Source organism: Pelodiscus sinensis, chromosome 1 (assembly GCF_049634645.1).
Source record: "Pelodiscus sinensis isolate JC-2024 chromosome 1, ASM4963464v1, whole genome shotgun sequence".
Taxonomy (NCBI): Eukaryota; Metazoa; Chordata; order Testudines; family Trionychidae; genus Pelodiscus; species Pelodiscus sinensis.
In genome coordinates, this window is record NC_134711.1 from 319,006,485 (window position 1) to 319,078,573 (window position 72,089).

Consider the following 72,089-nt stretch of genomic DNA (forward strand, 5'->3'; position numbering starts at 1 on the left):
TGAGTGCATTGTTAGGCGGTTGTATTCCACACATGATTGATCTGTTGGATTGCAAATGTAGTCTGCTGTGCCACCTTGTACTATGTTAGGTACCTATGTGGCACCCACTACCAATAATATCAGCCCCTCACAATCTTGAATGTATTGATAGAATCATAGAAGATTAGGATTGGAAGAGATCTCAGGAGGTCATTAGTTCAGTCCCCTGTTCAAAGCTGGATCAACTCCAACTAAAAAATCCCAGACAGGGTAGTTTATCCTCACAAGTCTCCTGTGAGGCAAGTTGTTGCATTACCCGCATTGCACAGATAGGTAATTGAGGCCCAGAGAGGTTAAGTGACTTGCCCACGGTTACAACCAGGAATTAAACACAGGTCTGCTAACTTAGCACCCTAGCAGCTGGACAATTCTGTATTCTGGTCGGAGCTCAGAGGAAGCTCAGCTCTACAAGCATTTGCTGGCAGAGCTATGACATGATGGGATCCCTAAGTGACAAAGCTGGACTGGAAAAATCCTTAGTGTCGACACAGTTATACCAGCAAAACTTTGCCCATAAACTATATGGGCAAAAGTCCTTTTGCTGATATACATGCACCCTGTGACTGCTTTGCTAGCATAGCTATACCAGCAGGGTCTTCCTAATGTGGGCTGGCTGCAGTCAAAGTACATGAATTAGAAGCCTATAAGGAAAACTGAAGCGCTGCAGGAGGTGCTATCTCTTTTCATATGCAGTGCTTAGAACAATGGAGTCCTGGACCCTGAAAATTACAGCAATGCATGTATTACAAACTAATAACTGAGTCAGGCTGATTTCATAGACCAGCTGTCTGACATGGGAATAAAGCCCCAAAGTTTGAACATACGAGTTTCACCCATCTATGCTGACAGTTCTATTGGTTCTGCTGGGTAGTTCAGTCCTTGAAGGTAAATTGGACCAATCCCATGGAGAGGTGTGAAAATAAGGACTTGAATCTGGCTTGGTATTCAGCAGGGAGGCCAGAACAGAGTGGAGCCTGGGATTGGGTGTTCTTGGGTGGCCTGTGTTGCTAAACTGATAGCAATGGAGGTTTTTTTTGTTTTTTTTTTTTTTTAAAGGTCAGCAGCTTCAAAGCTAGGTAAAGAATTCAGGACTAAAGGACTCAGGCACTGATGGCTCAGAGGGTCGTTCATCTGGGAGGATGGGGAATGTTTCCAGCTGGGGGCCAGGCAGGTCATGTGGGTGCGTAGTGTGGGGGATCCGAGAAGGTTTTAGGCAGCTGGGAGGCAGTGCTACTGAGCAAGATCATACCCTGCCTGCCCTCCCTCACTAGTGCACAAAGCAGTTTGGTCTCGGGGCACTTAAAGCATTTAGTCCCCAGAAATAATCCATGTGAGATCTGCTCCGTATTCTGAGGGTTAAATCAAATTTGGTTTTTCTCCAAGACTTTGCAGCTGAATTTCAGCCCAGAGTGAGTTTTTTATGGCTGCATTATAGACCCCAGAAAAACAGGGGTTTATAATGGAAATTATGACAGAACCTTAATCATAGTAGCAGGAACAGCGCCATTGTAACATACTTATAAACTGGCATTATCCTGCGGGGTACTATAAAAGAAAAAAAAAAAGGCTGCTGCAGTGGTCTGTGCCATCAACTATCAATACAGGTTAGGGCCTCCATTGGAGGAGGAGTAAGGCTGTCTGTCAAAACAAACTGTGTTAAAAAAAGTGTCCCCTTCAACCAACTGTCAAATCCCATCTCTGCAAAGGGGGAGGATTTAAGGTCAGTGTCTTGATAAAACCTTTTACAGCCTTGAGAAAGGGAAAATAAATGTGTCGGCCAAACACAGAGTGACACCTAGTATGCACTGATCAACTCAAATTACACTGTACAAAGTGATACTGTGTATATTGTGGAGAACAGTTCTGTACTGACCGCAAGGGAGATGCCCTCGGGCAATGTTCCTTCTAATCGTTTCCATTCATGTGTGGATTTTTTTTCCATCCATGTGCAGAATAAATGTTATGTGCCCCAACGCATGTGCAAATGTGCACCACCAGTAGAAACACTAAAACCTAGCTGTGGGCATTGTGCTAATCAGCTGGGAGGCATTTGAATCTCTCCCGAGTGGCTGCACAAGGACACAAGTTACAGGAAACACTGCCCTCAGGTTCCAAATCCATAATCTACCTTAGGTGACCAGATTGGTTTAATTCACCCCCTCTAGGATCACTTAATTCAGTGGACTCCAACCTTTTTAAGCATGAGCTCACTTTTTGAATTTAAGTGCAATCCAGGATCCACTTCAAACCCAAACACTCTTGCCCCACTTCCTTCCCACCCCTTCTCCAAGGCCCCGCCCCTGCTCACTCCATCCTTCCATTCCCATCCTCACACACTTTTATCAGGCTGGGGGCAGGAGTTTGAGGTCCAGGAGGGATTCAGGACTGGGGCTGAGGTTCGGAATGCAGGCTCCAGCTGGGCACTACTTACCACAGGTGGCTTCTGGGTAGAGGTGCAGGGGGCTAAGGCAGGTTCACCCCTACCCTGGCCCTGCACCACTCCCAAAAGCAGCCAGCAAACTCTCCATCCCTGCCCCCCTCTGCTCTGTGGAGATGGAGTACAGGGTGGAGGGAGAGGCACCCTGACATCAGCACCCCCCCTTCTTCCTGTGCCCTGCGCAGCAAGCAGGAGGTTACCGGGGCGAGGGGCATCTCCAAGGTAGAGGGCAGGAGCAGCATGGCAGTGCTGAGAGGGGCAGATGAAGTGCCGGCACTTGACAACCTCCTGGCCAAACCTGCCAGGATCACCTATCAAAGGTTCCAAGATCTACCAATAGATCCTGATCTACTGGTTGGTGACCACTGCCTTAAATAATACAGAGTTGAAATTACAGTGGCTCTGGCAGAAACTGAATGCAGCAAATGATGCAATAAAGAAAGGGCGGTCAAATTTTATTGGCGTAGTTGCTGATTATTTCTTGAAAATGACTTATGGAAGCTATGATTTATGCTCCTCCAGGCTTTATCTGCTGCTGTCTTGGCCGGCACATCCTTGTTGCAGAGAATTATGGGCCTCAATTGACTTTCCTGATTAAATACATAAAAACAAATATCTATACTTTAATGGAAGAGGCTTTATTGATGGCTAGGTTTAAATGCTTTTTTATGCAGCATAGATCTTAAGTCTCATGATCTCACTGAGCTTTGAATCAGGCCTTATCTTTGCTTTAAAAAATAAATGCCAACAATAGTGCAGTAGCCTAACTCCACGAGAATTTAAAATTAGGTTACGTTTCCCCCAAAAAGCTTTTCCATGCAAGGCTTTTAAAGCTCTCCATCTCTGGGGAGGCACAGCATTCAAGATATTTTAGTAGCTGTTGTTTGAAAACTAAAGATAGGCCTCCTGAAACAAACCTCTCCTTTTTTACTCCTCATGCCAGCCATCCCAGCCTCTCTCTATCTCCTGGTGAAACATTTTGCAATGCATCACACGCTGTTTGTAGCTAAACACATTTTTGGCGCTGACATGTGATGCAGAACCTTCTTCCAACTCTTTAGACACTTTCTCAGATTGTTTCTTGCCAGACCTCCTTCCTCCCCCCCATTTTTTTTGGCCTGGTGGAATGAGCAGAGCTTTCCATCTTTCATTTTTATTTTTATATTTTAGTTTAAAGAACCTTTCTCCCACATGTGCTTTAATGTCTGGCTTGTCATTTCTATGTCTGTCTCAGTGCATTCTGTTTCACAAACAAACATTTGATCATCCACTCCTCCCCTCCCCTGCCACAAAGCTCTTTCCAAAACAAAAACAAAAAAGGAGCAATTACGCATTATTTTTGCAAGCGTGAGAATAAGACCACACGAATGTGAGTAACACAAACATTATTAACTGGAATAACATGGGAGTTGTCCTGAAAAATATTAAAATGACAAAGTTGTCTACTTAAAAAAAAGAAAACATTGAATGTGGCAAATTTAAGGACGTTGTTAACATCAAGTCATAAATCACTTTTGGTATCGTGTGTCTGCAAGGAAGACTAGAGTTAGGACCAGATTCTCAGCGGATGTAAATTGGCAGAGCCAGCCAAGTATGTGGCTCTTAATGAGTTTCCAGTGCCTTATCCTACCCCATGGAAGTCAATAGTTCTTTACCATTGACTTCAGGGCCAAAGGGACTACTGTGATAACCTAGTCTGATCTGCACCAAGGACTCTACTTGAGTAATGAAAGCATCAAGCCCTTTGAGCTGTGGCTTATCTTTTGGAAACATCTTACCAGGATCAAGCCTTCAGAGACGAAGGGCAGTGAAAGAGAAAAGACTTGTTTCAAATCGGCTGTATACACACATTCCATTTAAATATAATGTTACCTACCAGCTCTGTGTTTTTGTGGAACCAGAGCACAGTATCCAGCCTGTCCGACTCACAAAAGACCTCTCCCCCTCCTCCCTGTCTCCACTTGAACCAAAGCCAATCAGAAGAGAGATTTACAAAAAGCAATGAAAAGTCACATCTAAACCCCCTCCAGAAATTCCCCTAGCCTCCTCTGCATCCAAGATGGGCCAGAAAGGCATCTCCATTAGCATACAGAATGGAGAACAGAAAGTCTAAAGCAAGAACTGCACTGAACTCTGGGACCCAAAAAGCAGGGAAACATAGCCTGATGGGAAATCTCTGCTCCAGATGCTAATGAGCCTAGGCCTGCACACACCCAGCTCAGCAGTATTCACACCAAATGTATCCAAATACTGAAGCTGCCGATTTGCAATGTGAGCTACCTCGAAGGAACACCGCCCATAGCCAGGAATGAACAGTTTTTATAGTCTAGCCCAAAGGTGAAAGTAAGTGGGTGCACCCTAGTGTGCAGCTCCAGCAAGAGCTGGCTGATCTGTAGCAAAAGCCAGCAGGGAGCTATTGAAAGAGCTGGCAGGGACCCAGGTTGCAATAGGACAGAACCTATACGAAATGTTACATTATTTTCACCACTGGTCTAGCCTAAATAAAACAACTTTGTTATCCTCCCCAAAACATCAGTTTACCCATAAGTAAATCTAGTGCTCTCCTTTGAACTACTGTTCTTTGTCTACCAAACCCCCTACCCATGCTCAAGTAAAATGTTCTGATGCCTTGATCTAAAATCTGCATCAGTTCCATTGAGACTTCATCTTCTACTGACTGATCAGGCTCTGCTCTGCCTGTCTCCATCACTCTGTATCCCCAGCTACCATCACCACCTGGGAACCCTGATCAATTCAAGATTCACAGTATGGTGAGATCCATCTCTTTTTCTACATATAGCCTCCTGAATTATAAACAAGAGAAAAATACAATTATCTGTATTTTGCTAGCACTTGAAGCAGTGAGGGGCAACCTAGGCTGCTGAGTGGCCACATGAGTGGCCCTCCTTCATCTCAGTGGACCGCAGGATTGTCATAACCAAGATCATCTCCCAGTATCATGTAGTTTTGCTAATGATGCTTGCGTACTTAGAGGCTACGTCTAGACTGGCATGATTTTCCGCAAATGCTTTTAGCGGAAAAGTTTTCTGTTAAAAGCATTTGCGGAAAAGAGCGTCTAGAGTGGCATGGACGCTTTTGCGCAAAAGCACTTTTTGCGCAAAAGCATCTGTGGCCAATCTAGATGCTCTTTTGCACAAAAAAGCCCCCGATCGCCATTTTCGCAATCGGGGCTTTTTTGCGCAAAACAAATCTGAGCTGTCTACACTGGCCCTTTTGCGCAAAAGTTTTGCGCAAAAGGGACTTTTGCTCGAATGAGAACAGCATAGTATTTCCGCAAAAAGCACTGATTTCTTACAGTAGGAAGTCAGTGCTTTTGCGGAAATTCAAGCAGCCAGTGTAGCCAGCTGGCAAGTTTTTCCGGAAAAGCGGCTGATTTTCCGGAAAAACTGGCCAGTCTAGACACAGCCAGAATGTATAGGGTGTTCTGACTGAATCATAGTAGCGCTTTGACTGGATGCGGCGGGCATGCTGTGTGCAATCAGCGTGCATCTCAGCGTGCCTTATGTGATCAGTTATGGTATGCTAGCCCTATCTTTAGCAATCAGATTTAAGGCTAGATTTAATATTGTGTTTTCTGTTAGGCTCCCTTTGTACGGTTATTACCTGGAAATAAATAACTTACATGGTTATTTTGGTTCTCTTCACCTCCCCACCCCTCAGAGGTGTTGTTTTTGGTTTCCTCATTCACTCTGCAACATTGCTCCTTGTACCTAAGGTAAATACCCCTGTAGCTCCCCAAAATCCTGTGGAGTTTGCTCATCAAGTGGGTTCCTGGCAGAACAACTATGGTGTGAAAGTGGGGATAGGGATGTGCTGAACCTGGAAGGCATATGAGGTAGTAGCTTACAGTGCTGTTTGACTCAGCCCATTGAGTCCAAGGGCACATGAGGGTCACAGCTTGGCATTGCTGTACAACCCAACCTACTGAGTCCAGGGACATTTAAGGGGTCAGCTTATGAGCGCTGATTAACCAGTCCTCTCAGACGTGCTCTGGTAATGGGGGTGAGTGGGGGTGTTCATCTGATTCTAGGGTAGAAAGAACCCAGTCCTGGGAAACCTAGGTCCTACAGGGGAACTCCATTGGGAGGGAATTGGCAGAAGGGGGAAGTAAAGCTCCATATGAAACACAAATGACACTAGCATCATATTGATAGAATTATCAACCCTCCCTACAGAAGAGTAACCCTAATAAATGAGCATATCCCAAAGTAACGGGCAAATCTGGTAACACAATCATAGCCACAAAAAAGGCAGTAGTATAGCTCTAGCCATCTCCCTAGGCAGTTCTATGTGAGAAGTATTTAAAAACACAGGATTATCTGTATTTTGCTAGCACTTAAAGCAGTGATGGGCAACCTAGGCTACTGAGTGGCCACATAAGTGGCCCTCCTTCATCTCAGGGGATCGCAGGATTGTCGTAACCAACATCGTCTCCCAGTATCGTGTAGTTTTGCTAATGACGCTTGCGTACTTAGAATGTATAGGGTGTGCCGACTGAATCAGAGTAGCGCTTTGACTGGATGCGGCGGGAGTACACAGCTCTCACAATGCTGTGTGCAATCAGTGTGCATCTCACTTAATGTGCCCTTGCTTTACGTGCATGTCACTTGGGTAATACCGGTAGAAAAAAACCTTCACAGACAAAAACCAACAGAATCTGGCAACTCTGTGTCTGGGCAACGGTAAACAAAATGTCTCGCGGGCCACACGTAGAACCCTAATGGGCCACATGTGGCCCATGGGCTGCAGGTTGCCCACCACTGACTTAAAGTCTCAGTAATAGGTTAATAGCGAATAGTAACCTAGTTAGCCTCAGTAATAGGTTAATAGCTTATAGGTAGCAGGCTTAAAACAAACAAAAGGAAGTTTTTCTTCATGCAGCACACAGTCAACCTGTGGAACTCCTTGCCAGAGGATGTGGTAAAGACTAGGACCTTAATAGGGTTCAAAAAAGAGCTAGACAAATTCATGGAGGTTACATCCGTCAATAGCGGCGTGGAGTCCTGTGGCACCTTATAGACTAACTGAAGTGTTGGAGCATAAGCTTTCGTGGGCAAAGACCCTGACGAAGTGGGTCTTTGCCCACGAAAGCTTATGCTCCAACACTTCAGTTAGTCTATAAGGTGCCACAGGACTCCTCGCCGCTTTTGCAGATTCAGACTAACATGGCTACCCCTCTGAAACTTGACGTCCACCAATGGCTATTAGCCAGAATGGGTAGGAATGGTGTCCCTAGCCTCTGGTTTTTTGGAAATGGATGACAGGAGAGGGATCACGTGATGATTATCTGTTGCGTTCACTCCCTGGTATTGGCCACTGTCAGCAGACAGGATGCTGGGCTACATGGACCTTTGGTATGACACAGTATGGCCGTTCTTATGTAATGATCAGGGCCCTGTTGTGCTAGGTGCTGTGCATACACACGGAAGCAGTTTCTGCCCTAGAGAGTTTACAATCTAAATAAATAGAGACCTACAAATCTGTGGAGATCCACTTTATATCCACGGGCATCTGCATCCACAGGTGTGAATGCAGATCCCCATGGATCATTTTTGTGTCTATGGATGTGGACACAAATTTTGTATCTAGAACCCTGCAAATCTGTGGATATGACTGCTTTATATCCAAGGGTATCCACATCCCCAAATGTCAATGTCCATGGATCATTTTTGCAGATACAGATGTAGCTGCATATGCAAATTTTGTATCCGCACAGGGCTCTATAACTAGACAAGCAATGAAAGAGGAAACAAAGCAACTCACCCAACAGAACTAGAACACCAATTTCCTGAGGTCTAGCCCTGTCCACCAGATCATACTTTTTCTCAATTACGCTACACTCCTTATAACAATCTCTTTTTTTATAGTCTGTAGCATAACTTGGTTTGTCTTTTGTTTACAAGTGGCTGTGTTGACTATCTGTGTTCGTGAAGAATATGTGGAGGGAAAGCTATGGCCCTGTTTAAGGAAATTCCAACTGCTACAAGCCTGCAAACCCCTATTGCAAATGCATTGCCCTGGTGCACAGTGGGGTATATACCCATAAGCTGTGTCTAAACTGGCAAGATTTTCCGCAAAAGCAGCTGATTTTGCGGAAAAACTTGCCAGCTGTCTACACTGGCCTCTTGAATTTCCTCAAGAACACTGACTTCCTACTGTAAGAAATCAGTGCTTCTTGCGGAAATACTATGCTGCTCCCGTTTGGGCAAAAGCCCTCTTGCACAAATCATTTGTGCAAGAGGGCCAGTGTAGACAGCACAGTATTGTTTTGTGCAAAAAAGCCCCGATGGCTAAAATGGCAATCGGGGCTTTTTTGCGCAAAAGTGTGTCTAGATTGGCATGGATGCTTTTCTGCAAAAAGTGCATTTGAGGAAAAGCATCCGTGCCAATCTAGACGCTCTTTTCCGGAAATGCTTTTAATGGAAAACTTTTCTGTTAAAAGCATTTGCGGAAAATCATGCCAGTCTAGACGTAGCCTATTATACAGTATAACCCATGCTTGCACCAAAGTCCTGGGGGGTGTGCTTATCAAATGGGTTACTAGCAGAAAGATTGGGTCACAGCTTGGCATTACCAAAGTAAGGTGCATGAGTGTGTGCTCCACTTTGCACTGATGTGGTGTGTGTCCATGAAGGGTTTGCAGCAGAGTAACTCTAGTGACAGATGGCCTGTGTTATACAGGAGAACGGGCAGATGATCACAGTGGTCCCTTCTGGCCTTGGACTCTCTGAAGTTGTTATGGTGTCACAACTTTCCTTATTGCAGACTGGGCATGTGCCCAAGAAATGAATTTTCCATTTAGTTCCGAAAGAGGAGAGCTCGTTCTTTGCTCATTGCCGTGGACAATCACAATAACTGGCACAGTTTGTCCGTTCCTGGCCTGTCACAAAAAGGCACTTTAATCGCTGTCCTTACCAAGCTGCAGCCACAAAGGAGGATGGCTACGAGGATCTGCAGGCAGGGAGGCTAACAGACTGGCCAGGCCCCTGGGCAACGTGTGTGTGGAGGAACAGCTCTGTACTCCAGGAAGGGGTGGGCCCTCTGGTGGAAGGGGCAGGAGTAGGGCAGCCAGCCCTCAGTGCCTCCTGGAGTGCACCTTGTAGGGCTCCTGTGGTGATTTAAAGGCCCTTGGGCTCCATCTGCTGCTGTTGGTGGGCTATCTGCAGGAAGCTAGTGCCATCTGCACAGAAGCACTGCACCCTGGGTACTTGCTAGCGTAACTCCAGTAGAGCTATATTGGTATGGACAACTTCTGGGCTTCCTCTAGGGGTGAGAGGCAAGACATCCACAGGACAGTGAATATGAGTTGGGGCTCTATGAACTGTTCCTGAGACATTTCACAGGGCTTGTGGGGAGATGATGTGCATCCCCCCCAGCCCAATTCCACCTCCCTCACCTCTTCATGCACAGACACTGGACTACATGGAGAGCCCCTTGCAGGGGAGCAGACAGGAGGTGCCTTGAGACACTCCTGCTCCCTTTCTGCACAGAAGGGGTGACATCCATTGGATCTCACCACAAGCATATCTCAGGTGATGCAAGGCCAGGACCCAGCATTTCTAAACTTAAGGTCAGTTCATAAAGGGCAGGTTGATCCCTGCAGTTGTTATTCGGGTGAAACCCCAACAGAAATCTGTCAGTGCGTACGGCAGGGCTGGAGGATTGTGTCTAGAGGGTGGGGTCTGTCCACAACATCCATATTTTCAAACACGTTTTAGAGCTACATTGCAATATGCTCCCTTCTCAGCTCCTCCATTCAAGGCTGAGGTCTTCCGAGTCCTCCAGAGACATATTACAGAGTTTGGCACATAAGGAAAGCACACTGTTATTTTGCATTCTTGATTTACCTCAGAAATCTTGGAACCCTTTTCTCTCTCGCCCTCCCATTGGATCTCAGTCAGCACTCCTTCCCTCAGCAACATGCCCAGTGACCTCAGTGGTGGGAGGGTGGGGAGAGGGGAATGTTGCCTAGTAAGGACAGCTACACAGGCCCCATATCTTTCTTCTCAAAATGTTACCTTGATGAATTACCTACAATTTTCCTGTCAAGCTCTCTTCTTTTCAAGGGATACAATGATGGATTTCAAATACCATTTCACTTCACCTAAGAGAGAATACGCTTCATGAATATTTACCCAGTAGATTTCCTGAGTTAAAATAGCTTCATGAATATTTGTTCTGCAGATTCCACACAATTAAGTGAATACATTAATAAATAGTACTGTAGCCTGTGTTGCCTGAGAGCAGGAAGGTATCCAAGCGGTAGCACAGGAGTGCTAGAAGTAGGGGCAAATCTGGAGAAATGCAGTGGTGAATTAGGCCCTGAAACTTTAAATTGCCCACAGAAATGTTATGCTTTGGTGGGTTCCTATGCAGAAAATGTTTGGCATGCGGAAGAACAATGAAAGCAGGGGATTCCTTATCATTCAGACACAAATAGCTACACACTTTGTTGTGAGGTCATAGACATACACATACATCAATATTCTGTTTCACTTCCTGGTTGGTTAGTTGAGTTGTGTGTGTGTGAGAGAAGTGAATTAGTCCCAAATGGGTTCTGTGACCATGTTTGCATATTTATGTTTAGGGGTGTAATTCAGACCAAACAGCATAATCAGATTTTTGTAAGTACACAGAAACAGGAACTAAAAAGTCAAATTGAATTCAGCCAGTAGAACACATATGCAGCTTCATAGAAAAATCTGAGCTGTCATAAAAAGAATCCACCTCCAAAATTGTCAAGGTACTTTTGCCTAACAGTGGAAGTATTGTTGATGTTACTAGGAAAGGGCCAACAGCTTTTTTTCATTATTTCCTATTGGAAGATTTATGCAGCATTGCTTGGATCCTTAACTCAATTAATTTTTGTTTTGTGGAAAATAAAATGAAAATGTCCAGGCCTCATTTAAATAATTGCTCTGGGTTGGGGCTGGGGATGAGGGACTCAGTATGCAGGCTGCCCGGAGAGAGAGGATTACTCCAGCCCTCTCTCACTGAAAGAGCTTGGGGCCAGGTAAGAAGTGCCTCTCTATGGTTGCTACAGTTCCAGCAGGCACAGCTGGGGGACGGGTGCATGTCCCCCAGCTGGGGCAGATCCAGGTTAAGCTGCCCCCTGCACTCCCCAAGTAGAGTGAGGAATGCAGCAAACTGTGCACTTTCCCCTCACAACCTGATGAGGAGGAACAGCCATCAATATCCCCATGGCTGTGTCTAGACTGGCAAGTTTTTCCGGAAAATCAGCCGCTTTTCTGGAAAAACTTGCCAGCTGACTACACTGGCCGCTTGAATTTCCGCAAGAACACTGATGATCTCATGTAAGATCGTCGGTGATTTTCCGGAAATAGTATGCTGCTCCCATTCGGGCAAAAGTCTTTTTCTGAAAGACTTTTGCGCAAAAGGGCCAGTGTAGACAGCACAGTACTGTTTTCCGCAAAAAAGCCCCGATCGCGAAAATGGCGATCGGGGCTTTTTTGCGGAAAAGCGCGCCTAGATTGGTCATGGATGCTTTTCTGCAAAAAGTGCTTTTCCGGAAAAGAATCCTGCCAATCTAGACGCGCTTTTCCGAAAATGCTTTTAACGGAAAACTTTTCCGTTAAAAGCATTTCCGGAAAATCATGCCAGTGTAGACGTAGCCCATATGAATCAGGGGTGGGGGAGCATCAGCCGTTGCACCATCCCTAATGAGTTCCTATGGGGTGGGAGGTTCAGAGTTGGAGCAGTCCTGGAGAGGGAATATGCCCCCTGGCCAGCCCCTTTCACTTCCCTGGTGATTCTCTCTCTTTTCTGTATGGTTTTATGAGTCACAATCCCATTCCAGGCACATCCAGTTTTCCTAGCCACAACTAAACTCTGACCTTTCTTGAAGTTATGCTAAAAGGAAGCTGCATACCAAGTTTGGTGGTCCTAGCTCTTCCCATTTAGGGGGAGATTTTGAACAAACAGACAGATAGGCTGATGGACACACAGACAGATAGACAGACGAACTTTCTCAAATATATAGTAGGAGATAGGGAACATAAGAAAGGCCATTTTGGGTCAGACCAGTAGTCCATCTAGCCCAGTGTTCTGGTTTCTGAGAATGGTCAATGCCAGGTGCATCAGAGGGAATTAACAGAATGGGGCATTTATTGTGTGATCCATTCTCTGTCATCCTTTTGCACAGCTAGTAGTCAGAAGTGTAGGGAATATTTAAGAATGGCTATTCTGGGTCAGGTTGGTGGGAATCAGGGCCAAAGTGTTTTAGCCTTTGTGTAGGGCCTGATTTTCAAAAGCACAGCATCTGCTGCTGGGGGGTAGGGCTACCAGGTAGGTTTAGAAAAAATACAGGACACACTTGATGGGGGGGGGAACCAGCTGGGAGGGAGGCGGGGCTGGCTGGGAGGGGGGGCGGGGGCAGCGGGGCTGGCCGGGGGAGGGAGGGGCCGGGCTGGCGGGTGGGGGGTCGGGGACAGCGCAGCTGGCCGGGGGAAATGGGGGGGCCGGGCTGGCAGGCGGGGGGTCAGGGGCAGTGCGGCTGGCCTGGGGAGATGGGGGAGGGGTCGGGGGCAGCGTGGCCGGCCAGGGGAGATCAGGAAGAGGAGAACCAGCCAGCAGGAAGCAAGGGTGGCCGGGAGGGGGTTGGGGGCAGCGAAGCTGGTCGGGAAGGGTCGGGGAAGTGGTGGGGAGGGTGGAACTGACCCAGGCAGGTGCAGATCACGAGGCGCCGTCATTCCCACGCACGGTCTGGAGAAGTGCGAGTGAGTCGGGCTGCGGCTCCACCACGCGCTCAAGAGCAGGGACAGGGTTTCTCCTCCTCCCCAAGGCATCAGAAGCAGCCAGGGCTCCCGGCGCCAATCACGCCCCACCTCCCAGCCACTCCCCCAGCCCCCGCCAGGCTTCTGTCCGGCGCCGAGCCAGAAATCCAGGAAATACTGGACATTGCACATGTCCGGTATTTTCTGGATTTTTTTACCGGACAGAGGGCCCAAAAACCAGACTGTCCGATAGAATACCAGACACCTGGCAACCCTGGGGGCATGTTTGCAAAGGCACTCACCACCCAGCAGTCCCCATTGTAAGGCTAGGGTCATGTTTTCAAAAGGACTCTACTCAGCTAAAAAACTGGCCACTTATTTGTGGTGTCTAAATGGAAGCTGACTTCTTTTGAAAACCTGGCCTTGATTCTGCATGTTTGACCGTCTGCCCCCATAGGCCCCAGTCCTGTTTTGCTGGGGTCAGCAGGAATTTGCTATTGACCTCAGTGTGAGCAAGACTGAATGCAGAATGGACAGCAGTCAGAGCCTCAAACAATGCTGGTGGGGATGTAAGCTAACTCCTAACGAATGTAAGGAAGTTTTCCAAGTGAAAACCAAATAGTGACCTATCTTGTACAGGATATCGTTACAGAGACGAGGATGTAGCTGAGAAAAGATTTCCTAGTTTACAATGTTCCAAATTTAGTTTTAAATTACAGTGCTTTGCTCACATGTAACAGTTATTGTCACCTTAAGTTATATGTTGATGATGACCTCCATTAACCTTCCCCCTACCTCCAACGGAATATACAGTTTTCCCTGTAGACCACGCAGAGGAATGTTTTGTTGAGGCAGGAAAACTCTGGCCCACTTTCTAATTCCTGCACTTTGGCGCTGAATGTTTTACATTGGAGAAAGAGAAGACGCAGCCAACTATGCAACACTGCCCATGAGAAATACGGGCCCCAATCCTATAATGAAAAGGCAATCATTTCGCTTTCATGGAGCCCACAGCAAGATCACAACCATCATTAATAACATGCCCCTGTAACAATTTATATGTGTATACGTCAGGGGCCCTGCTCAAGCAATTAGAATAAAGATCCTGTCATGAATTCTAATATTTAAATATCTTTTGGGGGGCCAGGGAGTGGTGGTTAATTCTGCCAGAAAAACTGGCTTCAGATTTAACCGAGCCATTCTAAAAAGTGATTATGATTTCAAAGTAGAAAAAAAAAAAGTTTGATACTCTTCCCCCTCTCCCCTCCACAAATGTACTTTTGTTCTAACAGGAAAATGGTTTCCTAAGTGGAGCTAGTCAGTTCAGGAGCCAGATGTGCTTAACATTCACAGTGAGGACCAGATCTGCAGAAGAGCTCAACTCCCATTTAGGCAACAAAATAAATAACCAGATTTTCACAGACACTCAGCCGGTTTGGTGTGGAGCTGTTTTGGAAACTTGGCCCCTATTTACATGTGTAGAGGCGAGCCTAGCTCTCCAGAAAATCTGGCCTTTAGGCTACTCTGAACAGTAAGGGCCCCCCTTGCACTTTTGTGTGAGCAAAAGTCTTTGGAGCTCTCCACAGATGCATAGATCCAGCTACGGGAGACAACTTGAAGGATTGGGGCCTTAAAAAAAACAAAAAACTACCAATGATACTGAAGCTTAATAAATGTGTCCTGATGAGACATGTTCTTCCTCACCTATAATCATAGAATTGTACCTCAGGCAGGGAATATTTTCATTGGCAACTCTAACTGCACAGTCTCATTATATTCAACTGCTCGAGTCATTTTTTTACCCCCTAGAAGTACACGTTGGGCTTTTTAATGTGCGCATATCTATTGTGCAAGCACATTGCAAGCTGCTTGGCAGACACCTCGGGGTGGGGTCTGTGTACCCACCGCACACCAACAAGGAAGAAAGGGGATTACTGGGATTCCATGTGCAGGAGGAACAACACCCGAGGGCACGTTCAGACTGCGCCCGGAGAGTGAGCCTTTACTGAGAGTTTTTTATTAAGGAAGGAGACCTCTAGATGGCAGTATTTGAGGCCTGGATGGGATCTTTGATTCATGGGTGGAATGTGTACGCAGACTCCAAGCCAGAAGGTCCTTTGCTAGCATGGTCTGCAGCCAAGTGCCATAGAGCTTGATCTGCCCCCTTTTCCCCCATCTGTGAAGTTGGGGATATTGTGCTGGTGTAAATGAGAGGAGCATCAGAGCCTCTGAGCTAATCTGTACTAGGGGGCTTGTGGTGTAGCATCTCCTGGGCAACCAGGCTGGATTGCTGAAAGTTTATTCACCCCTCTCACAGGGACTCTAGAATAAACCTGCAAAACTTCAGTATGGCTTGTTCTGTGGACACTCCTGTGGACCATTGAAGGTCAATTCTTGTCACCCCCACCCTCCCATGACTGCACATGGAGAGCCCTGCCCACTGTGGGAACAACATGTGCACTGGGTGGGCATGGGGAGGATTTCTGGAGCTGTCATGGGGTGGGGGAGGTTGGTATGTTGCAGAGCTAACTTTCACAGGGGTTCGCTCCCTGATGAGATCCACTAGCCATCTTTGCTTCCAAGTCCTGCGGAGAGGAGCTGCAGGAATCCCTGACCTCACTGGTTTTCTGGGTGGATGGTTCCTCCCCTTGCTAGCCCCAAAGGAGACTCCCGGTATGCCCAGTGTTGTTCCCCAAGCTGTGTACTGGGGGTGGGAGTTGATGCTGTATTGCACTGTAGTGCCACTTTAGTAAACAACCACCAATGCAAAAAAATAACAAAACAACTCCCCGCTCCCCAGGAAAACTATTATGTAAGGGGAAAAGAAAAGGGGAAGGTGTAAGGGATTGTTATATAAAAGCATCTGTTACCCAAAGTTTATGAGGTTTGGTTTTATTCAAGAGACTTTTTGACTCTTGCGAACTGGTAATCCCATATTTCCACCTCTGAGTCTTTGGGAATGTTCTTGTTACAGAAGTATGACTGTAGCCATTTCACAGGTAAACTGAGGCTTGGTAAGATGACATTTCTTACCCACAGTGAACCAGTGGCATGCTTGGGAAAGGAACTTGGGAGTCCTGGCTTCTGATTGCTTTCTGAACAACCATGCTAGCTCTTTCCTATATAAAGACTGTGGAAATTAGTGGTACTCTCATTGTTTCCTTGTGCTCTCCTGTTTGTCAGTCTGTAGCCACCTGATGTTCTCTTGTGTCTCATATTTAGACTGTAAGTTCTTTTGGGCAAGGACTGCCTTTTTTTTTATCTGTGTTTGTACAGCACTGAGCACAATAGAATCCATGTCTGTGAGTAGGCACTAAAACAATCCAAATGATAACTATTAATAATAATAAAGGAGGGACCATGCCCAGAAAAAAAAATCAGGTGTTTGAGAGGTAAGGACTAAGGGCTCTATTCTCTTATCACACATGCTGGTGGAAACAATAACAGCTCTGTTATACCCACTGTATAACCGGAGTGAAAGTATAAACAGGTCCGCAGCATTCAAAACATAGGCAGCTTGTGGATTTCTAACATGATTTTTCACCTCCATGCTTGACTTAATTCTAGGAGATTTAATACTGAGCTGTGAATATCTGGATTTTAATTTTGCTTTCGCTATACCAGAGCATGTGGGCCGGTGCAGGGGCGGGAGGGGGAGTGAGGGAGAGAGAGGAGGGAACACCCACCCATCACCTCACAAGGGGTAAGGTGCTGTTTACTTTCATAAGATTTTTCATTTCATCCTCACAAAATGCAGCCACGCAGATCTACAAGCAAATGAGTCAATCACCCAGGGGAGCAACCAAAAGCCTTGTTTTTCATCCTAAAAGGCTTTTAATAAGGCCTTTGTGCTTTTGTGGCATGTTAAAAATTAGGTATTTATAAGAAAATTAAAGCAGTTCTGTTCTTTCTGCCGTCCTTTTTTCTTGGGCACTGCAGCAGCATGTTTGGTAAAGCAGGCCTCAAGCAGAATGGGCGTTTTGCCTGGGGAAGGACTGCCTTTCTGTGTAGACAGTCTCATCAGCTGCTCCACTGAAAGGACGGATAGAGAGGGTGCATGGTAGAGAAGGCATCAGTTGTCTCCAGGATCCCTTGCTTGTATGCCCCTAGGGAGTATTTCTCCCTAAATCCTTCTCCTTTGGCTTTGTCACTGGCGTCTCCTGCTCGGTCAGATCTTGATTCCTTGTTGCTCCGTAACTCTGGAACAGAATGTCCAGCCCCTTGGCCCTTGCGCTCCCCCATTCTTTTTTACACCTACCTAATCCACCTACAGCAAGGAGAGGAAGGATTGTTCAATGGTGAGGATGTTAGCTTGGGACTCTGTAAACCTTAGTTCACTTCCTTGCTTTGCTACAGACTTTCAGTGTGGCCCTGGGCAACTCCCTTCATCTCTGTGTATCTTAGTCCCCCATCTGTAACATGGGGATAACAGCACTGCCTTACCTCCCAGTGGTGTTGTGGAGTAAGTATGTGAATGGTTGTGAGGTGCTTGGATACTATGTTAATTGCTGGGAGGCATAAGTACTACAGTCAGAACTACTGAGCTCTCAGCTGTTCCCTGCCAAGGTGCCTAACAGTTGCCAGCCCTTCATGGGACGCTCTCATCCGCTGTTCCCCATCTACTGGCTCAAGCATTTCCACTGTTGCTACACACCCCATGCCTGTGCTTTATGTAACTTTCTCCGGAATGAGACCTGTCTCTTCCACCTCAACCGTTGTCCTCTGGATCACTGGTCACCAAATCAAACTCAGCCCGGTGATCACTTCCTAAACCCCACTTCCAGTGCTGCCAGCAACTCCACTACCCTCCCTCATGGAGTTTCTCTTTCTCTTCCCTCCCATGGCTGCTGGGACAAGTTTGATTGTTATTTTTCCGCCTCATCTCCACAGTCAGCTGGTTCCTCTCCATCCCCAGTAGCACAGCCCTAGTTCAGGTCCTGTTCAACTCCCTCCTCTGAGTCTCACCTCATCCATCGGCTGCTATGCGAACCGTATTCATTGCCCACTGCTCTGACCACCACCAGCTCCAGATCTTCTCTCTCACCCCTTTGCTGGCTTGCCTTCTGCATCACATTGAAATTCAACAGCTGCCCCTTCAGGTCCTCCGCCACCTACCCTTCACTGACCTGTCTGGCTAAGCCGTGGCTCTAACCCACTCACTTCTCGTCCTTCTTCTGCTCTTACTGCTCTGATAAACAGTTTCCATGTAACCTCGTACATCCAGAATCTACCTTGCTGGCCTGATCTGCCTTGACCACTTCCCTTCACTTTGCTTACAAATCAGTCTCTGTCAGGACTTATTCTAACCTAGTATCCCAGTGAGCAACTTCACAACAACCACCATTGAATAATAATCTGGTCACAAAAATGTTCTCCCCCTTTCTCCACAGAGGTGAAATTTCTCACCATAAATTCCACTAGTACAAGCCAGGATGGGCAATATTCAGTCTAGTACCAGTGACAATTTAAAAAGTGTGGTATCTCATGAGCCCTTCAGGATATAAATAGGTGCTACATGCTAAAGGGAAGGTTCCCTAACTGATGTGCAATATATGAGATTACACTCACTTCTGGCCCTGGAATGGACTAAGACATTGGACTTTGAAATCATGATGTTTGTATGTGTACCTATTTTAAGTACTTTGGTAAAGATTTTAAAATTGAATATTCATAATTTTTTTTCTTTCAGAGGACTGTGTGATTGGACTGATGGGCCTAATTCTCATTTACACTAAGCTCTCCTTACATCTCACCAGTAGTGTAAAGTGGCCTTGGTGTACATGAGAATTACACCCATAGTAACTATGTCTCCTGGCTTTACAGGCAGATGGATTTGAAAAATATAGCCCCATTAAAATTCAAAACTCTCTAAAATATTTTCAGAATAGCTTCTTTTCTAATGGTATATGCAGAACACACCGTAGTATAGAATAAATGTTTAACTGGCCGTTGTGTGTAATGACCTCATTTGGAGCATACAGCATCTTCCATGCATGCTGATAAAACCATTACACCACACCATCACAGTATACATAACTATGTCAAAATAATAAACATTTACATAGTGCCATGATTTGGCACAGTGCTTTGGAGATTTTTTAAAAGGACATGGTTTCTGCTCTGGAACGGTTCACACTGGTAGGTCACAATTCTGCAAATTCTTATGCACATTCCATGTGAGTTATCCCATTGAGTGTGTGTGTGTGTGTGTGTGTGTGTGTGTGTGTGTGTGTGTGTGTGTGTTGCTGGTTCTAATTCAGTAGTAACTAAATTGGTGATCTCAGTTCAGTTCTACTAGTCAAGAATTTGCATGAAAAAAAAAACCCACTGCAAACTTATTAGGATCTTGGATGACAATCTGCAGGGGGGTCAATAAATAAATGCCCCTCACCAACCTAGGTTTGTGGCAGGTGGATGGAGTAGTCTGGACAGACAGAGGCTTGCACTGTTGTTGTACTGGTGTTAAGAGAGAACCAGACAAATTCAGTTTCCAATACAGCAACTTTCATGTGTACTTTAAAAATGCACAACAAATTAATTGGAAAATTCATTAAAAAAAATGACAATGTTCCCCACTTCCCAACCAACCCTCTGGGTCCAATATATATATTTATCAGGATATGCACTCCTGAGAATATTTGCTCTACTTCTTACTAATACATTTTAGAGCAGAAAATAAATGCAACATATTAGGGTTAGGTGTCCAAATCTCATTGATTTTCTATGGGAGTAGGGTCTCGAACTTGCTTGGATCCTTTTGGAAAATCCTACCTGTAATTTATTTATCGTGACACTCACTGTGGTCAATTCTTTCTTAAATCCTTTTCTGAAAAACCTATGGAAAATATTGAATCCAAGTATCTTCCACGTCTCTTTATGGCCCGAATAAACTGAAGAAAGGCAGTTTTAATCTGGAAGCTATTCCACATTAGCTACACTGGGCAATTGCCCTGTGGAGAATCCAGAATACAAGCCTGTTGACAGTCAGATCTGAAGATCTGCACATTTTTAGAGGACAGCAGAATGTCAAGAAGTTAGAAAAATAGGTGTTTCCGTCTGTCCTACTGCCACCCACTGCCTATCACCCATTCCTCCAAAACATTAGAACAAACCAAAACAGACTCTTTGTAAGGGTGGTGGCAGATGCTGACTATAAATAAGTAATATAGCAGCTTTGGAAAGTTTGGAGCAGAAATTCAAGATTCTTTATGAGTCAGGTAACAAAAATCAATAGTGCTAGTATGTGTTTAAATGCAGTATTTTTTTCCTAAAATAGGAGCTTGAATAAAAGCAGCATCAAATACAAAAGCCTTTTCCAAAGGCATATCTCTCGGACAGTCTTCTACTTTAAAACTCAAACATTTGGTCCCAAGACCCCATGCTATGTGCTGTTAACTATTCCTTCCCCTCCTCTTTCACCTGAAGCATGCAATTAGACTGAGGAAGAAAAGGATGTGGATATTATAGTCACTGAGAGCCTTTTTGTACCAATTTGTTCTCAATTCATGGCAAACATGGGGGTTCCTAAATCCAGATCTGTCCTATTCTGTAGTCACTTGAACCTTGTTTGAAGTATATAATAATCTTAAATCCTCATCTGTTGAGACTGGCTTGAAAGAGAAAAGACCGATGTAAAAAAAATTGAACTTTCCACTGATTAAAGAAAGATCAAATAAACTGAGTATCATGAAAGCTGAAGGTTGTCAGTATGATTCAATAAAGCAGGGTACATAATATGCTTTTTATTCCAAATGTCTAATTGCAGCTTCTTAGCTTTATCAGAAGAACAGGAAATCCAGTTAACAGACCTGTTCAGAACAACCAAATGAAAAATGTAATTTGGTTTTATTTGGGAAGTCAGCCATAAAGGCAAGTAAATACTGGTCAGCCTTTGTAAAGGTAACATTTGAGGTTTCCGGTTAAAATATTAACTAGTTATTGTTGCTAATCATTAACTGTTCATTATAATAATGTAATAACAATTTAATTATTATTTCTTTGTAGTTCTTAGAGCACATATTTGTAAAGACAGGTAATTTTGAATGCAAAAAAGACTACCAAAAAGTATATACTGCTAAAATATTGTGTGGACTTTATCATGTTTGCATCATTTATATGAAAAACCAATAGATATACAATTAAATAGTGTAAATAGATAAAAAGAATAAGAAAGGAAATTACCAGCTTCATACACCTAATCTTTCCCGCAGCGAAACAGACCCTTTAATCTCAGGGAAAGGATGACAATTTAAACTAAAATGTGTTGTGGTTTTTTTTTTTTTATCAAACTTCAAATGTATAATTAACTGTTTATCATTTAGGAGTTATTGTGTTCTTGGAGGAGCAATTCTACTATGACTTTTCTGGGACAAACTGCATTGAGCAAGGCTGCTATTTGGTGGAATCCATATGCAGAAATCCAGAGAAAAGAGGGATTTTGGAAGCACAACAGTCAAACTAGTCAGAACCCAATTCCCAACCATAATGGAAAAGCTCATAATTTTTTTCTTCTTGACTTTAGCTGAAGCTTATCCTAGTTACTCTTCCTTTGCCAGTTCCTCCACCTTCCTATCTTTACCACTTAACCCTTGTGGTGTAGGGCTTTCCAGGAAGATTAGGAGGATGCTTGTATAAAGCAAATATTTCCACGTTGGTCTGATTTGCCTTGGTGATAAGATGAAGTGGAATCCGTGGTACAGAACTCCCAATACCGAAATTTAAAGTCCCTTCTCTTTTCTATAGACCCTGAAACTACCTGCAGTCTGGTCTTCAATCTTTTATTTACGAGGAGGGAGAAAGGAGAGGGTGTGTGCGTTAGGGGGAATGATTGTTGAAAGGGAGAACCCTGGAAAATACAATATTCTTTCTCCTGAATAGATCAAACAGTCATTTGTCCTGTTTTAAGCAGTAAATCCGGAGTGCTTTGTTATGCTAATGCAGTCTGACATCACTCCACAGATCAAAGCCACTAGGACCCATATAAGCAGGTTCTTTAGGCAAGGAGGGCATAGGCAGAGGCGCAGCTGGCACTGTGCTCATGAGAGACAGACAGACATTAGCCGCTGCATCTCTTCACACAGCCTTTGGCTTGTGTTGCTCTTCCCTTCCCCTCCCCTTCTCTGTCCACCCTTAGCTGAGTTGAACAGCTTTTACCTCCGGCTGACCTCCAGTGTTGGGATCTGTATCTACAGTATTTGGTCTGCTGCTGCAACACTTGGTGTTTGCTGGGAGAAGGGGTTTAGGCGAAGGGGAGCTGGTGCAGGAAAGGTAAGGAAGGCGATTCCGTGTGGTGGAATCGATAGATTAATGTCTAATCCCTCGCCGTTCAGACTGGTCAGGGGACGTGGGTTATTTTTCATTGCTAGGGAGAGGCAGGTTTTGCTCCCTCTCCTTTCAGAAGGCGAAGGGCTTAAGAAATGTTCTTCACATGAAGGAAACAATCCAGAGCTGAGCAAAGCGGACAGGCGGGTCTAGCGGGGATCCTGCCTGGTGTGGGTTTGTTTCCGCGCAGATTACACTGCAGAGCGTTGTAAAGAAAGAAAGAAGAGCTTCGGAGACTAGAAATCTGGGAGAGGAAAAAAACCCTGTGAACATGTTGGTGAAAGTGGCTGCGAATGTTCCAATGTTCAATGTTCCAGAGTCATTCACAAGTGGAGGGCGTGTGTGTGGGTGGGTGTGTTTGCCTGTGGAGTGTGTGTGCAGAGGCGCTAGAACTGGGGGTACAGGTGTGTGGAGGGGGGGCTGTTTGTGTGTTCAGCACACCCGAACTGTTAAGAGATACTCAATGAAGGCGGAAGATACAGAGCAACGCGGTGCCTATCTGGTTTGCCGCTTTCGGGCGTGTGTACCTTTCATGTGCGTGTACACAACACACAGCAGCTCGGCTGGGATGTGTGTGCTCTGTTCTGCAGCCTCTGCATAGCAGTTTGAACCCCAGGCGCTGGTTGGGACTAATGGGGGCAATAACACTAGAACGCGAACGTCTGTGGTGCTAATTGTTACAATCGCTCGCAGCGCCTTGTTTTCTGTCGGGCGAGTTTTCTTCAGCTGGTCTGCAACGTACCCGGGCGAAGCAAACCAGGACTTGCTAGGATAAAACGGGTCGGGTGTAGACAAGAAGTTCCCTGCTGCTAGCTTCATCTGGGACCCGGGGCTCTTCTCCCTTGCAAACAGCCTGTCTGATGGCTTGATAACTGCTCTCCCCCTGGCCAGTTTTCCCTGAATTTGTTCACTTAACCTGTTCCGGAGCTAGAGGCTGGGAATTCGAAGCTAGTCCTACCGGCTGATCCGGAGCTGCGGTCCTGACTGTCCGTATCTGGGCTGGGGGAATTCAGCAGAGCCCTGTGAGTTCTCTCCCTCCCCTTCAGACATTTCACCCTGAACTCTGTGCTGGGAGGCATCTCCACGAGAGACAGATAAGGGGTCTGCAATAGCCCCCAGGCCGCCCCCTGCAGGGTCAGGATTCGAGGGTGGCTGTTTCCAGAAGGCCATTGTTTTGTTTTTTAAGATAAAAGACCCCAAACCAAAGACTCCGCTGTGCAGACGGAGGAGACTAGCCGAGGGTTTCGCTTCTAGCGCCGCTTTCCCGGGAGCAGTGTCACGGGGACGGGGGTTCTGACCCACCACGGGGACACCCCGAATGAACGCGCAAAATGCGCTGCGAATCCCCTCCGGGGAGAACGCGCATGTTCAAAGGGCTTTCCAAAGTGGAGCCCTCTCGGAGGGGATTAAAGAGCTGACCCTTGAAGGGAGCTTCAGGCAGGCTCAGAGCAGGGGGTCAGGCATCCATCGACTGATTAACACCCACGGGGCACGGTCCTTCCTCCTATGAAATGCCCTTGACCACCGTTTGCAGGAGTGATTGGGAATACTGGGTCTTCCAGGTTTTGGGCAGCTCACTGAGACACCTTCAAGAGGCCTGGTGAGAAAGAGGACGGGTGCTCAGTCGTTACTGAAAATCAGACACTCCCCCCCTCACACACACACTGTGTTTAATGCGCCTAATTTGGGCACCTAAAGTCACTAGCTGCTTTTGAAATCTTGCGCGTTGACTTTCAGAGGAGCAGAGTCTGGCCTTCATTTGGCACACTTGCGAAAAACACTGGAGGTTAAGAAGAAAAGAAGACCCTAAAGAATGAGTGATGGGAAAGAATCCCTACTGGTTTATTACTACCACTCTTTCAGGGAGCAGGGCTAGCCCCTGTCAGACAGGGAGGGCTCTTGTAAGAACTTAGGAGTCCGGGTGCCTTGCTTGTTTCATAAAAAGCAAAGCACAGAGGATCCTTGACATCTTTTGTTTGCTGCCGGAGGCTCCCTTGAGACAATTCCGATTGTAATGTTTGCTCTGAGTGGCCGGTTTTTCCTTGCGCTCCAGGTGTTTGTGTATTGGGGAGAAGCAAGAAGCAAAGTTAATGAGGTGAGAATGAAAGCAGAAGGGAAGGAACAAAACACAGTTGTTTGTAACAGATCAGACAGACTGAAACATCTGCAGAGCCAGGGCACCTCCATTGATCAATACATGTTTGTTTAATGTGTCTTTTTCAGAAAGTCAGTCTATCTATCTATCTGTCTATCTATCTAAAAGAAGAGGATTAGCTAAAACATAGATCTGAGATTTGTGTTTCTTCTCTCCCCAAACAGATTTACAGAGTGTGGGGTGGGGAAGGAACTAAAACAGAGAATGAAGTTCTTGCCATATGCTGGGTTAACCAGAAACATACAGTCAGGCTATAACTCAAGTCATAATTCAAGCCATACATTTTGTCTGTCTATTGACTGTAAAGGGTCTATCAAGAATTGGGGGTGGGGAGAGGGAATCTGAACTTATTCATGATTCATAAACCACTCCTTTGCAATTTGGATGATAAATTTCTCTGTCACCAGACCTCACAACACTTGGGTGTTAACCGTATCTTTGTGCTTTCTCCCTGATTCCAGGTTGCTGTGCTCCAAAAAGGAACAACACCAAACTGAAAGAAGAAATACATTGTTCAGAAAGTTGGGAAGATCCCTTTTAAAAAGTTGATTTGCTTCTGAAAGTGGAAAAATGAAGCTGAGTCTTGCAATATTTCTGTCTTTCATTTTACAGACTGGGATTTGCTCTGGAATAAAATGGCTGTAAGTATCTATCTTTCTACATTTCTTAAAAAAAATCTTGTCCTATTTGCCGTTGTATTACTGGCATACAGCTTCAAGTATTGCACTAGTGGCTTTAGATGTATTGCAAAGACATTTCAAGACTGATACAGCATTTCTTAGGGCACCGAAAGTCCCACTAATTTCAAGAAATGCAGAATCAGATCCAGTACAACAATATATATATTCTTTATTTCTAAATTGTAAATCCTTTGAGTCCAATTCTTGTTTACACTAAAGGAGGAACTGGACTAGCCTGATCCACCTATTGAAGCATTTAATGTCAGGTTTGACTAATGCTGGGAAACTCTTTCCCACAAAGCACTGTATCAGACACAGCACAAACTAGAAGTAGCAGGGCAGGCTGCTAAGATAATGCTGCCAATCTGTAGCCAAAGGGAATAGCTGACAGATAACATGTTTTTGTGAACCTTTCCCCCTTAGGGTTATAAGAGCAGAGCACTGATTGTAAACTGGCTAGTGTTGTAAAGTCTGGATTGGGTTTTCCCCAGCCCCGTGTAGTAGCCTGGCACAGTTTGCAAACACCAAAGATGAGTGACATATTTCTTTTTAAATAAGCAATCAATTAGCTGATTAGCACAAAACAAACCAACAACCCCCTAGGACACCCATCTGATTTAATCATCTATGGAGCCGGTGAATGTTTTTTATATAATTTAAGGCCACAGAGAGATTAAATAATGTGGGCTAGTCCTGAATGATGTATTGTAAAATGAAATGCAATGTCATTAATCTGGGTGGGGACACAGAGGTTTAATTCTTGGCTCAGATGCCTCAGGCAAGTCAGTTTGTCTCTGTGCCTCAGTTCCCCACCTGTAAAATAGGGATAATAACCCTTTCTTTTCCCCAGCCCTTTGTCTTGTCTATTTAGCCTGTAAGCTCTTCATCGAAGAGACAGGCTAGCACAATGGGTATCCAGTCTCAGAGGAGCCTTAGGCATGCTTAGAATGCAAGAAAAACCAGGGTACGATAACATATATTAATATTGAGATGTAAGTGATGTTTAATAAAATTAAAACCGATCTGTTCACAGTATGACCGGTTCACTGATTATTAAGGCCCTGATTAGCCTCTGAAGCACATCCTTAACTTGAAGCTTTCACTGTCAATGATAATACTTATGTGCTTAAAGGTAAGGACCTGCTTAAGTGATCTGCTTAATACAAAGCCCAAGCCAATACACCCATCAACTCCTTTGGGAGTGTTACCTAGGAAAGGAGTGTGCAGCAAGTGCTGAAATCAGCTCTTCCAAAGGCAGGAATTAGATTGGTTTCCAAGAACTTCCATTGCAACACGATACCCAGATCAACACTCCAAGAAGGCTGGAGGGGTCTGAAATAGCTCTGCCAGAAAAAGGGCTTTCAGCATTTTAGGTTGTTAAACTTACTTTTTGAGGGTGAGGAAAAATCAGTCTAAGGAATGGCCTTTTCCCCACCAAAGGTGCTCCCCAATCTACATTTTAGTATGGAAGATGAAAGTTGAGATTGAAGTGGCATTTGAAGAAAGAACTACATTCAAATGTACTGCTATACGCCAATTACCAATTATACCTGTTTGAAACCCAGTGGAAATCTGCACTAACTGACTGAGGGTACTACAGAGCTTTTCTGGTATCCCGGGAAAGCTCTACTGCATCCAAGGAATGAATGCATCTACTTTTCTGAAAAAAAATTCGGAAAAGCGGATACGTTTTTTTGGCATCGCTGTAAACCTTGTTTTATGAGGAAGAAGGGATGTTCCATGTAGATGGACCAAATGTCAGAAAAGCCTCTTTTGGAAGAAAAATGGAAAAAGATACGCAAATTGCAGTTTGCAATTTGCATATCTTTTTCCAACTTTCCTTTGTAGGGTAGACACAGCCTGAGTGCATTTCTCATAAGTGGAAGGCAGCCAGCTAGGATTTTAGAAAGAACTATTTTTTTATTCCAGTTGTTTTCTGTCTCCATTTTCACCGCCCCCCGTTTTTGTCTACCTGAGGATGGGGCAATGTGTGATCAGTTGGGCTGGTGTCATGCCATGGAGTCACTCTTGATTTTTATTGGTGTCAATGAAAATAATTTTGGATCTGAAGGGCCATTCCCACCGAAGCCAGTGGGATTTTCCTCTGAGTAGTGACTGCGGGGCTGAGTCCTAAATTATTCAGAGTTGATTTTGATAGTGAATTTTTATTTAAAATGTGGTATACAAGGGGGGAGGTTCAATGCTTTGTGGAAAGCTATTCAGGGCTTCTATGCTACTTTTGTCCATCTCCTGTAAAAAAAAAATTAGAAAAATGCAATAGAACACAAGAGGTAGCTATTTATTGCAAATCATTCCAATTATTTTTATGGGTACTGTGGGCCACAAACTCAGCGGGCATAAATCTTCACAGGCCCACCGACTTGCAGTTCTGCCTCCTTGCATCAGCTGAGGATCTTGTCCTATGTGTATCAGGTCTGGACCTTGCAGAACAGTTACTTGCATGAGAAACATTGTGCTTGGGTGTAGTCCCTTTGAATGCAAAAGCATTCCTCATGTGTGTAAAGTTATTTACAGCTGTGTAGGTGTTTACAGGATCAGATCTCTAATTACTGTTCAGCCTTTTCAGAAAGAGTTATAAACCCATAGGTTGTATACAGTGTTGTTGCTGGATGGGGCCCAGGATATTAGAGACACAAGGTGGGGGACGTCATGTCTTTTACTGGAACAACTTCTCCTGGGGAGGGAGACTGGTTTTCAGGCTTACCAGAGCTCATTAGCTTTTCTCTCTCATCAACAGAAGTTGGTCCAATAAAATATATTACCTCACCCACCTTCTCTCTCTAATACACCCAGAGGGTAATTTTTATTTTATGAATCTGTTTTCTGTAGAAATTTCCCTATACATTTTTTTAAACTGAGGAAAGTTTTGTGTGTGTGTGTGTGTGTGTGTGTGTGTGTGTGTGTGTGTGTGTGTTCAAAATAAGATTTCACAATCAGAGAAGTGGTGTGCATGGCCTTGTTCCCATTACAGCAGATGGGGACCGTGCCATTCGTGTCCACCAGAGCTGCCCCAGCCAAGCCCTACATGTATGAACATTCTGCGAGAGCGTGAGTTGCAATGCACCATCCAGGACCATGGGTTTATTGATAGGATTTGTGATCAAGCCTTGCAGTTTTTCCAAGGAAGCAGGAGAGTTGCCTATGGGGCACTAATTTATTGGCAAGCTGCTTGTTCAGGATTATGACAAGTGAGGGGAACACTAGAGGGCACTGTGACAACTGCACATCTTGCATTGCACAGGTTTAAGACAGGTGGGGTGACCAGCTTGCAAGTGACGACAATCGAGAGAGTGGATGGGAGATAGCAGTCACCTATATAAACAAAGCCCTGAATATTGGGACTGTCTTTGTAAAATTGGGACATCTGGTCATTTTAAAGACTGGTAACTCTCCCTTGTGCATTGAACAAGGTGCATTGAGTCTGCAGAAATCAACAGCAAAAAATATCACTCCCATTTCCTAATTAGAAAATTCACCCTTGTGTGGGAATTATCTGGTGTTTTGGCTTTGTATTATGCCTTTGCTTAGGAGTGAATTTCAATGGCCAGAGTTTTCAGATTAACGTTTCTTTCAAGAGAGAAGAGGGGGGAAAAGCACCTTGTTCTTCCTTTCAGTAGGTCTGAATCTCTCCTCCCACTGATGTAAATCAGGAGTAACTCTGCTGGTTACAGGTGGAATAAGTGAAGGGAGAGTCAGAACTATTCACCTGGGGTGCATCTACACAGCACCCTAAACTTGAAATAAGATATGCAACTTGCACTATGCAAATTACATATCTTATTTAGATTGTATTTCAAAATAGCTTATTTCAAAATTTGGCATGTTTACAAGTGACAACAATGTGCCATGTCTACACAGAGCCAAATTTCGAAATAACATGCTATTTTGAGACATCCCTTAACCCTTGTGGAACGAGGGTTACAGGGATGCCGGAATAGAGTGCCCGTTATTTTGGAAAAAAATTTGAAATGACGGGTGCGTTCAAAAGATGTGGGGTAGCTATTTCGGGATACCTCCAGTATCCTGAAATAGCCCTGCTGTCTAGACATATCCCTAATGACTGGATGATAGCTAATGTGATGCCAATATTTAAAAAGGGCTTTGGAGGTGATCTTGGCAATTATAGACCAGTAAGTTTAACATCAGTACTGGTCAAATTAGTTGAAACTATAGTAAAGAATAAAATCGCTATACACATAGAGGAACATAATTTGTTGGTGAAAAAGTCAACATGGTTTCTGTAAAGGGAAATCATGTCTTACTAATCTACTAAAGTTCTTTGAAGGGGGAGGGTCAACAAACGTGGACAAGGGGTATCCAGTAGAAATAGTGTACTTAGATTTCCAGAAAGCCTTTGACAAGGTCCCTCACCAAAGGCTTTTAAGTAAAGTAAGTTGTCATGGGATAAGAGGGAAGGTCCTCTCATGGACTGATAATTGGTTAAAAGTCAGGAAACAAAGGGTAGGAATAAATGGTAAGTTTTCCGAATGGAGAGAGGTAACTAGTGGTGTCCCCCAAGGGTCCGTACTGGGACCAGTCCTATTCAACCTATTTATACATGATCTGGAGAAAGAGGTAAATAGTGAGGTGGCAAAATTTGCAAATGATACTAAACTGCTCAAGATAGTTTAGACCGAAGCAGACTGTGAAGAGCTTCAAAAAGATCTAATGAAAACTAAGTGATTGGGCAACAAAATGGCAAATGAAATTTAATGTAATTCAATGTAATGCACATTGAAAAAAATCCCAACTATACATACAATATGATGGGGATTAATTTAGCATAACTACTCAAGACAGATCTTGGAGTCATTGTGGATAGTTCTCTGAAAACATCCACATAGTGTGAAGCGGCAGTCAAAAAAGCGAACAGAATGTTGGGAACCATTAAAAAAGGGTCAGAGAATAAGACAGGGAACGTCTTATTGCTTCTGTATAATACCCTGGTATGCCCACATCATGAATACTGCGTACAAATGTGGTTGCCTCATCTCAAAAAAATAAATTGGCATTGGAAAAGGTTCAGAAAAGGGCAAAAAAATGATTAGGGGTTTGGAACGGATACCATATGAAGAGAGATTAAAAAGACTTGGACTTTTCAGCCTAGAAAAGAGGAGACTAAAGGGGGATATGCTAGCGGTGTATAAAAGTTTGACTGGTGTGGAAAAAGTGAATAAGGAAAAGTTATTTACTTGTTCCCATAACATAAGAATTAGGGGTCACCAAGGGTACGTCTACACTGCAACCCTATTTTGAAATAACTAGCACTATTCCGAAATAACTTAGTCCGCGTCTACACAGCAGGAAGTTATTTCAAAATAGTGTCAAAATACTGTCAAGCTGGAGGACTTCTTACTCCAACTCCTGTAACCCTCATTGTACGAGGAATAAGGGAAGTCAGAAGAAGAGTGCTCTATTTCAACATAAGTCCTGTGTAGATGCTCCCTATTTTGAAATAGCTTATTTCAAAATAAGATACGCAATTGACGTAGCTCAATTTGTGTAGCTTATTTTGAGTTAAGCCCTGCAGTGTAGATGCACCCCAAATGATTTTAATTGGTAGCAGGTTTAAAACAAACAACACAAAGTTTTTTTTCACACAGCACATGGTCAGCCTGTGGAACTCCTTGCCAGAGGAGGTTGTGAAGACTAGGACTTTAACAGGTTTCAAGAAAGAGCTAGAGCTCAGGAGGGTAGGTCCATCAATAGCCAGGATGGGTAGGAATGGTATCCCTAGCCTCTGTCAGAGGTTGGGAATGGGGTACGGGAGAGGGATTGCTTGAAGATTCCCTTTTCTGTTCTCTCCTGAGGCATCTGGCATTGGCCACTGTCGGCAGACAGGATAGTGGGCTAGATGGACCTTTGGTCTAACCCAGTATGGCTGTTCCTATGTTCTTGTGATGCTAATGAATAAATTGCAGGGGGAAAATATTGTAGGATTGGGCCCTCAAAGGGAGTTTTGCTTTGAAGCTTGTGCTTCCCTTTTTACCCCTGAATTTGCACCGGGTCTGTTGATTTAACCCAAACCCAAAGCTGTCCCTCGGAACCTCCTCTTTGTCATGCTTAGAGGAATTCAGATTTAAACAAAATTACACTTGGGGTGTGGAGGGTAGTGGTAGTAGGGGGACTTTGCAGTGTGCAGCAAACTTCAACAAAGGAAGGCAAGTGATTTTTGCCTTGGCTGTTTAAAACATTTAACCTGAAGGAACAAAAAGTTCATAGATTTAAAAGCCAGAAGGGACCATTATGATCATTTACTCTGACTGCCTGCATCACATAAGCCAAACAGCCTCACCCAGTAATCTCTGAATCAAGGCCATAATTTATGTTTGAGGCTGAGCTATATAGTACGTCTTTTGGCATCCCTGGTCTTGATTTAAAGACTGCATGTGAAGGTGAAACCACCATGTCCCTTGGTACGTTGTTGCGATGGGTAAATGAATACTAAAGGCCTTTCAGACAGACAAGAGGCATTTATAGAGTAAAAAAAAAAAAAAAAAAAAAAGAAGAAAAACCCTTCAGACTTGGAGTCAAGTTTGCCACGGTCAGCAGCACAAGTCCATCGGCATCAAATCCTAGTCTCCCCTGAAGTAATGCCAGCTGTGAGTTGGCACATCTGATGCCAAGAAGAGCCAGTGCGGCTTTGTAGCTTTGTCAGATATTGTTTACCTGCCCCAGGATTGAGCCCAGGGGGCGCTAAAATATCCTAACATATGTGATAGGATATTCCATCCCTCCTTTCCCCACCTGGAGAACATTCCCTCAGTCCTACAATCTAGGAAAACATGGCTGTGGTGAAATTGTACCGGGGCTGTTGATTTAAACCAAACCCAGAGCTTTTCCTCAAAACTTTCTCTTTGCCATGCTTAAGAGAACTCTAAAAAAGAAAAACATTGACCTTAATCATCCTGAAATTCAGTGAAAAATAAAAAAAAACATTTAAATAAAATTAGGCCAGAGATGGGAGGAAAGGAGGGGAAATTGTGCAACAGACTTCAGCAAAGAAAAGATGGTCATTTTGTACTGCATGTCGAGCCTGATCCTGCAAAACCCTTACTCATGTGAATAGCTCCTTGTCATGCAAGAAGTACCAGGGGATGAAGGAGTGTGCCCATGCTTCCCAAAGCATTAAATACTGTAGCTTATTCATATTTTCAAATGAATTTTGTTAAAACTGTCCAAGATAATTAACAGAATAAATAAATGTCATGATCTGTGCATGCATCATACTTCCCTGGTAATTATGTTTATGGTTTTCTGTCAATAGCCATAACGTCAACTGAGAGCCTTAGTATGTTTTATTTAAGGCAGAATAAATTTGGTTTGAAACCTGTTTATTTAAAGGGAAGGGTTGAATAGAAAAACCAAACCCTCCGTCCTCAGCATCCTGCAGAATGAAGAGCTGTTCAGGGTAGTAAAAGGAAGGGCAGCTAGAATTATGAAATCGTGAAAAGTGACATTTATAAAATAAAATTTCCTGGAAAACCCCACGCACTGGATTCCCTGTGCAAGTCCATGTAGGAGAGAGGGGCGTCATAGTGATGGTATTGCAAACTTGGGCTGTTCAATTCTCAGGCCATCCCCTGTTGTGAATCCTCACAGCAGCATGAAGCCTTCCTTCATCAGGGTTACCTACCCATAAGAGACCTTGCAACCTCTGGGATTATATCGGGGGCAGGGAAATCCCATCCAGGCCCCTCTTCACTAGCCATGCTCCCTGTAGCCTTCCTCTTAGGACCAGGTAAGGTGGGTTTTGTTTCTTTGGGCCTCCCTTACCTGACAGTGTCCTTCTGAAGAGACCAGGTGGGCGAGGTAATTTCTGTCCCCCAAAGAGGAGCACTGTGTAGCTTGGAAGCTTGTTTCTCTCCCCATCAGGAATTGGTCCAGTAACCACATGGCCTTATCTGCCTTGTCTCTCTACTAGGCTGGGACTGACCGGGCTCCAACAACATGGCAAACAAGCATCCTTCTAAGGCACAGACGGGCTTTCCAACAACTGACCCTGGAAACGGGCAGAGTAGGGAGCACAAAGTGTCAGTTACACTGTGGAATAGCCCATGGGGGCATCGTCCCTGGAGCTATTTAAAATTAGATTGGTTGGGGACACACTCGTGGCTGCGCAGTAGAGATTGACTGGCCCTGCAGGCTCTGAGGCAGGCACTAGATCAGGGTTTCTCCTCCCATGGCTTGGGAGGGGACCCAACACTCCGTCGCCAGAATGTTTCAAAGGGTCACATGGCAGCTCCTCTGGCTCCTGTCCCATGGGGCTGGCTGGGTTCATTTCTCCTGCTCCCAGCAGCCTCCGGGGTCCCAGCACCACTCAGGTTCGGCCCTTGCTGTTGTCATGATGGAAGCTCAAGTAGGCCAACTTTGAGTGAGTGGCTCTGCAACCCACAAACCAGGTCACAACGCCACTCACACAAATTTGGTCCTGTCAGGGATGCAGAGCCAAACTTAAGCGGCACTGCAACCCTAGATGTTGCGGTGTCTGGGGCGGAGAATCCATCCCAGCCAGCCCCACAACACAGGAACTGCAGGAGCCACCACTACAGGGTGAGTGCTGGGCAGGGTCCAGCACCCTCCTCCCACCGAGGGTGTATGCTTTGACCAAAACTACCCCAAAGTCCAGGCTGTTTACTGAGTCGCAACAGGCCATAAACCTTTTCAAATGGGACCTGAGCCGAGAAAGGTTGAGAACCATCACACTAGACCTAATGTGTCTCTTGCATCCCTAATCTATGTGATTTATAAATATTTATTTCATTCTCTGCAAGTGACTCAAATAAATCTGAGTTTTCTTTTCCGTCTCCATTACTCTCTTCGTTTTCCTCCTGATACTCAGACATGTTTCCAATTATAAATCCTCGTAAGCTCAGGCACGAAGCTCAAGCGTGAGAGATGTTCACAAAATACATTGCTGCATCCTGTGTTTTATTCATAACTGGCTCCCCAGAGCGCAACTTATTCAGCAAGAAACAGTGATTGCCTCCAGTTCCTCTCTTTTGGATTTATAATGCCTTCCTCTCTCTTTGCCTTAGTGCAAATCCTTTCACTTTTTTTCCTAGTTTCTTATTTACTGCACAGTCATTTGGGGAGCATTTTATCCATAAAAGTCACCATCAATATCATCAAGTGCCGTGGTACCACGTTTCACTGTGAGCTCTCTGATCATGTTGTACCCTTTCACTGCTCCATTAGCTCTGACACAGCCTGTGATGCTTTCCAACCATTTTTCCTTTGCTTTCCCTTCATCTTCTGATGGGTCTCCCCCAGGCTGCAACATTTCTTTTTCTAGGTGACCTCAGTTTCTGCTGGGTCACTGAAATGCTCCAGCTTCATTTCCTTATAAATATCTTGCTTTATTCCACATTGTTGCATAACACTCACTCATGTGGCTTCTTCCCCACGGGTTATAATTCCACTTTATCTGTAGCAATGCCTTATTTCAGCAGGCTCCTTTCATGTCTCTATGGTCCTGGTTTCTCAGACATATCGCACAACATATATCAAATCCATTCTAAGTTGTCCTGCCTTGAACCTCAAACTTCGGACACACCTGTTTTCTTGCTAAATGAATTTAACCTTCCATGCCTGGTCTCTCTAGGGCAGTTGAGACAGCCTCCTTTTTCTTCAAACCCAAGCTTGCAGAACTCCTTCAGCTGATCTGCTTTATTGGGTACATCTATACAGAAAAAAACCCAGCCCAAACCAAACCAGAAGAACATCCCCGCCCCACTCCTAGGGCCCACAGGTGTAAAGGAGGCACACTTTACTGGGGCTCAGCCCAGGCTACAAACTGTGGCATGTGTGTGGGAGAGGGCCCATGTTACAAGTTTGTACTGGTCCTGAAAAAATTACACTTGGACCTTGCCAAAAAACCCACAAGGCAATGAGTCTCAGAGCCCAAGTCAAGTGACTCAGGCTTGCACGGCTCCTGCTATGGGGCTAGAAATAGCGGTGTTGACATTTCCCTCTGGGGCTGGAGCAAGGGGGAGGATCTCAGAGGCTCTTCAGCCCAAGCAGGAATGTCTGCACTGCTGTTCTGAACCTTAAACCAATAGTCCCATGAGCCCAAATTGGCTGACCTGGGCGCTGAGACTCACTGCCATGGATCTTTTCCACAGTGTAGATATATCCAGTACGTTTGTGTATTTTGCTGTTTGGAATATATGGCTTCCCAAGTGGCCATCGCGCTTGTTGTATTTCTGATGAGGTGTGATCTGAATCTCACACTCGTTTTGGCCTCTGGCCTCACTTCTTTTGAGCCAGTTCCTGAGACTTTCGTGTCAACTGATAGACATTCTGGATCAAATTTTCAGTGGATGCCAAACATCAGATGCCAAGAGGCAGAACTTTTGGGGATGGATCTTGCCCCCAGGGCCTGTTTTTCCAAGTTACTAACCACCTGCAGCTCTAATTGACTTTAACTCTGGGTCTACCCGTGCCAGTCTTCAGACAGGGCAGTTCCTGCTTCTAAGTAGATCATATGCTTTTGAGGTATCTGCCAGGCCGTATCAGCTGTGTTAACCAATTACCTAGTTCCAGATCATTCAGTACGATGCACAGATAGCAGATATTTCTTCTCCTCCTGTCTGCCTGTGAGGAGTAATGAGATAATTTTCCAGCGCTGCATGTAGGGATGTTATAAAAGAAACCTGATAATGAGCATGGTGAAAACTGCCCAGGGATGTCTGCAGAGTGCTCTGCTTGGGGCTTATCCTTGAAAAGCCAGCAGAAGCTTCAAGTGATGCCGAATGCTATCTATCAGCCCAAGCTACTTACCTGGCCTTCCTTGACATAGTATCTGAGTTCCTCATAGTCTTTAATATTGGCAATGGGTATCAGAGGCAGGGGAAGGCATTGACTTCCCAAACTGCCTCACCTGGCCCCGCCCGATCTCCTTTAGAGTCCGCCACATCCCCTCCGTCAGCCTGCTGTTCCGGTGCCAGAGGCTGGGGCAGGCAGGCTGGGGGCTGTGTCATGCTGCCTCTCCTCCCAGTGCTGGGGCCTCTGTCTGCTTAGCACTGGGGCTGGCAGCTTAGCTGTGAGGGAGAAGGGGGTTTCATAGCTGGGGATCCAGCTGGCAGGTCTGGCTCAGGGAGACTGGGTGCCATCACCCAGCTCTCCTCTCTGGAGCTCCAGGGCTGGGCAAGACTGGGGCTGTGCTATCTGGGCCTCGGACACTTCCCTGTGGCAAGGAGCAAGGACCAGCATCCACCTGGGAGAGGGGACTGGGAAGGGATCATCAGCAGCCATAGTTGTAGGGTGGGCTCTAGTGAGCGCAGAAGAGGCAGGACCTCAGGCAGAGGGGGTGGGGTTGGGCATTGATTCCCCAAGTCATAGGTTTACTTACCCATGATCTTTAAAGTGTTTATCTTTACAACATCCCTATAAGATCGGGCACTGCTATTGTCCACGTTTTACAACTAGGGAAGTGGAACACAAGAAAACTAAATTCCCAGCCCCAGGGCACAAAGGAAGGTTGTGACAAACAGAGAATTGTGGTTGGTTGTTTCAATTGTGGACCTGTTAGCTGCAGGAGCAATACATAAAATAGGTGTGCCCATTAATTAACAAAATCCATCTAGAAGGACAGGGTGGTGTAATAAGAAACTGACAGGCAGCACACTGAGGCTGTGTCTACACTGGGAAGGATTGGTGACAAAAGTGTTGCCGACTTGCAAAAGCTGCCAAAAGTGAAAACCAGACAAACTGGGTTTTTTCTGCCTCCAATTGTTGACATTGCTAGCTCCCCAGTCCATAGATAGAACAAAGCAATATGGGTGAGCATCCCACAGTGCAGTGCTGTGGGAAGGCAGAGCTGATCCCTGCGCTTTTAGGGATGCTGAGGAATGTCAAAGCAGTACAGCAACCTCTCCAGCCTTCTCCTTGCAGCAGCGGAACAGAACTATTCCAATGATTTGGTTTTTGTTTGTTCCCCAAATGGAACAGCTCACTCAACTATCAGCCACTTTTCAAAGCATTGAAAGAGGAGGGGTGCATGGTTGCAGAGCAGCAGAGATCACATAAACTGAGCACAACTCCCTGGGTAGGCATTGTGGGATACTTCTCTTGACAAAACAAACAACAGAGTCCACACTGGCACTTTGCTCATGATAAAGGGAGGGGAAAAGACAAAAGTCTCTCGCAGGGTGGAAGATTTTTGTCACCAAAACTGGGTGTTTCTTCCGACAAAAGTCTCATTGTAGCATAAACACTCACATTGTTTTGTCATCAAAAGGCAGGTTTTAGCAACAAAACATGACAGTGTAGACAATGTTTGAGATGGCTAGAAGGAAATATGTTTTACAGCAGTCTATTGCCATCCTATGCAAGACTGTTCACCGGTTACTGACAGAGTGAGTTATAAAATAGTTTTAGGATCATAAAGAACATTTGCTGCTGCACTAGGTAGCTCATAAAGATACAAAGGAAGCCATCCTCTGTTCTTCAGCTGACTACCTGTGAGTGGCCAGGGAAGAACCACATGCCCAAAGATGCTGCATGGCATAATCAGTTCCCTTGTTTTCCTTTCACTTGATGCACCAAATATTAGCAGGGGTGTGAGATGAATTCTGAATGCAGAACCTGGAAGTGGGGCTTACATAACTTGCTTTCTGAACGCCGTAGGAAGATCTAGTTATATGTTATCTTATAACATATGGGTCATTTTCTAAGTGTTTTGGTGCTCCTTGCACTCTGGCTTGGAAAAGAAGCTGTGCAGATGCTGCAGCACCAATGTAGGCTTGGGCTACCCACCTGAGCTCAGATCCAAGGGGCAGGATTGGTGGAGCTTGGTGGGCTAGTATGAGCCTCGCTAACAAGTCTGTCTGTACAAACTGGGACACTCGCTCGCTGCTGCAGGTTCTGCATGCCCAGCACCCTCCTTAGGATTTGTGGGGCCTTACGCAGTACTATTACACTGGTGCCTCTATGCCAGACGGCAGCCTGGGGCAGGCGAAGGATGATTTTTTTGAGATGTGATTTTATCGTCTTCAGCAACTCACTAACGAAATATTTTTAAAGCAAATTTTTAACTCAGGCCCTGCAGAGTAACACAGTAAAATCAGAACCTGACAGCACATACCTGGGGATGGCAAATGCCTGTTAAATGGTTTCATTACCACTTGAATGGCTCTTTCACAAGTTCACTGTTCTGCTAATAGGTTTAGCCTTTTTCACTTTTAAGCTCTCCACAGGAAGCAGAGCCACAGAACAGGGATAGGAAGAGGGGAGTGAGTGGACATTAAGATCCAGTGGTGCCCCAAATTTTCAGGGGCCCTAGGCAGCTGCATATTCTGCATGTGGGTAAGGACAGCTCTGAGCATGCTCAAAAGAATTCCCCAAGATTCTACATTGTTCAATGCACATGGCTCTCTGGCAGCCTTTGAATGGATTGAAATGTTTTCCTTAGTTAGAAAGGAGGAGGGGTACAGAGTATCAAAGGCAAAGTGTTTGTAGGAGGTTCTTGGGCAGCCTGACAGAGAAGAAACTAAGGCCTGTAACTTTCTAATGGCTTTGCTGGTGTTTCTTTTTGCAGAGCTCTGTCCAAGACCCCCCCTGTCCTTGCTTTGAATCAGACCCAGCACTGCAAGCAGCTAGAGGGTCTGGTGGTGTCTCAGGTGCAGCTGTGCCGCAGCAACCTGGAGCTCATGCAAACCATCATCCAGGCAGCCCGGGAAGTGATAAAGACCTGCCGTAGAACATTCTCCGACATGCGCTGGAACTGCTCCTCCATAGAGCTGGCACCCAACTACTTGCTGGATTTGGAGAGAGGTAACAATTGGAGCTATCTGTGCAGGGAACTGCATATCTTTCCTAGCCTGCATACGTGCCTTTCCCACATTCATTGCTGGAGTAACACCCGCACAAAAGGCCCAACCAAACCGTATGCTGTTCTCCCCCCATGTCCCTCCCATACTCCTTGTGACATGCATTCCCAACCCAGCCTGCCCACCTAACTCCTCATGTGCTGCTTGGGTTGCCCACTCATAAAACTGAAGCTCCAAGGTACTCCTGTGTAGTACCAAGTTTGAGTGGCACTGCAGAAAAGATTCCAGCCATGGTTCTCTGTTCTGTGTGTTTGATGTATATGTTTTCCAAGGCAGGCGCTGTGTAGTCCTCTCTACAGAAGGCACCCAGTACCAGGCCCGCCAATGGGAGCCTGGGGGGAAAAAAGTGGGCAGCTGCCCCAGGGTTAGAGCTCCCGATAAGCTGTGTGCTTGTGCAGCCAATCAGGAGAAATTCCAATTAGCAGAGCACCCACAGCTAGGTTTTTTGTTTGTAGTGGTGGTACACATTTACACGCATCTCGGTGCACATAAAATTATTCCACATTAGATGAAAAAATTCACACATGGATGGAAAAGATTAGAGGGAACATTGCCTGGAGCCTGGCACTTCCAAAGGACCTGTGCTCAAGCCCTGGGCCCTTTAAATCACCGCTGGAGTCCTAGGTGGTGTGTTCCAGCTGACACTGAAGGGCTGGTGGGGACGAGGCTAGTCCCAGCCCCGCCCTTGCTACCTGAGGTGCCACCCCTTCTGGGAGCATGACATCATCTTCCCAACTTGCCATGGGGCCCAACAATTCTCTCGGCCCTCCCTCTTGGCATTGGTGGCTGAGTTGCACTTCTTCTGTCTTGCAGGTACAAGGGAGTCAGCATTTGTGTATGCCCTGTCTGCAGCAGCAATCAGCCATACCATCGCCAGGGCCTGCACTACCGGGGACCTCCCTGGCTGCTCCTGCGGTCCCATCCCAGGTGAGACACCTGGACCTGGGTATCGATGGGGAGGATGTGCTGACAACCTCAACTATGGTCTTGTCATGGGGTCCAAATTTTCAGATGCTCCCATGAAGATGAAAAAATCAGGATCACAAGCCAATAAGCTGATGCATCTGCACAACAGTGAAGTAGGGAGACAGGTAACAAACCAAAGAGAGTTACTGTAATTGTACAATCCTCTGTAGTGGTTAATGGCTTTGTGAAGTTCAGTGTGACTACCCGCTAGCTATGGAAACAGGCCTTTTGCCAGAGCGTGCTCAACTCCTTAGGCCTGCGTAAGCATGGAAGATATAATTCAGTCTCTAGAAATGTAATTCCTCAAAGCGCTAATGGGCACGAGCAGCAGAGAGAAAGGTGTGGTTGCATATCCTTGGCTGGTCTATCTGTATAAGGCCCCTGTTACCATAGTAGCAGAGCACTTCACAATCTTTTATCCTCACAACACCCCCGGAGATAGGGCAATGCTGTTATTCCCATTGTATAACTGGGGAACTGAGGCACTTGTCCAAGCTCACACAGGAAGTCTGAGCCTTAATGATGGACCCATCCTTCCTCTTCCACTGGAGTATCCTTCCTCTCCCTTTGTGAGCCTGGTGTATCACCTAACCTTTCTGCCTCCGTTTTCATTTGGATGACAGCTAGGTTGGGGACCATGAGCACGGGACTGGAGTCAGGAGGTCCTGAGAGCTAATCCTGGTTCTGCCACTGACTCACTGTATGACCTTGGCCAGGCCACTTCACTTCTCTACCTCAGTTTCATCATCCATAATGTGAGGACGCCGTTTCCCCAGTAAGGGTTTTGTGAACTAATTGGTTAATGTTTGTCGGGCCCACCAAAGCGGGGTGGGAAGGGAAGAGACACAAAGGGGGCAGCTTCTCCGAAGCTCGGCAATTCAAAAAGGGCCTTGAGCTCTACAGCAACAGTGGTGGTGGCCAGAACCCCAAGCCCTTTAAATCCCTGCTGGAGCCCCAGCCCCGCCCCTTCCTCCTGAAGCCCCGCCCCTTTTGGCAGTGCAGAACCGTCTCCTCCCCCCACCCTTGCCCAGGGTCCTGGCTATTCCGTTAGCTCCCCTCATGTCTGTGAAGTACTTTGCCCACAGAAAGTGATCTGTAAGTGGTAGGCCGTACTATCTCTACATGGAGTAGAGCAATGCCTGCTGTTCAGTATGGCGGATGGGTTTGAATCGCTGTGTCAGTGATGAGTTCAATATCTAAGGGGGGGTTACACTTACGCTGCAGCACTCTGAACAGCGCCCACAGGAGGGGTTCTCTCATCCACATAGGTACTCCACTTCCCTGAGAGGCCGTAGCTTTCTCCCACTGACCTAGCCCTGCCTATTCTGGGGCTTAGGTTCACTCACCTGCCTCATATTTTTCACACCCGTGAGCAATGTAATTAAAACCACCCAATCTCCTAGTGTAGACCAGGCCTGAAAGAGCCTAGGGATTTGTTTTCACCATTAAAATTAACAAATCACGTTCATGCAGACAGTAACAACTGACTCCCCTCCGCAGCCCTCTGCAAATGGAGAAATGGCGTCAGAGTAATTAGAGGGCAGTGGATTCCTCTGCTCAAGAGGAGGCCAGATGCCAGGCTGCTCAGAGGATGCACACTCGCTTTTCAAACAGTGCGGGGAGCACCTCCGGGGCCACTCAGGGTTTATCTACGCTGTATTGTAAACTTGCGCCCACGGGGCCTGCGCCTGTGGACTCGCTGTCCCCAAGCCTGTGCTTGAGCGCCCACATTGCACTGTGATCCTGGCCTTACAGTTGCTGGCCCCTGGTTTCCCAGACATACTAATGCACTATGCAGACCTTCTGCTGAAAGTACTTAGCTCCATCTCCATCCACAGTGCAAAGTGACAGGACTTGGACCAGGGTCACAGTGGGACTCGTGCTTAAATCCACCTCAGGCTTAGAGGGTCCTGAGTGTTAGCTGACCCAGGACTGATTTGTGTGTGGATGGGAAAGGCTTTGGGCTCAAACCTGAGTCAGAACCGCAGCTGACTATGCAGTGTAGATATGTCCACTGTGACTGAAGGAGAAAAGCCTTCTCTCCCTCCTCTGTATGTTTCCCAAACACCTGGCCCATCTACTAATACTGGTGCCAGTCATAAAATTTGCTCCTGAAAAACTTATCCCTGGCCGTGCAGGGAGTAGTTCCTCTATCCTCCCACTGCACCACACTGTACCACGTCTCTTTTTCTGTTAGCTCTTTAATGTCTCATATTGAAAGTTTAATCCCTTATGGCAAATTCTTGTCTGGTGTCAAGAGACACAGCTCTGTTGATTTCTAACCCCAGATCATCTTTCCTATTTCATTCTGGGAATTATGCAACCTGCAACAGCAAAGGAAACAATGTCATGTGTTATACAGCAGTGCCGCACTGCGGCTAATTGAGAGATATGGTCATTGCACAGGGAGTTGGGTAAATCTAAGTTTTGAGACCTACAGTCTCAACTGTATAAATATGCTGATGGCACAACAAAAATAATAGCCAGGCTGGAAGCAATCTTCCAGCCATGAGATCTGTTTCACTTTGCACCATAGGTACCTTTAACCTGGTTGGCCAGAAACTAGAGTAGTGAATACATCCTGTTACAATCCAGTTAAGACAGGTTAGCAATCCTGGGGGAGATTTAAATAAAGAGAAGGTCACTTCATAACTCGGTGTTGTGTCTTGTTCTCTCCATAGGCCCTGAAAGCCTCTCTTGAAATGAAATGTAAATGTCATGGAGTTTCTGGTTCCTGTTCTATCAAGACCTGCTGGAAGGGTCTTCAAGAGATGAGAGACATTGCCCAGGACCTCAAAAACAAGTACTTGTCGGCCACGAAGGTGGTCCACCGACCCATGGGAACACGCAAGCAACTAGTACCAAAGGATATTGACATCAGGCCAGTTAAAGAGACAGAGCTGATTTACCTGCAGAGCTCGCCGGACTTCTGCATGAAGAATGAAAAAGTGGGGTCACATGGGACGCAAGACAGGTAAGGACTCACAAATCAGATGTGACTTGTGCGCTTCTATTTTTAGCTGGTGCATAGCAGCAGAGATGTGAGCGTGAGCATATCTGCTCAAGTGGCGTTTACTACTGGGGAAGATCAAAGTGCTACTCATTGGGCTAATGTCACCCCAGGAAATTGACAACATGGCCCACAACTGCCCTCGTCTTTAATACACCAGAATAGCCTTTTGAGCTCAGCATGCAGTGCTCCAGCGGGACGACAGATGAGCACAACTGATCAAGTTTCGATCTGGCTCCAAACTACCTCCCAAGTTCATGGCTGGTCAGATCCAAGGTTTTGGGTCTGACCCATCTCAAACAGTGGTCCCTCTCAAGGGCTGTTTGGGATAAAACAGAGTCCTGTCTGCTGGGACCTGTAATCTCTGCCGGATGCACCTCTTTACTGAAGTTTAAGGCAGCTGCAATAGATTTATGTACAGGGCTCTTGGAATGTAGGAACCACCCCCACGTTATTTGACTGATTTATTTGAAATGTGATAGGATGGTAATTGAATGAACTTGTCTCTTGGGAAATGTATGACGATCAAGCCTTGACTTAATGCTTCACTAAGCCCCTCTTATCTGTTCTATGCAGTTCTAGCTCATGTGGTTGCTGCGGCGGTGTAAGTACTCCTCGCTTTGGGCAGGTATGACTCGGTTTAATGCCAACACTCCCAGGCAACATTAACAGCAGGAGATGTTGAGCAGCATTGTCAAGTCTCTTAGCTTTTTGTTTTGAAAAATCTCAGCACGATCGGGGTCAAGCTGCTATTTGTGCTTTCGTGGAGGCATTGCTGCTTCCCTTTGCTCCTAATGACTGAGCACTGTCAGTGCTGAGCGAATTTCCAACAGCTACAGTAGAGTGCCTGGCGTTTCCTACAGCCTGTTTGATTCGTGGCACATGAAACACATTCTGTGCTATTGAAGTCTGAGCATTGGTCAGGGAGAGGCAACTCCTTGGCCAGATACCATGGACCTTGTGTATGTACCCCAGAGTGCTGAGGGAAATGTTACTGGGGGCCAGTATCAGAAGGGATTCAGAGTATGATAGAGGAAAATCCCATGGAGATGACATTGGATGAGGATGCAAAGGGCCACGTTGGTAAGGCAGGACAGGGGTGATGACTTTTAAAGGGAGCCCAGGAAAGCAATACCCTTGACTCACAGCCAGGGAAAGGAGGACAGAGATGTGATGGAGTGACGACTTGTAGGTGTTGCATGAGCTAAGTAATGTCAGCTGACTGACATTTTGTATATATACAAAATAATGTTCACAGTTGTTGGTAGCTGCTTCTCCAGAAGAAACCTTGTGCCTCAGTACTAGGATATTTAAAGTACCATGTAATAGACACTTTGGCATAGCAGCACGGGTTCTATGTTAAATTAGCAAAGGAAATAAGTGTAAAACCCACACAGTGTGTTTCCAGATCATTGCTGTGTCCCTTGGGGGTTGCAATAGCTAATCCAGACCACTTCCCCAACATATTTTTTCCCTAGCTTGCCTTTCAAAGAGAACACTTCTAATATCTTCTAAATATTCCAGCCTGGCATGTCACTGAGTGGCAGCACCCAGGGCTGGCTTGAGCCATTCCTGCACCCTGGGCAGCGGGCGCGTGATGCATACGTGGCTCCGCCCCCGGGCGCACGACACATGCGTGCCCCCCCCCGGCGCACTGTGCACCTTACAGCTGCAATTGGACGTGCGGCTCCTGATTGCAGCTCTAAAGGGCGCCCGCAGCCCCGGGCGTGCAGTGCCTGATGTCAGCTCTAAGGGGCACCGCATGGCCAGGCACGCGGCACCCCTTACAGCTGCCATCAGGCACCCCCCCACAGGTTAGCGCCCCAGGCAGCTGCCCGGCTAGCCCCTCCCTTAATCCGGCACTGGCAGCACCTAGTGACAGAGATGAGAGAGAAGCAAAAACCAGTTTCTGTTAAGTACAGGAAATACACATAGGCTGTGTCTACACTGGGCCACTTATTCCGGAAAATCAGCTGCTTTTCCGGAATAAGCTGCGAGCTGTCTACACTGGCCCTTGAATTTCCGGAAAAGCAACGATGCTCTACTGTACAAAATCAGCTGCTATTCCGGAAAAACTATTCTGCTCCCGCTCGGGCATAAGTCCTTATTCCGGAACATTGTTCCGGAAAAGGGCCAGTTTAGACAGCCCAGTAGCCTTTTACGGAAAAAAGCCCCGATCGCGAAAATGGCGATCGGGGCTCTTTTCCGGAAAAGCGCATCTACATTGGCCACAGACGCTTTTCCGGAAAAAGGGCTTTTCCGGAAAAGCAGCCTGCCAATGTAGACGCTCCTTTTCCGGAAAAACTGAAAACGGAAAAGTATTCCGTTTTAAGCATTTCCGGAAATTCATGCCAGTGTAGACGTAGCCATATAGTTTGCATTTGCTACACAAAGATGTATAATATTCATATGGAAATCCCAAACGGGATTTATTTGATATGGAGGATTCCAAAGGCATCTTGATATTTTATCCCTTCTACACGTCAGTGTTCAGGAGATCGCGCTGTTTCCTTCAAGGCTGATTTTTTTGAAGGAACTTAACAGTGAGTGTAATTATAAGGAATTTCAATGATGTCTCCCCGCCTGTTTCCCTTCTCCAAACCTGCCCTCTCTCATTTACTTTCTGGCCTTTTTCTGGCCACTAGAAAAAGAAAAATGTTTCCCTTCAACATTGCTGCCAGCAGCGCTTCATGGATCAACAGCCTGGAGGTGTTATAATCACACTGCAGCCAGGGCATCCTCTCTTCTACTTCACACCCCTCCATCACACACAGTCCATTCCCGATGACCAAGCATATCACGCCCCCTTTCCAGCTACAAGCTGAGAGAGCTCCTGCCCAAACATTTTGGCAGACAGTTTTTCAGATCTGCTGGCTACGTTTAAAAGTGCATGGAGGAGACAGGCACGCTGCAGCTCCCTTGACAAGTAAGGCCTGCATTCTGTGTTCCTTCTTGTTATTTTAGATTGCACTACATGAGCTCATTCCCAAACTCTTAACCTAAGAAAAATTTACTAATTGTGCTGTTAACATAAGAAGTCTAGTGAAATTAACAAGGCAAAGTAGAAAGAAAAAAAAGGGAGCGAGGGACACAGGAATAGAACCATCTCCTGATGTACAGTGCTTTGAAACAATCTAAATTCCATGAGTGCGGAATTAATAAAGAATCTTTTTTTTTTAATGGATCATTAGTTTTCAGTATAAAAAAAGGAGGAGGGACTTTTCTGGCTCCCATGGAAAAAGAGGGCATCTCAAGCAACTTGTATATTTGAACAAGTTCTGAGCATGTAATAATTGAGGTTTATAGCCAACTTCTATTGCCCTGAATATTGGGATTCATTATATACTGTGAGGCATAATACCACACAGATGGATGGAGTGAATAATCCAATAGATATTTTCCATCTCTAGCTTCTGTAATTGTCTACTCATCCCTCCCATTCCTACATGAATTGTGGATTTTTTTTAAAAAAAAAATATTTTATTTTTTTGGTAGCAGAGCTGTATGAAATGTTTCACTCAGAACTGAGCCCAGGATTAATCAAAAAACTTTCAAGGAAATCTTAGGCATCATTTTGAATGAACCAGGGAGCATTTTTAAACCAAGCTGAGCTATTTTACAATTTGTCAAAACTAGAAATAATGTTGGAACAAAACCCTAAAATTGAAATGCTCCCCAGCCTTTTGAGAGTATTCACAATTCAAACCTCATTCCAAACCTGAGACTGGAACACTCCCAAATCTTGAATGTGAACAAAATGTGGAGCAAGGTCTGGATTTTGCAGCTTGAGTCCATTTCTGTTAACATCTGTCTTGCAATGAATCAGTGTTTTTTATCAACTTAAGAGCACATAAATCTATGTATCACTGCCACATTTTTGATATAAACGAAAAATGGTCTTGAGAGAAATAAATAGCTAAAGACTTTGATAAATGAAGCAGATTCTTGAATTTATGACCATCAATAACTAAAACAAATTGAGCCACAAAGAAAGGCTGTTTAAAGTTTCGGGGAGTTCTTGTGAGAAAACACTTTGTAATGTATCTTCAGTGAGGTACTTCAGAAAATTAATTATTAGTTTAAAATAAAAGGTAAATCATACCAGATTATGAAACTGGATCCAGTCTATGAGGAAAGAGGCAAAAGAATTCACTTTTATTATTATTAGACTCTAATGTATCCTCTTTCAAAGATTGTTTTAGGTCCCATCAGAAAGTGAACAAAAGGGAAATGTTGCCATGCACACAGAATGCTTCTACTGCTAGTATCTCACAAAGGTTAGCGAGCTGTTTATTACTGGTCTATCCCAGAGTGGTCTTGGAACCCAACAGATGCCCCCTCCTCATGGCTGAGGGAGGCTCTGAGCTTCAGAAAATCATTCTGCCGTTTTCTGGAGACTAACCAGTAGGGCTGGTTGAATGCTGTAAAACAGGGCCCAAGAGAGTTCTTTTGAATTCTGAATGAGTAGTTGTTGGTTCAGACACATTTGTGTCTCTTGCCATCCCACTCTTCAGGAACATTATTAGTGCAAAGAAGGTTTTCTTGCATGTGTGTTTGGGAAATGGCTGTTTGTAGCACAAGCATCAGTATTTGCATGTGGAAAAGGGGATTTGTGTGTGAACAACAGCACTTGCTAATTGTTATTAAATATTATCCTGCTTAAGCAGTTTCAGCCATGCAACCAGGAAGCAGACATGATGCAATGAGGCCCAATCACAGATAAGCAATAATCACACTATATTATTTGTGTGTCTAGCATTCTTATAACTCACTTTACTTATTTATCAACGTTTTAGAAGCACAATATTATGCCTCTCTCTCACTCTATCTAAACTTTTCATACAACATGACCCAATGGATAATGAATAACACATATTTACTCTGCAAACTTTCCAAAAGCTGGAATGTGATTGTATAAGCCAGGGTAGAATTTAAAAAAAATAAAAGTAGCGATACTCTCCCAAGCTCTGCCATACACCAAGCACTGTCTATTTGAGCCATTACTTACAACAGATGGTGAAGATGTTCATATTATGAGCACACATGCCTTCTGGGTTCATTGTGCTTGGTTCTGCTGGGGTGATAGAGTTGGATACACCTCACTTAGTAGGACTTGGCTGCTCTCTGGGCTCTGTTGTGAATTATTCAGCAAATGCTTTGCAAATAATGAATATATGGTGCCAAAAGAGTAAGTTCACACACCGGGAAAATACACCGAGTATTGTGTTCATGATGAGTAGTCAGCCCAGTTCTGCTAACTACATTTGGTATCTCTCTGCACCTCACCAGCAGCATGATGACAGGCTCTGTTCATTTATGCACTGTTATCTGTGTTCATGATGTCTTAGAAAAACATAAGGAGACAGATCTCTGTGTCAGACTCCCAGCCTGCAGTGGAGCCAGCCTCTGGCACTCCAATGGGCGCACCTGGCCTGTGGCAGGTTGCCTGATGGGCTACCCTGCCTGACTGCTTGGAAGGGCCAGCTGCAAACTGGCTCTTAAGCCCAGCAGTTCTTCTTGTTATTCAGAGGCTGCTCAAAGCATTTGCCCCCAGGTGCAATAGCTGCAGTGCCTGCTTGTTTCTCACTGCAGGAAACCCAGTTCTGAGCCTCAGCTCCAATTCCTGTCACCTGACTTCTTGTGGTGACCCTTGGCTCCTGTCTCTGACTCTGGCTTTGATCCTTGGCTCTGGCCCATGGCCTCTGACTAAGGCTCTGAAACTGGATTGCAAGCCCTGGCTACTGACTCTGGTTCTATCTTCTAGGCCTGACTCCTGCTCTGGCCAGTAGAGCTGACTTCTGCTCCAACCACTAGGCATGTCCACCCATGTCCTAGCCAACTGTTGCCCTGACCTGAAAGGCTTATATCATAGGGACCCCGTCCTGGTTTGCTGTGTACTTTCCCAGACTGCATTTGTTGTCACTTTTTCTAAAGGATGTGGGAATTAGCTGTCCCTTCTCTCTCTCTGACTCTCTGTCAGTGTGATACTCCTCCTCCTCACTGCAGGTTGAGTGCCTTCCCTCTAAAATTAATGGCAGTGGCAAAGACCCTGCTGGATTCTGATTCTACGAGCAACGCAGCGGTCAGTTATGTCCTTGTTGCTGCTCCTGGGTCATGTAAGGCTGTGTCTAGACTACATGCCTCTGTCGTCAGAGGCATGTAGATTAGACACATAGGCAAAGGCAAATGAAGCCACAATTTAAATGATCGCGGCTTCATTTACATTTACATGGCTGCCGTGCTGAACTGACAAATAGCTGATCAGCTGTTTGTCCGCTCAGCGCGCTAGTCTGGACGCTCCCCTGCCGACATCAAAGCCCTTTGTCGGCAGCCCCGTTATTCCTCATGGGATGAGGTTTACCGGGGCTGCCGACAAAGGGCTTTGATGTCGGCAGGGGAGCGTCCAGACTAGTGCGCTGAGCGGCAGCCATGTAAATGTAAATGAAGCCGCGATCATTTAAATCGCGGCTTCATTTGACTTTACCAAACAAACAAATCTACATGGCTCCGTCAACGGAGCCATGTAGTTTTGACGTACCCTCAGGCACAGAGATCTCAGCTGGTACTAGAAAAATCTGCCTTTAGAACCTGCAGACTGAGCTGAGTGAATCAGGATCCCTTAAGCCATGTCTTCCCTAGATGGAAGATCGATGCTGCCAAGATCGATCTTCCGGAGTTCAATTTAGTGAGTCTAGGTAAGACTCGCTAAATCTAACTCAGAGTGTGCCCCCGCTGGCTTCGGGTACTTCTGCTTCTGCGAGCAGTAAAGGAAGCTGGTGGGAGTGTTTGCTCCGCTCAGCTTCCTGCTGTGGGGATGGTTGGGAAACATGAAACAAGGTACATCAACTCCAGCTACGTAATTAACTTAGCTGGTGTTGTGTATCTTAATTCAATGTTCCCTATGAGTAGAGACCTGGCCTTAGAGACAACAAACATGAAAGTTCACAATACTCTTTTTATATCATTTATTTCTTTATTTGTATTACTGTGGTGTCTGGGAGCCCTAGCTATGAAGGACCCGAACCCTGTTCTGATAGGTGCTGTACAAACAAAGCAACCTCATTTTATTTCTACTTCATCCTGTGATCTTCAAAGCTGCCTAGGAGATTGAGGCACAGTGCACCTGCTATATTTTTATGGGACTTGTGTATCTAATTCCCATAGACCATTTTGAAAATCTCAACCCAAAGGGCCCCTCCCCCTCAATGTCACATTAGTACCGAACATAAGAGAAACAAATCGTCATGTGTAATTCTCTTGCAATGGCTTTTTTGGCCTCTGGCTTTGACCTGATGTATAAAATAACTATACCTTTTTAAAAGTCTGTCTTATTTCCTGTCCAACATGAACTAGAACATGCCCTTCCAGCAGCCATGAACATATGGAGTCATACAATTTTTAAAGCACAGTGACATGACTTTAACTTCCATGTTCCCTTCACGTAACCTCATAGGAAACCAGCACAGAGGGGCTCCATGGAGCCCTATCTAACAGATTCATATTTACACACGAGGGGACCCGATAGCGCTGAAAGAGTTATGCTAAGTGTTGTGACACACAGTAACTTTATGAAGCAGGACCAGGGGACAACATGCCATGATTTGATTTGACCTAGACGAGCTTGCTAGGTCAAAGTCACAGGGCCTACAGAAAGGATGTAGATGCATTGGAGAGGGTCCAGCAGAGGGCAATCAAAATAATTAGGAGGCTGGAACACATGACCTATGAGGAGAGGCTGAGGGATTTGGGCTTATTTAGTCTGCAGAAGAGAAGAGTGAGGGGGGATTTGATAGCAGCCTTCAACTTTCTGAAGGGAGGTTCCAAAGAGGATGGAGAGAGGCTGTTCCCAGTAGTGACGGTTGGCAGAACAAGGAGCAATGGTCTCAAGTTACAGTGGGGGAGTTGTAGGTTGGATATTAGGAAAAACTATTTCACTAGGAGGGTGGTGAAGCACTGGAATGGGTTACCTAGGGAGGTGGTGGAATCTCCGTCCCTAGAGGTTTTTAAATCTCGGCTTGACAAAGCCCTGGCTGGGATGATTTAGTTGGGATTGGTCCTTCTTTGGGCAGGGGGGCTGGATTTGATGACCTCCTGAGGTCTCTTCCAGCCCTAGGATTCTGTGATTCTATTATTAGTATGTATAATAAGAATACTTATCATTTATATTATTTATATAGTACCTTTCATCCCCCAGTGCCTTGAAAAAGTTGAGCTACCTGCTACTTTGCAGCATGAGGCAGAGAGCAGCCAGGTGTGGCTAAAAAGAATGCATACCTGCTGAGACTCTGGTGCATTCTTTTCCCCGGGCCCTAGACATGGTAAAAACCCTTCCATATGGTCAAAGTTCCATGGTTTGTGGAGCGGGAGAGACTGGTTAGGTGTGGGTGGACCTAGAGGCAGCTGCTCTCCAGGTCATGCTCCTCTCTGACATGGCTGGATTTCTAATTGGGAATTTGACTGCAAGATCAGCAGGGACTCCTTGAAGGAGCTACAATTCCTCCTTTGCTGCAAGGCCACTGGTAGGGAGTACATGCAACCAAGCTCTTGAGAGAGCTCTGAAAGAGCACTCATCTGTAAGATTACGGTCTTTTTCCCTGTGCATGTTCTGGAGCTCGCACAGATCTTGGATCATCAGGGGGTAGACATGGTGGCACCATCTACCAGTTCCACAGGTGGCCCAGGGCAAATGGCTCAGATGACCCTCTATGGTATTTCTTAGCCTCTGCTGTCTGTGAGAAGACTCACGTAGGTGTAGCCTGTGGCCCTGTGGGTACAAGACTCCCTAAGCTCACCATCTCAGTCTCCTTGGGGATGCAGTTTTCTGAACTGAGGGGTATCACACACTGGCTATGTCTACACTCGCAATTTCTTGAACAAGTATGGCCGTTCTTGCGCAAGAACCCGCAGAGCGTTCACACTGCCCGCCGCTCTTGCGCAAGGAAATTTACAGTATGGCGTGGTAAGAGAGGGCTTCTTGTGCAAGAGCTACACTCTTTTTTAACAGGTGTAAGCCCTTTTGCAGAGGAGCTCTTGCACAAGAGGGCAGTGTGGACACTCGGCAGGGATTTCTTGAGCCAGAAAGCCCTATGGCTAAAATGGCCATCAGAGCTTTTTTGCGCAAGAGATCGTCCACACTGCCACGGGCGCTCTTGCGCAAAAGCACAGCTTGCACATGGCAGTGTGGAGGTTTTCTTGCACAAGACTTCTTGCACAAGAACCCTTGTGCAAGATGTTCTTGCACAAGAAGCCACCAGTATAGACATAACCAATATGTTTTTAGAGACTGACCTAAACGGCCCTCTAGAGAATCTTTTAGAAGGGCAGAATGTGAATGAAATTTGGGTACTTGTACCTTCCCCTTTTCTTGCAAAAAATGCCATCGTAAGGAGCAGAGTTGAGTCGGGCTAGTTTTGTGTCTCCTCTGAGGTTCTGGGCCATTCTTTTCCACCGGTTTTGCAAATATTTCTAGGATTTGCAGGGTAGGTTAGAAGACAATGGGCCAGATTCTCACTCGCATGCTGAGAATTGGAAGGAGCTTTAGGGGTGCCAATAGAATTGCACTGGATTGACACAAGTACAAACAAGGCTCAGCCTAGCCGGGTGAGGTTAGAATCAGATCCTGTGACAAGCCAATGCCCAAGATTTGTTCCTGCATGTGAAATATGGTGAACTTCACTGATCTTATGCATCCCTCGGTTTGTCTGCTAATGTGGACAAACTTGTAGGTCTTGTGTTTGTTCAACTTTGCTCTTTATCTATCTACACATATAAGTCAGGAAGAAATACTGTAGATATCAGCAGCTGTTCCAGGGCACTCACTTTTCATTGTGCCGGGGGGAGGGATGAGTGGAGTAACCCCTACTGTGCCCCAGGGATTGTCCCTACTCCACCCTTTTCCTCAAAGCCACACCCCTGCCCCTCCTCTTCCCCACCCCCAGCCTCCTGCACACTGCAAAACTGCTGATTCCGCAGGAGAGAGGTGCTGATAGGGGCCTACCAGTTTCCTGTGTCAGCAATTATGGATTTGGGTATTATTCACCCAATCCCAGCATTTACAACAGAGATATTTGTTTGATGATTTTGACACATAATCTTTCAAAAAGCATATTTGGGGCAGAGGTGGGCTTAGCAGGCTGGGGAGTTAATTTTTGCAACATCAAAATCAGAATGATTTAGGTCTGAGCTCTTTGACCCCAAATGACAAAATAAAGGGACATAAGGCATTCTCCTATAATGTTTTATTCCTCCCCCCTCCCCTCGCCCCCACTCCAGGAGTCCCAGTGGCATGGATTTAGTTTGGGAAAACCCTAACTATGTGGGAAGTACAGAATTGAATTCCATGTGTATGCAAACCTTCTCTGTTTTGGTTGGTAGAAAGCAGGAAGGCGTGTGTGTGTGTGGGGGGGGGGAGAGATGTCAGATAAATGGTACCAGTTTTGTTCCATGTCTAGTTTGGGGGTAACTTTGATCATAATATGCTAGATATGGCATATGAGTGTCCCTATAAGACACAGTGTCGCTGATGCTATATTGGGATATGGGTTCCATAATGACTCAGAGGAAAGAGTGACACCAAATTATCCATGCCACTTCCTGAAGCAGCTGTGTGTGTCTTGGAGAGCCCCCATCTGAGTACTAGCCCCACCCAATTCTGTTAGCTCGCAGTAAAGTATACAAGGTGGCATGGATGCATCACATACCCAAACATGTGAATTTTATAGCCTGTTATGAACTCATGATCCTTGCAAAACAAATCTAGTTGCTTCAACCTTTCCAACCTCTGTCAAAGCTGACTAAGCCTTTAAAGCCCCTCCATAATATTAATATTTATGTATTTGAACCTTTGCTCTAAATATTTAACTTATTGACTAATGTGTTTATGGGGAGTTATTCTGAGGTTTCCTGTTGGAGGGGGGCAGGGTCACGGTGGGTCTACGACAATGCGGTTCATTCAATGCTAGGTAAACGCACTTGCAGCGTGGTTATGGTCTGAGCTTTCGACTGTTGGTCATAACAATTATGAGCAGGCTTTGGTGAACCTTTCAAAGGTTTGTAAATATGTACATGCACTTCCAAAGCGGGGGAGTGCGTGGGGAACCTTTAAAAATGGAACCCAGCCATGAATGGAGGTCAGAAATAACAAACAGGAGGTCGTACCGCGTCAGAAATAAATAAGGGGTGAACAAGAAAAAAATTCTCAGCACTTCATTAATCCTATAACTTCTCATAAAGCATTACCTCATGAGGAATTCCTATAAATCTCTTGGATTCATTTCCAACTGTTAATGGAGTGCTCAGCACAGGAGTCCAATTCTCCCTCCTCACGCTACATTCTCCTCTCTCCTCTGTCTCCCACTGTCCTCCCCCAATTTGATGTAAAAATACTTCTGGCCAAAATAACCTAAGCAAAATGTGATTTAGAAAAGATGTCTGAGCTATTTCCTAAAGAAATGCTTCTCACTCATTACTGGCGTCGAGAGGCCCCAAGCTAAGTCTAGGGTCTGGTTGTGCTGGGTGTTCTATTCACACAGTGTAAGAGCCTCTACTCTGAAGAGCTTACGCTCTAAGGGTATGTCTACACTTGCTCCCTAGTTCGGACTAGGGATGCAAATGTAGTATACCGAAATAGCTAATGAAGCGGGGATTTAAATACCCCACGCTTCATTAGCAAGATCTTTCCCGGCACGCTAGTTCAAATCACAGCTGATTCGAACCAGGAAGTGCACTCCGGGATGCGTTGGCTCAAACCAAAGCCATTGGTTCAAACTAACGTTACTCCACAAAAAATGAGGAGTAATGTTAGTTCAAACCAAGGGCTTTGGTTAGAATTAATGTGTCCCAGCATGCACTTCCTGGTTCGAATCAGCTGTGATTCGAACTAGCGCATTAGGCGAGATCTTGCTAATGAAGCGTGGGATATTTAAATCTCCACTTCATTAGCTATTTCAGTACACTACATTTGCATCCCTAGTCCGAACTAGGGAGCAAGTGTAGACGTACCCTAAGTTCTCAAGAAGCATGAGCCTCTACATCTTGAGCTAGAAAGCCAGCTGGCTCACAGCGAACGAAGGCTGTAGAGCGCCCTCATTCTCTCTCTCTGTAAGTGGTCTAAGTGCCACTACACGGGACAGTGAGTCACACCCAGCCGGCATATGGGTTACACTTGCATAGCAGGGGATTCTAAACACCCCGTTGACTTCAGTGGGCTTTGAATCAGGCCCCAGAACATAGGGACTGGGACTTTTATCTGGCTGCTTTGGTGGTGCAGCCTGTGGCATGCTCCTTGGGCAGATCCCCACGTGGTTTAAGCATCCAATTAGCCCTACTAAAGATCAGTCCCATGGCCCCTTCGCCATGCCTGGGGCACCTGTACAGCCCAAAGCACAATTGCAGAAATAGATGATTATTTCGTTTCTAAATAGGCTCTGTGATGATTTGCACTAACTCCCCTTATCGCCTTTATTCCAGGCAGTGCAACAAGACCTCCAACGGCAGTGACAGCTGTGACCTGATGTGCTGTGGTCGCGGCTACAATCCGTACATGGACAAGGTAGTAGAGCGGTGCCACTGCAAATACCACTGGTGCTGCTACGTAACCTGTAAAAAATGTGAGAGGACTGTTGAAAGATACGTCTGCAAATGAAGCCTCTCACAGTCGGTCAAAGAGCTTAGACGCCCAGGGCACCCAAGCACTATTCCTAGAGGAAGTGACCTCTTTTGGACTAGACATTGTTTATCTTGCAAAGACATGGACTGGGAGATAATTCCAGCAGTAAAAATAACATTATTTTTTTTTAAATCTGAAAAGTGGAAGATTTTCCCACCAATCCAATTCTTCCTGAGAAGACAAGAGGCTTAAACCAAAACTCTGTTTGGAGTGTACCTTCTTGCAAAACCATGCCTTCTGGTTGCCAATGACAGCCAGCGATCAAGTGCCTTTAGCACCATGAGAAACAAAGAGAAATTTTCTGGGGGAGGAAAAACGGTTTTGGATCTGCCTCTGCTTATGTATCCTACCACAATGGGCCTTGATTCTCCAGTAGCCTCCAGGACAATCCCTGGCTACAGATGCACTACAACTTCAAAGCAATCATTGTCTTTGTTTCCAAAGACTAAACTTTTAGAACGGGAGAATCCACTCAGCATGAAAAAGCCAGAAACATTCCTGGTTCTAGCTCTGAAATGAAAACGTATGCAAATCAATTTAACCCTTTTCTTTTGTCTGGGGCTGAGACTTAAGTTACTGCTCTATTTGAGGACCAGTAGTCCTGCCCCTATTTAGTGTAGGCTGCGAGGGTGTCAAATTCAAGTACTCACAAAAACGAATTGGACCCCAGTGTCAATGTGGCTGAGTGCCCAGAGAGCGGTGATGGGATGTAATGTAATGCACAGTGAAGTCAAAGTAAAATAGAAATGGAAAAGTCAGCTCATATGTATCCCTTTTCCCTCTCTCTCTTGACCATTGGATGTTACTCCCTAGTTCACTGTTGCTCCGATGCCTTGTCCCATCTAGCCCTAACAAAAACATGGCACCACCCCTCCTTCCTCCATAAAGCTATAAAATCAAAGCCAAGAAATTGCCGAGACATCAGCAGTGTGGGAGGTGTGTTTACATCTTTAGAAATTCCAGACAAGGCGAGATGTCAGCTATTCTAAGCAGACCTTGTTGGAGTATGTGAATGATATGTATGGTCCTGCCATGACAACAGCACAGAACCACTATCTGTGGATGTACATATTTTATTTTGTATGCAGAACATACAGAAATATTTATGAAATATATCTTTTGCTTTTCTCTATTCTACTTTATATATAAATATATCTATTATAAACGAGCTTAACAATAGTATGAAATAAATAAATGCTGAAATTACTCCACGGTGCAAAGAAAGGAGCTTCTAATTATTTTTATATCCAACTCTCTAAGATTGTCTTCTGCTTGGACAGATGTCTAATTTTCTCTTCCAGTAGAGCAGCAAGAGAATATTGCTGGAAACATTCACTGGAAAGTGATCAGTATGTTCCACCATTCCCCGTCTCCCTAGTCCATTATACCGTCTACATATGATCAGTTAACAAAGATTAATTACAGATTAATTGAAGCAGAAGTAGCCAACATTTAGCTGAGTGAAACAGATGCATACACAACTGAAGAGAGAGAAATTATTCTGTTTTCTATAGGTTCTTATCCCGCCCTCCTTCCCATGAGTGCATTCACATAGTGCATTAAGCAACATGTCTAACATCTTTTACATCTGGTTTGCTCTCTCTCACATCCTCTCCCCAAGGGGACAATTCTGTGCATGCTGTGAGTGTTTCATTTGGGGGTTTTGAACTCTTTTTTTTTATTGTACACACTGCTCTGTGTTTATATTAGAGAAGGCAAGATTGAAAAAATGCATCTGGCATTCAGAGTGGATGGTAGTGAGGTCTGGATGGTCCATAGTCCCTGTGGGAGTTAGTTCCACAGTCTAGGCACAGCACAGATGAGCTTTACCCTGACTTAGCGCGGGCGGGGGAAAAATAACAGAAAATGTGAAAATGGGCAAAAGTGCTCGACGACTTTTTTGACTCAGTTTTCACAAAAAAAGTTAGAAGCAATTGACATCAAACATAGTGAATGGCAGTGAAAATGAGGTAGGATTAGAAGCTAAAATATAGAAGGAACAAGTTTAAAATTACCTAGACACGTTAGAAATTTGTCACGCTTTTAGGGCCTGATGACATGCATCCTAGAATGTTCAAGGAGCTGACTGAGGATATAGTTCAGCCATTAGTGATTATTTTCTAAAAGTCATGGAAGATGGGAGCGATTCCAGTGGAATGGAAGAGGGCTAATATAGGCCAATCTATAAAAAAGAAGAAAGCACAACCTGGTGTATTACAGACCAGTCAGTTTAACTTCAGTACCTGGAAAGATAATACTGTAAGGCAAATAGTTAAGCAATCAATTTGCACACTCCTAGACGATAGTAAGGTGGTAAGTAATAGCATGGACATATAAATAACAAATTGTGTCAAACCAACCTGCTAGATTTTTGACAGGGTAGCAAGCCTTATAGATGGGTGGAAATGGAATACATAGTATATCTTAACTTCAGTAAGGCTTTTTATACTGTTGCATGTGACCTTCTCATACACAGACTAGGGAAATACAGCTTAAATGGAACTGCTATAAGGTAGGTGCATAACTGGTTGGAAAACTGTTTTCAGAGACTAGTTATCAGTGATTCACAGTGAAATTGAAAGGGCATACTGAGTGGGATACTGCAGGTATCAGTACTGGGCTTGGTTCTGTTCAATATCTTCATCAATGATTTAGCTAATGGCATAGAGTGTACACTTATAAAGTTTCTGAAAGCTACTAAGGTGGGAGGGGTTGCAAGTGTAAGATTAACATTCAAAATGGTCTGGACAAATTGCAGAAGTCACTTGAAGTAAATAGGATGCAATTCGACAAGGACAAATGCAAAGTACTCCACCTAGAGAGGAACTATCAGTTCAACACAAACATAATGGGAAACGATTGGCTAGGAAGAATCACTGCAGAAAGGGATCTGGGGGTTATAGTGGATCACAAACTAACTAGGAGTGAACAGGGTTTCAAGAAAACGCAAACATTATTAGCAGGAGTGTTGAAATCAAGCAGCAGAAGTAAATCTTCTGCTTTACTCTCCTCTGATGGGTCTCGGCTGGAGTATTGTGTCCAGTTCTGGGTACCACATTTCAGGAAAAAGGTGGACAAATTGGAGAAAGTACAGAGAAGAGCAAAAATGATTAAAGGTCTAGAAAACCTTTGAGGGAAGACTGTAAATATTGGGTTTTAGTCAGGAGAAGAGACGATTGAGAGGGGACATGATAACAATTTTCAAGTACATATAAGGTTGTTACAAGAAGGAGGGAGAAAAATTGTTTTAATTGTAGCATGGGTGATTTAAGGTTGGACATTATGAAAAACTTCCTGTCAAGGTGGTTAAACACTGGAATAAATTGCTTAGGGGGGTTGCAAAAGTTCTATCATTGCAGATTTTTAAGCTCAGGTCAGATAAACACCTGTTAGGTATGGTCTAGAACAGTGTTCCCTTTATTTTCTCCATCCATGTGCAGAATAAATTTTATGTTCACCAAGGCCTATGTGGATGTGCACTACTGGTAGAAACACATGCTGGCGACTGTGGGCGCTCTGCTAATCAGCTGGGTGGCATTTGAATCTCTCTTGGGTGACCGCCCAAGCACTCAGCTCACAGAGAACAATGGTCTAGATCAGCAGTTCTCAGACTGAGAGTTGGAACCCCAAAGTGGCTTGTGGCCCCATTTTAATGGGGTCACCAGGGCTGGCACTAAACTTGCTAGGGCCCTGGGCTGAAGCCAAAGTCCAATCCCCACCGCCCAGGGCTGAAGCCCTCATGCTTTGCCCCGTCCCCCTCAGGGTGGTGGGGCTCAAGCTCTCTTGCCCAGGACAGTGGGACTGTAGCCCCCCTTCCTTGGGTCATGCAGTAAGTTTTGTTGTCAGAAGGGGGTTGCAGTGCAATGAAGTCTGAGACACTCTTGTCTCGATAATACTTATCCTGCATGAATGCAGGGGCCTGGACTAGACGGCCTCTTGCAAGACCTATCCCATCCATAGGACAGTCCAGGGCAGTCGCCTGAGGGCCTACACTTTGGGGGGGCCCCACAGCGGCTGTCCCAACCATACTATGGACAGGCCTGACATGGGGCAGGAGCAGAGGCGGGGAGGGGCCTGTGGAGAGGTTGCCCTACGGACGGCCCTGCCTCTTGTGGCCCCTTCTAGTGGTATGATTCTGTGATTTGTGTGGCAAGAAGTTTATTGTGGCTGAGAAGCAGAGCTGTCCACAATGATCTTCATCCTGGAGTTTCAATCAATCTCTTAGCTATCCTGGATCCAGACCTTGACGATAAGGACTGAGGCCTGCCACGTGGGTGCTCTATCAGGAGCCAGTGCAGAGAGAAGAGGAGGGGTGGGCAGCAGCCCACCTTGGGGAGAAGACACCACAGTGTTCTGTGAAGACACAGCATGAGTGTTCCAGAGGCAGATGGCCTGCCTGCAATAAATACACCACACATACAGTCCCTACAAGAAATCTATGAATCTGTAAACAGCCACCTTTCCTGTTATACACCAGACTGGGGAAGACACTGCAACTGAGTGGTATGCAACTGCTAAATACCTTAAGGAGACACCAGAATTTCACTGACTCTCAAATACTGTATCCTACACATAACATACAGAGGTCTTTTGAGAACACTGGGAATGCTTCAGTTTCTTAAATGCCTTGAAGCTCCATGTTCAGACTGTGCTTGATGCTACCATGCATTTGTACCACAGGGCAAAGAGGCTGCCTAAGCAGCTTAGCCAGCTAGCTGACACCCAGGGGAGCTGACAGCTTACACAGGCTCCTGGGCAACGTGTGGGGGAGGGTAGCTTTGTGCTCCTGGAAGGGGCAGGGCCATGGGTGGAAGGGGCGTGGTCAGGGGCAGCCATATCATCCTCTCTTTTTCTGCAATCCCGTACCTTATTCACGGCACATCTTCCTACTTCTGCAACAAATGAGGCAGAGGTTCTAGCTATAGCAACCTTCTTCACTACACAGTCCTAAAGCACGCACAGAGCACTGAATGAGGCAGGGGTCATGTGGGGAAAAATAGCATGTGATCATGTAATTCAAGATTATATCATAGTGCACGTATACAAGTGGGCTGAATTACGGTTGCATGGGCCACTTTAATTTTGGCTTTGCCTGACTTTTGAACATTGGATGTTGCAACTTTAATATTCTTTTAAAGTATCTTTTGGAAGATGTAATTCCTTGGGTTAAAAAAAAAACTGGAAAAAAATAGAAATTCTATAATGTGGAACCATATTGACTGCAGCCTACCCCACTCCATCCTTCGACAGCCCGTCTCCACTGTTATCCCCAAGCAGCCTGTGCCCACTTTCTCTTCCTCCTCTACACTGCCTGGGAACAACAGAGAAGCTCTGAGAGCACAGGAGGACAATCTCTCTATTCTCTCTCTATAATTATGTGCCGGAGATCAATCTTCTAGAATTCCATTTAGTGGGTCTAGTAAAGTCCCACTAAATCAAATGCTGAGGGCACGCCAGTACTCCTTACAGTTACAAGGAGTAAGGGAAGTCGATGAGAATGTTTGCTGCCATAAATCTCCCACTGCTTGGCTTAAGGTATTATTATTTACAACGCTGGAGTTATGTACCTTAAGCCTACCTTCCTGGTCTAGTATAGGCCTGGCCTGACTTCCAGTACCTGGCACTAAAGTGGCAGAGAAGAGCAGTAGGGAAAAAAAGTAATGGCCAGCTCCTGCAGCCTTGGGATAGACGTGCAAATAGAATTGTTGGAGACAAAGAAATCTCTGCTGAATGGGTGTGAACTGAGATTTTAAAGGCTCATAACTCTGCCAGATCTCAGTGGCTTTTTCACAGGCATAACTCAGTGCACATTCCTGTCTCCAGGGCTACTCCCCCATGCCCCTCCCAGTTACACAAATGTAGAATCCCTTGTTTCTAATTACAGAAGGCACTAGAGCTTTTCAACAAAATGATAGAATTTTTTTAACAGACAAAACACATATTTTTGCTACTCTCATTCTCGGAAAGGATTGAGCTGGGTTTTTTTAAAGGTAGTTACACAGCACGGGACATTTCAATCTGAATGGTTGAAGTCCAGTGAAGAAATGAGCAACTGAGAACAGGGTCTTATACTGGAAAATATTAAGCAACCTTAACTTTAGGTTGTGCCACCAGCTCTGCCTTTAAAACATTTAAGCCAGATCCTGGTGTGAAGTGGTCACATTCCATTCGCTTCTGTGGAGCCCTGTTGATTAACACTCGCTGGGAATCTGGCCTATGATATATCACTATAGCCAACATATTCTCACAACATTTTTATTTCAGAATATTTTTTTAAAAGCTGTTTTGGAACAAAATGTGTCAGTGGGTGTGCAGTATTTATTTGAAATATTATTCAGGCTTTAATCAAATGATTTGTTCTTAATGTTATTGTACAAATCTCAGGGTTTAGATCTTTCCATGCATCCAGTTGGCTCTGTATTTGTGTTGTATTTTCAATTCCCTTTTCATCTTATATTATTTAGGCTGCTCTTCTTGTCTACATGGATTACATTTGTTATAGAAAACTCCCAACCACTTGTTTATTTTAGATTGAAAGATGGAAAGTGCCTTAATCATATTATAGCAGACAGGGCAAGGGTGTTCCACACCCAAACAAAAAAGGCCTTGGGGGTGGGGCGGTGGGGGGAAGAGGCAAAATCTGAATACAATTAACAATGCTTTTGTCAGGAAAGTGATAAAAGAGTCCCAGAGGGAACATCCCTGTTTCCTGTTAGAAAACAGATCCCTAAGACAACCATTAAAGTCTTCTAAGTTAACCACTGCTTGGTGACTGCTTGAAAAACACATCCAGCCGCTCTGCTCTTGCTGTAGCTATCTGCTTAGAAAAATGTGGAAAAAGGAAGTTCTGGAGGTACAAGGTTACTCAGCTCCTGGGGAATAAAATTCTGAGTGGCACCCATGTGCTTTTTTTTTAACTTCCCATGCATCAATAGTAACAGCAATTCAAAGCAGAGATAGAGCCAACTCCTCCTCCTCTGTTTTCTCTCAGAGCTTGTTACAAATGTGTTTCTAATGGAATCATTCATGGCATCAAGCAAAATCCAAGCAGGAAATGAAGCTTAGTGCAGTGGAACTTTTGTGCACTGTCTGGATTCATTTTTCCCCCCAGATTAAAATCTGACCGTGCACGTCTCTTTATCAAAAAAGGCTGCAATGAAGCCACGAGCTGGCGTACTGCTGATGTACTTTTACCATTTGCATTTCACGAGTTGGGAAGGAGGACATGAAATGGTGTTGCTATGCTTTTGGATTTAAGGGTTATGACTGTGATCTCCAGATCCAAGGAGTGTGAGACACTGACCTCTGAAACAATGGGAGAAAGAACAAAAAAGGAGGGCTACAGTTAGGAAAAAGGAAAAAAGCAGGAGGTGAAACAGGAAGCTTGAAATCCATGTGGAATGAATGACTTTAACAGGTACAACAAGTTTCTTCCCTAAGACCAATTTAATTATTCAGAAGGCATTGATTAAATATCTCAGCTGTGATTTATTCATTTCACGTGAAATTCACTCTGCCGAGTGGGAACAAAACAAGGTGTATGTACACCACTTAAGTCCTATTATTAGACTTAAGCGGTGCAAATATTGCTGCCAAGTGCTAGCATTCAATGTATTCAAGTCTCCTAAATTATAAGATTGGCTTAAATACCATAAGGGTTTTTTTTAAATTCTTTTTATTTGTCTTGTACATGAATGAAATACAATACAAAAATAAGTGAATGAAATCCTATAGCCTACGCTCTGCACAACGTTGGACAAGATGATCCCTTCTGACCTGAAAGATTGTGTATCCTTCTGGTTATTCACTTCTTTGGGTTCACATTTTCAAGGTTTTCTCTACAATTCAAGAGGGCTGGACATTTCTATTTTAAATAAATGAGATTCTCACATAGCCACCAGTCTCTAAGAGCAAGGACTTGAAAAACAAAAAACAACCACCAAATGAGTAAGGGGCTGAGAGAAGAGATGGTTTTACAGCCAGTGTTACAGGCCCATTGCTACTGTTTACAGATATTAAAGAATTGCTGTTTTCCACTAGACAGTGTTGCTGCCCAATTTGCAATGTGAATAATACAGAGTTAATTCAAAAGAATTATATATGTAACCTTTCTGGGAGGTGTCAATGGAAGCAATAAAGGCCAGGTTCAAACTGGCTGGAGGTCCTTTGTCTAAAATAAAAGGATGGCTCACGCAACTGCCCAGAGCCATATTTCTATTCGCACTCTGAGAAATTAAATTAAAACCAATCTGGTCACATTCCTCTTGCAGGCATTTGGGAATAGGGAACTACAAGTATTTTTTTATATATGGGGAAAAGGGAAAACAATAGAAACATGTTAGCTTTCTCTATATTGACACACAAGAAAATGAGTGCACCACATCCATGCATTAAAAGTGGGGTCAATCCTCACAGTTCCAAATAATCACCAGATTTAAGGAGGACCAGAAGTCTTGGTCTCACCACAAACTCTAAAACTACATTCATCGGTTCAAATAGACTCAGCGGAAGTCAAGGTGTGGCTTTCCTCCATTGGTTGCCAAGAGAGAACCACTCTACCAGTGCCTATGTGTCTCACTACAAAGTCAACTTTGCCTCACTGCTGTGGGCCCAGTCAGGCCTCACTGTACCATCAGCTCTGCTCCATTCCCAGCACCTGACCGCCTCTGATCCAGTCCTATAGATTCACTCCATACATGGTACAGAAGTGCCACGTGGGGAACCCAGAGCACAGCAACCGCTAGACAAATTCTCTGCTCATTGGGATTGCTGCCTGGCCTCTAAGACAAACCCTTTCCCTCTTCTTGCTATTAAGCTTGGAATTCATTATCAACCAAAGTCTTCTAGCAGTACACTCAGGGTGATCCGTTCGCTGCAGGTCAGCTCGGCACCATTCCTATGAGCTTTCATGAGACTACAGTAATAACAATCAATTACTATTTACATAATTCATTATGACATAAACAAAATACACATTCTAATTCAATCAACAAAACTCAGTCATTGAAATTTGGGGTAAATCAATATGATAATCGATATAAATGAAGCTGGCCAGAGATGGATTTCCCCTTTTCCTCTATAGAGGGAGCATTCTGGTCCTGGGTCTCCGATAGGTTATTCCAGATAAATAAAACAGCAATTGCTTTCTTCTTCTAAGATGGAAAGAAAACTAAACAAGTCCTTCATCTACTTTGTAGCTACAGCCATGTACCAGTCCCAGTTTACTTGAATCCTGCCTGTGTCGTGGTGGACACTGGTAGCAAAATCAGTAGGGAAACATTTACCCCCTGTGACAAAGAATGTATTCCAAATAATGAATCGGAAAGAGCCAAAAGAAATGTCAAAGAATAAAACTGATGATGTTGACTAATAGAAGCTGAGATGGAAAAGATCTATTGAGTTATGTCGTTCTGCCAGCACAGGATTGTCAGCTACAGAACATTTCTTAGTGCTTCAGCTGGCCTGGTTTGAAACGGTGATGCGAGTTACCCCTTTTCCCTTTGCAGACTGTTTGACCAGCTGACATGCCTCATTCTGTGGAGGCCTTTTCTGAAAGTCAGCTGAAATGTTCCTCTAATTTCATCCTTGTTATGATCCCTTGTACCATGCTGAAAATTCATCTCCATTCTTCTTGCTTATACCCTTTTAATACTCTTAAGCACTTGCATTCCTCCTTTAGCTACTGTTTATACCAGCTGAAGTGTGTCAGAAGTGATCTAGGGAATCTCAAAGAAAATGAGTTTGAAATACTGTGGAGCAGCAGGCATAGGCATTGAAGGCATTCCAAAGTGCCGGAAACGACTTAGGAGCCGAAGAAGTCCCGAAGTCAGTTTAGGCTCTTTTGAAAATGTGATCTTTTGATTGTAATCAGGAGAAAGGGTCCTTCACAGAAGTGTGCCTGACACTGTTTCATGACACGTGGAAGGTGTGAATCCTGGCTCCAGTAAGGGCAGGATTTCCCCCAATATGTTTATGAGAGAAAACAGCTATATAATTTCAACAGAAAGAAACTGGCTTCCAAGCAGCTCGAGTACCCACTTTTTGGCCCTTGTTTACCAAAGACCAAACTACTTGGGGTGCCAAATGCAGACATAGCAGAAGTCAATTTTGAAAAAACAATTTCTATGAATAACATCAATGTTTATTTTTAAGCATTTCTTGCCATTTTTATCTACAGGTTGGACCACCCAAAACTGGGACTCCTTCATCCGGCAATATCCATGGTCCTGCAGGAACACAGGTGTGCCTGGGGAGTCCTGGCTGGAAACCCCAGTGGCAAAAGGGCTGGCAGCTCGGAGCCAGGCAGGGCTAGGGCTGGGACCAGCACCAGGGCCCTGGTAGTGCAGCAGGGCCATGACAGCCCCAGTAGCAGGATTGGGGACTTGGCAGCAGTGGCAGCCCTGATAGCTGGGCTGGGGCCAGAGACATGACAACCCCTGTAATGGGGCCAGGGCCAGGGATGCAGCAGCCCCAATAGTGGGACTGGGGCCAGGGTAGTCCGGGCTGTCAGGACTGCAGTAGCACTGCAGCCCAGCAGTGGGGGCAGCTGGGGCCGGCAACGGGGAGGGAAGGTGGTCTGGAGAGCGGATAGCAAGGAACCTCCTCTGGTCCAGCAAATTCCTTCATTTGGGACCGATTAGGTGGGTCCCAATAATCCCTCAGACATATGAGGACCAGAGAGGTCCAACCTGTATTTAAATGTTCATATTTGTAGGGGATAATGACAATAATTAATTAATGACAGTAGATGTTGAACATGAAAAAATCAAAGCTTTATAAAAATGAAAACGCAAATTATCAACATTGCCTGTCAAAATATGCAATGTAAATATCCTTAAATCAAAGTTCATAGGCGCCGTTTTTCTTACTTACCTGTAAATTTGATTATTTTAATTAACATATTTTTTCTTTGGTTTGAGTGTGTAAAGTAAAATGTATATTTAACAATATTTACTGATATAAACTTAATCTTTCCAAACGTACCTATCTATCCCAATGTCTGAGTAATACACTCAAAAGAAACCTAACATTATATGGGCTGAACACGCTGCCCTTTTTTGGGCCATGATTCCAAGTGAAGTTGAATTTCACCTGGACTAGAGCTGAAATCTCATAATACGAAGATTCACCTGGTTTTTATTCAAAACTCCGGCCAAATTTGTGAATCTGACCTAGGCTTTGGATTGCCATGAAATCCAGAAGCAGTTCTGCTAAGTTCCGTGATATGAATTTTGCATAGCTTTAGCCAGTGGTAGGTAACACAGTTACAATATGGCAGTGATCCATCTGAGGTGATCCCATATTTATCATCATCCTGTAGCCAAGACTGACAGGAAAATAGATTAAAGTCATAAAAACAGAGAAAGAACATCTTCCCACAATGTTTTTTTAAAGGGCCAAAGTTTTCAACTAGGATTTGCCATGACAGATTAAAGTACATTTTCAGACTCCACTTCTTAATGGGCTACATCTGCTCAATGTAATTTTGCGTTTGAACTGGGTGTCTTCTCAGGAACAGTGCCGTCTCAGCTGCATTCAGCAGTATTCACTTTCCCTAGAATCACATAAAGTCAGCCCAATAAATTAATTTTACCGCTCTCCTTATCACCCCGTTATCATCCCGAGTGATTTAGTTCGTGCTTCACAAACCAAAATGAGAGAAACCAAACTCCCCAATTGAATAAAAAATACTTTTTTTGGAAACACTTCATCTAAGGATGGATAATTATTCTGACCTCTATTTTTTCAGGATGTTTTGTTCAAAGGAATCTATTTCATTAGGAAACTGGTGCCCAGTCCTCCCTTGGCACATATCAGCACAGATGATTTTTTTAGCCATTAAGGACCAGACTCTGGATGTGTATGTCTGTCTTGTGACATGTGCCCTGCTGAGATATTATATTAGTTACAGAGAATTCTTTTACGCAATATCAATTTTATCTTAGAGCCCATGTTTCATATACACTCTCTCCTAAACTCTTTACATCATGAAACAACATAGGAGGAAGGATGGTTCTGTGGTTGAAACACTGGCTGACAATTTTGGTTCAGGCTCCCTGTTGGGCTATTGTCAGGTAATTTAATGTTGAGGTGCGGATTGCTTCTTATGATCTACTGACAGCTCAGTTCCCAGAAAGGACAATGGTAGTTAAGGGCACCTAAGAAGCCAGAGGAGGCTCTGAGAACCTGGCAGGCTGGGCCACACATAGGGTTGTCAAGGAGGCAGGAGTTGGAGATAAGTCTCTAACCACCTGAAGTGAGATGGTGCAGAGATGAGCTAGTACTGGATGGGTGAACAATCAGAACATGTATCCTGACTCACTTGAAAATTGGCTTTCTTTGAGCAATAAGGTCTGCAGATCCACAACAATGGATGAGTCTACCTGCTTGCAGCCTTTGCAGAGAACCAGAGCTCTCAGGCACTTCCCTGCCTCCCGACGTTTCCTCCATCTGAGGTAACTTTTACAGCCAGGATGATTCAAATCTGCTTTCCAAAATCCGAGACGGTGTTAAATATTCTTTTGAGGGAAAACACGACCATTTCCCCTATTGCAGAGCACAGTAAATTCCACCTTATGGCAACAAACCCAAAACAGAACAATTTCCATCTCTGTTCTGGATGGCCCATTTGTTTCCAAAGGCAGTGGGGCGGGGGGGTTGGGAGGGGGGATCAGTGGACTCACTGGAGGGAAGGACGTTTTCAGGCACACACAAAACAGGATTCCTATTCTTCATGCTCAATTCAACAGGCCCACTGCAATGAAATTTTCATAGCAATGTGTCTCCAGGGTGGGAAGTATGATCAGCCTCAAAATATGGACCTCCAAAATTAAGTGATTTGATGTATAAATATCTCATCCATCTTCCCCTGGACACTAAGGCATGGCAAAGACTTTTTCACTAAGGCATTGGCTCACTGGCACCAATTTTCTGATTTTTCCAGGTGTGCTTGACCCTTGCTCAGCCCTAGGATCTACCCCCCACTCCACCCCTTTCCTCAAGGCCCCGCCCACCTCTTCCTGTCCTCGCCCCGCCTCTTCCCATGCCTTCTATGCCCCCTCCTGCCCTGTTCTGCCCCCCTCTGCCAAGCAATATTTGCTATGGCTCTTCCTCTTTCACTTCTCCTTCCCCTTTCCGCAGTGCCTCCTGCCTATCACTGAACAGCTGATTAGTAGAGGGCAAGTGGCACTGGGTGACAGGAACTGAGCACAGGGGCCTGGTGGTGGGTTCTGAGCACCCACTATTTTTTTCCATGGGTGCTCGAATCCCAAAGCACCCAAAGAGTTAGCACCTATGCATTGGCTAAGACTAGTTGACCAGTATAATGACTTTGGTGAACCAATGTATACACAAGACAGGACTGTTCTGCCCTGAGATTGTCAGTGGTTCTAAGATCTGCATTTTGATGCTTAAAGACACGTGTGGGGGAGGGAAGCTATTTCTTGCCTTTTCCTAGGGCAGGAATGTGATGGCAATTGTGCCACCTGTCCGAATTCAAACTACAGTATTGCGTCGTGTGAGAGAAGGCTCCCAACTTCACATTAAAAAAGCCTCCGCTGACTAGAGATGGTAGCTGTCAGGATGTTACTCAAATGGATAGGGCGCAGAATGGTGCCTCCAATAGGGGGTCAATGTGGGCCGTGCTAGAACAAACAGAATGAGGCTCCAAGGCCGTCCCATGTGTCCGGGTGTGGTGGCAATAGAAACGATGCCCTATGGAATCATTTCATGCTGGGATTTGTTCAAAAACCCCTTTTCTTCAACATGCTAAGAACGTTACGCTACAGAGACTTGCCCTTTGTGCTTGGGCACTCTGACACATCCAACACAGAGCCCCCCTGCAGGAAACTCAGGCTACATTTCACTAGTTTAACAGAGGCCTATGGTCTTTGCATCAGCCAGTGAAATAAGTTCCATGTGTTCAATTCTTTTTGGGGGTCCTTGAGAGCCCCAATCTCACAAGCCATACCGGAGCGGTTGACAAAGGCTTCCCTTGTCGACCATGCTGCATCTAGACTGCCGTGCTGTGCTGGATCAGCTGATCGTCGGCACAGCGCGGTGGCCATTGTTATTTTAATGAAGCGGGGATTATTTAAATCCCTGTTTCTTTGACTATGCCGAGTAAACTACTTTACATGGCTCCATCAACGGAGCCATGTGGTCTAGACGTACCCCTGGAGAGCAGTGGAAAAGATGAGGAGACGAAGGCAGAGCACAGACTGGAATGTACTGAAGGTGGGAGAAGGAAGAGGTAAAAATCAATAAATAGAGACTCAAAAGGCCCCTGATGGTTTTCTATGTCAGGGTCACTCTTCCCTTCACCACACTATAGCCATCTCCCAGGGGGAGGAATTGGGGGCAAGGCAGGGCAACCTGCCACAGAAGCTGGGAACAATAACTTAGCCAAGGGCATGATGACGTGCAGCAGTGGCTAAGGAGGATGGCCTGCTACTCTCCCCATCTTTTAGGTGTGGCAGGGAGCCTATATCCTTCCAATACACCTTCTTACGGTTTCGGAGGAGAGATCTATCACGATAGCTTGTCCTGTGCGGCTGCGGACCTCCTACGTGTAGTTTCAAATCTTCAGGGCTCACTTGTGTGGAAGAGTCTCTATCTTTCTTCTTTTTTAAGCGTATTACACTGTTGGTTCTAGCTCTGATTTGGGCAGGTGGCCTTGCTCCCTTATGGAGGAAGAAGCATTCCTTTTCTGGGAGTGTGTGTGCACATGCCTCCAGGAATTAACACATCTATAGCCTAGTCTTTTTGGATCTGCCATGCTGCTCTCTAGGAAGGGACCAGGGGAACCCAACACTGAATCCGCCATGGTGCTGAGGTGAGCAGGGGAACTAATAAGGTGGCCCTCAGGGTGGCTAGCACACTGGACTGTGACTTAGGAGACCCACATTCTGGTCCTTCTCTCTACAGAGGAAAGCAGCTGAGCACTTGCCTGAAGCCTGGGAGGGACAGAGCAGCCTTTCGGGGACTCCCCCAGGACAGGAGCCAGGAGGAGCACTATGCTAGGGAGAAATTGCCCAAGAAGGACAAACAGAAGCTGCTTTGGGATGTTGAGTACTGAGGCTTGTGACTTTGCCTGGGAAATAAGGAGGGAGTCTGTCGCTAGTTACATGGGGAGGATCCAAAGGGCATATCCCTCCCAATCCATTTCCTGTGATTAAAGGGGCTTTGGAAAGTCTTCAGTTTTTCCTCCCTTCGCCACATAGGAGGTACAGCATAGGCAGGGAAAGCTTCCATCCACAAAAGTGCCTCTAGGGAAGAGAAGGGAAGGAGTCCTGCTTGGCCAGTAGCATAACCAACAACAAGGGAGCTTAGCAGTGAAGAGTTTGGTTTTGTGAGGAAACTCGTCTACTTAGAGCTGAACCTAAGCACCGACAGTGAATCAATGACAATTTTTGCCCACTATCATGCTGCCCTAGATTTGACCCAGCAACCAAAATGCTTCATAGCCAATTACTAATCCCCCCAAACCAATCTCCTCCTTCTGTTTGTGCAGCACTCAGGGAAACGACTGCCTCCCCTCCCCCGCCCATCTGACGGGAGCCCCAGGGCGCTATTATCACACAAATGAATAATAACTCTCTACCTCCCAGTCAAATTCCACCTTGGAAATGCCACGCACTTTCCCAGCCTTTAGGCATTTCCCCAAATCCTACCCGTTCAGAGCAAATCCCCGGTTGCTTGTTTTAGAAAAATCCAGCTGCTTCTTGTACTGTCGCTTACCAGTGATTAGCTCAAGGATTTCCCCTCAGTTCAGGGAATGCATCTTGTGTAATCTTGACCTGTACGAAGAAGAGTGAAGCCAGAGAACAAACCAGCAGGGCACAGCATCTTCTCCAGCGAATATTCCACGGGGGCCTACTAAGCAACGGCCAGATGGGAAATCCCTGAACAAATTAAGGGAATCGTAATGCCTCTCTTGTTCTATGAGGTCCTCCCATCTGAGTCAGGGCTTGCTTCCAAAGTCGTAGGCTGGACTCCAGCTTCAGGTCATTGTTATTATGCAAATATTGACTAGTGTTGAAGGAAATGGCAATAAAGTACTGTCAAAGGGAACAAAAAATATTGTATTTGGGTTGCAACATCTGAAGCCAGAGGCGAAGCCAGCAAAACTATTGATTATTTTTTGTTTTGATTGAGTTTTCAGTGTTGCAAAAATGACGGAAATACTAACTAGTGTAGGGGAACTTCT

At 45.2% G+C, this 72,089-nt stretch overlaps 1 protein-coding gene across 2 annotated transcripts; it reads left to right on the forward strand.

The window, feature by feature from the left end:
- Nucleotides 1-22,360: 22,360 nt before the first annotated feature.
- On the forward strand, nucleotides 22,361-57,106 carry WNT11 (Wnt family member 11). 2 transcript variants are annotated; one of them, XM_006133580.4, is made up of 6 exons: nucleotides 22,361-22,497; nucleotides 25,168-25,347; nucleotides 38,948-39,183; nucleotides 40,053-40,330; nucleotides 42,887-43,179; nucleotides 55,684-57,106. In XM_006133580.4, the coding sequence occupies exons 2-6, from the start codon at nucleotides 25,277-25,279 to the stop codon at nucleotides 55,856-55,858; spliced, it is 1,053 nt and encodes a 350-aa protein (XP_006133642.1). In that variant the 5' UTR covers nucleotides 22,361-22,497; nucleotides 25,168-25,276; the 3' UTR covers nucleotides 55,859-57,106. The 2 variants fall into 2 exon arrangements, with proteins under 2 accessions (XP_006133642.1, XP_014434290.1); XM_014578804.3 differs by lacking the exon at nucleotides 22,361-22,497 and adding an exon at nucleotides 24,223-24,646.
- The last annotated feature ends 14,983 nt before the right edge of the window (nucleotides 57,107-72,089 follow it).

Bases quoted from the DNA above. Each gene is read 5' to 3' on its own strand.
- WNT11 (XM_006133580.4), top strand. From the start codon at position 25,277: ATGAAGCTGAGTCTTGCAATATTTCTGTCTTTCATTTTACAGACTGGG. The intron at 25,348-38,947 runs GTAAGTATCTAT...TTCTTTTTGCAG, and splicing joins TGCTCTGGAATAAAATGGCT to AGCTCTGTCCAAGACCCCCC. The intron at 40,331-42,886 runs GTAACAAACCAA...TTCTCTCCATAG, and splicing joins ACAGTGAAGTAGGGAGACAG to GCCCTGAAAGCCTCTCTTGA.